General features: G+C 34.9%; 5 protein-coding genes and 1 long non-coding RNA gene across 7 annotated transcripts in view; 1 reads left to right on the top strand and 5 right to left on the bottom strand.

Moving 5' to 3' along the window:
- The window catches only part of LOC131640855 (enoyl-[acyl-carrier-protein] reductase [NADH], chloroplastic-like), a 3,734-nt gene extending 252 nt beyond the window's left edge, over positions 1-3,482 (bottom strand). Inside the window, exons 1-12 of the mRNA XM_058911230.1 lie at positions 3,288-3,482; positions 2,807-3,105; positions 2,094-2,203; positions 1,579-1,634; positions 1,404-1,488; positions 1,268-1,315; positions 1,075-1,149; positions 868-979; positions 676-779; positions 489-546; positions 311-409; positions 1-209 (exon numbers count right to left, since the gene is read on the bottom strand). The exon at positions 1-209 is cut by the window's left edge and continues 252 nt beyond it. Coding sequence (XP_058767213.1) covers positions 55-209; positions 311-409; positions 489-546; positions 676-779; positions 868-979; positions 1,075-1,149; positions 1,268-1,315; positions 1,404-1,488; positions 1,579-1,634; positions 2,094-2,203; positions 2,807-3,077 — 1,173 coding nt within the window. The 5' untranslated portion in view covers positions 3,078-3,105; positions 3,288-3,482 and the 3' untranslated portion in view covers positions 1-54. The remainder of the gene's footprint in view (positions 210-310; positions 410-488; positions 547-675; positions 780-867; positions 980-1,074; positions 1,150-1,267; positions 1,316-1,403; positions 1,489-1,578; positions 1,635-2,093; positions 2,204-2,806; positions 3,106-3,287) is intronic.
- Positions 3,483-16,772: 13,290 nt separating this feature from the next.
- Positions 16,773-17,746, bottom strand: LOC131640854 (uncharacterized). The gene has a single exon (XM_058911228.1). The coding sequence runs from the start codon at positions 17,687-17,689 to the stop codon at positions 16,823-16,825; it is 867 nt and encodes a 288-aa protein (XP_058767211.1). The 5' UTR covers positions 17,690-17,746; the 3' UTR covers positions 16,773-16,822.
- Positions 17,747-28,017: 10,271 nt separating this feature from the next.
- On the top strand, positions 28,018-29,421 carry LOC131640853 (uncharacterized). Its single transcript, XM_058911227.1, has one exon. The coding sequence runs from the start codon at positions 28,018-28,020 to the stop codon at positions 29,419-29,421; it is 1,404 nt and encodes a 467-aa protein (XP_058767210.1).
- A 1,455-nt stretch (positions 29,422-30,876) lies between these two features.
- On the bottom strand, positions 30,877-39,947 carry LOC131640847 (uncharacterized). Of its 2 annotated transcripts, XM_058911223.1 has the most exons (3): positions 39,817-39,947; positions 36,679-37,688; positions 30,877-31,122 (listed from the first exon to the last, which is right to left on the bottom strand). In XM_058911223.1, exons 2-3 carry the CDS (start codon positions 37,679-37,681, stop codon positions 31,106-31,108), a joined length of 1,020 nt encoding a protein of 339 aa, XP_058767206.1. In that variant the 5' UTR covers positions 37,682-37,688; positions 39,817-39,947; the 3' UTR covers positions 30,877-31,105. The 2 variants fall into 2 exon arrangements, 1 of the variants encoding a protein (XP_058767206.1); XR_009295362.1 differs by lacking the exons at positions 30,877-31,122; positions 36,679-37,688 and adding an exon at positions 38,098-38,232 and having other exon boundaries at positions 39,817-39,946.
- Positions 39,948-40,792: 845 nt separating this feature from the next.
- Positions 40,793-42,680, bottom strand: LOC131640850 (uncharacterized). The gene is made up of 3 exons (XR_009295363.1): positions 42,550-42,680; positions 42,391-42,471; positions 40,793-40,909 (listed from the first exon to the last, which is right to left on the bottom strand). It is a non-coding gene; the product is annotated as an uncharacterized LOC131640850 (long non-coding RNA).
- Positions 42,681-56,514: 13,834 nt separating this feature from the next.
- Positions 56,515-61,630, bottom strand: LOC131640856 (probable mitochondrial-processing peptidase subunit beta, mitochondrial). Its single transcript, XM_058911231.1, has 9 exons — positions 60,761-61,630; positions 59,945-60,109; positions 59,379-59,516; positions 59,144-59,295; positions 58,945-59,053; positions 58,130-58,228; positions 57,457-57,522; positions 56,951-57,058; positions 56,515-56,857 (listed from the first exon to the last, which is right to left on the bottom strand). The coding sequence occupies exons 1-9, from the start codon at positions 61,433-61,435 to the stop codon at positions 56,771-56,773; spliced, it is 1,599 nt and encodes a 532-aa protein (XP_058767214.1). The 5' UTR covers positions 61,436-61,630; the 3' UTR covers positions 56,515-56,770.
- Positions 61,631-72,089: the final 10,459 nt, after the last annotated feature.

The raw sequence follows: 72,089 nt of genomic DNA, 5'->3' as shown, positions 1-72,089 counted from the left end.
TTAGTCAAGTAGAAGGATTACGATTTCAAACAAAGAAAACTAATCAGCTCAATTTCAATGTTCTTGCTTTGGAATGGCGAGGTCTTTAAATACTGGACTGTCGACTCCAACTCCCATGGCGTTTAGTCCGTTATCGACATATATAACAGCGCCTGTGATAGCTGATGCTAAGGGTGATGCCAAGAAAGCAGCAGTGTTGCCTACCTCCTCTGTTACAAGAATACTCCAAAGTGTAAGTAATAGCATAACAAAAATGTCGCAAATGTTTCATTTCAGAAAGGGACGATCTCGAGAGTAATAGTATTATTACCTGCATTTAGTTCTTTCTGAATGGGTGCATTGGTAAACGAATAATCAATCATCGTGTCAATGAAACCGATTGCTTTCGCAGCACGGCTTCCCAGTGGACCTACACATTTGAACCGTTTAAGTCGACATATTTGAAAAAGTTACTATCAACAACACTAGGTGTTTAAAGCCATGAATACCTGCAGATATAGTATTGACTCTGATTCTTTTCTTTCTACCGGCTTCAAAAGCAAGCACCTGATAAATATAATTTCAAAAACCCAGAAGGAAAAGAGGGGGAGTTAGGAGCATGAAAGTACCATAATCACGTATATTTATGACCGTAATATCTTGGTTTGTAAAAAGAAAAATAAAAGGTAAACTCACTCTTGTATCACTTTCCAAAGCAGCTTTAGCAGAACTCATACCCCCGCCATACCCGGGAATAATCCTCTCAGAAGCAATATAGGTTAGAGATAATGAAGCTCCACCTATAACAAAAACAGACTGGTGAGAACGAGAACGATACATTGAAAGTTGAAGAATCAAAATGTTATCACTCTTAGGTACCGAACGTGCCTGGATTAATGATTGGAAGAAAGTGCTTTAGTAATGAAATATAAGAGTAACTCGACGCAGACAATGCAGCTAGATATCCTTTCCGAGATGTCTCAGACAATAGTTTGCTGACCTATAATAACAGAATTGGTCTTTTTTTGTTAAAGTTCACGACAAAAGTTAGCAAGAAATCTCGTTTCGTTATTGTAATAATAATGATAATCATACCTCTGGTCCATTAGCAAGTGAGTGCACAAGTATGTCTATGGTGCCGAAATCGTTCTTAACAGATTCAACAACTTCCTGAAACGAAACACAAATGCATATTAGACTTATGAGAACTAACTTTATTTAAACGATGTAAATCATCGAGAAATATAATTGTAATAGAAGCTTAGATAACATAATGATTAATCTATACCTGGACAGTCCAATTTTTGGCTCCAGCATAGCGCTTATTAGCTTTTACCTGCGCAATTTTCACAGAAAATAGATAGTGATATGTCTTGTGAACATTTTATATACCTTTCGATAAATTTTTTGAAAATCTCTCTTACATCTTCCGGAACATCTTCGGGAGTATCATAGACCGCATCCAAGGGATACACTTTAGTAATCTCGAACAATGATCCATCTTGTAACCTGCAAAATAGAGTTATCTATTAGAAAAATACTTAAATTTGACAATTATTGAAGAGGGAAAATCAATGTAGCAGAGTTTAAAAGTTATACTTGCGTGATTCGTCAAATTTTCCACGCCGTAGACTGGACTCGAATATATTTAGAGCCTACATGAAAATGTTCATAGTTAGTACCTACATGGTTGTATATATCATTGCACTAATATAATTTGACTTTAGGGCTTTGTTGTCAATCGTGAAATGTGAAAAAAGCAGTTTGTTCAAATACCGCTACACAACAGTGCAATAGCCTCTCTTTGACAACATTTTGTAACATATAGATGAACAATAACACACCCCCTCACGCCCAGGATTGAACATCTGAAGCGTGGAAATAAATGGTGGGTGGCCCAATCATAGATTTTAAACGAGACTCTGATACTAGGTTAAAAATTGTGGTTGGGTCTAACTCAACCCTACAAAACCCACTTGTAGGATGAGAATTGTCCCCACTTATAAACACATGTTCAGGTCATATATTGTCTGATGTGAGACACTTAACACGTATTAACAATACACTTCAAGAAGAAAATAAGAATGATCAAACAGGTAACAATATTTACTTACAGGTACCCATGTGCCAACGAGAATTTCAGCTCCTGCTTGAGCAAGAGATTTTGCTATTGCCCAGCCATATCCATTGTCATCAGCCACACCAGCAATAAATGCCCTTTTGCCTGCACATAAAGTTACTTTCAGTTTACAACAAGTTCATAATTTGTTTTTAGCTTATTTCCATAAGCTCTTCATGATAACTTATATCAAAACAGTTTGACTTTTTAGTCTCGTTTATGTTATAGAAATAGCTAATACATAAGCACTTATATGATACGAGCTTAAGTTATAAACTCTAGATTAAGCTATTTATCCAAACAGGGTTTAGTTTCACAAGAAAAAACTTCTCATCCTTTACATACCGATAAACCGATTTTAAGCAGATTTTGAATTGAGTTAAAACACTTAATAGGGAAAGAACAAAATGATACTCACTTCTAACATTACTTCATATGACTGTAGAATGGATCATAAAGGGAAGATATTTTTCAAATCACAAACTAAAACACACACGCACGCGTGACCAAGGCCGTTTTTCAGGGCGTGTAAGGCGAGCTACCACACAGGTTCCAAAGTTAACACGGTTAAATTGTGGCTAAATAAAGTCTCATAAAATATTTATCACGATTAAATCGTGGGAAAATAAACCAACCTACACAGAGCCTCCAGAATATGTAACAAAAGCAAAAGAATAGATACGATTTAACGGAAAAAAGAAGTGAAACCTCTCAAATCAATTGGCAATCCTGCAACTTGATTGTTTGAGCTGGACTCAGACATTGCCTTCGTTACAAATTTGTCGAATTTTACATTACTTGACGGTAAAACCTGCTGGAAGGGTTTCACAGATGCAACATGACAAACACTTCCTAGTTTATCACATGAGCCAACCTTAACCCTGCCTCCAAGAATCACAGAACCTAACTTCTGCGATGAGGTAATCCTAGGTCTTGACACTCCAACCGAAATACTAGAAATCGATGTTGTTGTCGCCATTTCGAATTATCCTAATCTGAACCTAAATCTGCAGAAAACAACAATTAGATCCAAATAAATTTCCACATTCAAATTCCAAAACGCAAATCATAAAAAGTGTTGAAATCAAGATAAACACAGAAACATGATTGATTCGTACAGATTAAAGCTATGTTTCAGAACAGAACCAGCATTTACATAGAACCTAGGAAGTAGAGTGGTGTGTTTTACCTTTTGGCAATGAAGGGATCAATGTGGAGAGAGAAATGAGAGAGTTTGAAATGTTATGTATGAGATGAGATTGAGGGGTAGAAAATGGAGGAGTGGGATAAACGAAAAACCTTGGAAGTGTGTGTCGATGGAAACAATGTTGTTGTGTTTTAATGTGAAGTTGTTTAGAGTAGTTGGAGCATTGGAAGTGTCGAATGCTATAGTGGTTTTTCTTGGGTTTATGGAAATTGTTTTTTTTTTTTGTCAACCATGATAAAATAAAAATAATAAAAGAATTTAAATATGTTTTTATTAGTTTTTTGGCTTAATTAATCATGAAGTCACAAAATTTAATTTGAGTTTTTATTTTGGACATTACAACTAAGTATCTTAACAAAACTTATGTTATTCGTTGGTCCATTCCGTTAATTTGAGTGTGAAAACGTTAAGTTGGGTGATCTGGCATGACAACAAGGCTTACTTAACATTTGTGACTCAGTATATTGCTTTATATTAATGTTTTATCATTTTATTATGACCAGTCTCCATTTTCACGCTTTAGAGCAAGGGTTCTTCTTCTCTTTCCTCATTCCTCTCCTTCATCATTCTCCTCCTTCCTCATTCTTCACACAAACGATTCTCACGAAGATTCTATTAAGATGTCAATGAACTCCAGTAACTACTCAAAATCAAACACCCAAAGTTGTGGGTCATTTGAATTTGTGGTGATAAGAAACAAAAGGATGGATTGTTGGTGCCAGTGTGTGATGCGTACTATTACAGATCTCAATAGTGTCAATATTGGGAAAAAAATTTGGGGATGTAGGAATTACAGGAATCAATTCGAGAAGGGATGCAATTTTTTCAAGTGGGTGGGTGGGTGATGAAGTTTGAAAGGAAAGGAAGAAAATCTCAAAGTTGAAGAGTGAGGTTCTAAGCATAAGAGCACTATTGAAAAATGCAATAGTGTTTGTCATCATTAGTCTAGGATTTAATGTAGTCTTGTTAACCATGCATTTGAAATAGAGTTGTGGTCAATGTCGTGAAAGTATGTAAGATCGATGTTGCTTAAATGAAATGATGGATTGTTATATCAGTGTTTTTACCATTTCTTCTGTTATGTGTTATTGAGTGGTCTGTAACTGTGCATAATGATGATTATAGTGAAACAATATTATTACATAAGGGACTTAATTGAAACAATTGAATAAATTAGGGCCTGTAATGTTGTAGTTATATGTTGCAGATAACCATAATGTTCAATTTTATGTAGAATCATGTAAATATTGACACAAATAGAATAAACAAAAGGCTTTGCATTATAAAATCATGTGTTCTTTGACACTAATAAAAAAGGGCATAAAAGCCTAATTATGTGTCATTGACACAAAGTTACAAAAGGACATAAAAGTCTAATAATGTGTTCATTGTCACTGAGTAACTGTCATACCCCAAAATTTGCCCTCATACATTTGTAAACGTCGTTTTATTTCGAATAAGTGATGTAGCACAATTGGTAAGGATTTGATGTTAAAAGGTACATGAGCGAGAGGTCCTGGGCTCGAATCTCACTTCTAACATTTCTCCTTTTTTATTTGTTTTCTAATTTTAATTCTAACTTTATTTCCATTATTCAAAAATCATAAAAAATTGCATTTTTTTATTATTTTAATTTAATTTTCGCACTAATTAAATAGGCATTTTTTAATAGTCAATTTTCACTTTTATGCATTTTTTGGTCAAAAAATCACCAAAAATCATAAAATATTAAAAAAATCCAAAAAAAAAAAAGTTTTTAATTTTATTTGTTCTATTTTTAACATTTTTCACAACTTGGGTAACAAGTAAAGATCTTTTTAAAAAAATATTAGTTAATCATTTAAAAGATCACAATCAAATTATTTTTTATTTAAGCTTTTAATGAATAGTTAATATTTGATTTTTTATTCCATATTTGTTGACCTAAGTTACATTATAAATATCACTAATTTTTACACATTAGGCATTCACAACTAGGGGTGGCAAAACAGGCCGCCCGTCCTGCCCGCCGCCCGCCCCGCCTTAAGCCCGCCAAAAAACAAGCGGGGCGGGCATGCTCGCCAAGTGAAATGGGCATAAAAATCATGCCCTCCCCGACAAGATGGCGGGTGGTGGGCTTGCTCGCCTATTTTTTTTATATTTTTTTTCATTTTTTAAATAAATTAATAGGTTTTCTTTTACCTTTTAATTAAGTTTTTCACTTTTTTTTTAAAACAATTTTTATTAAAAGCAACTTTTCAACAAATTTTACTTAAAAAAAATATTACATATATTTACAAATAAACATATAAAATAAATCATCAAGAACTGGAATTACTAAAATTAACTAAAAAAGAGGGAATTTTGGAAAAGGGGCGGGTTTTGGCGGGCGGCGGGCATTGACGAGACGGACTATGGCGGGCGGCGGGTTTTGGCGGGGCGGACTTGGCGAGCAGCGGGCCTAAAATCCCAACTCAACCCGCCATTTTTTGACGGGTGCGCGGGCCGGCGGGCCACGGCCCGTTTTGCCACCCCTATTCACAACAACTTTCTAACCCTTATTCTCATTCTCTCTCTTCTCACAAACACAAAAATTATTTTCTTCTCCCTCTCTCTAAGATCAAACTTCACTTTCTCTCATGAATACCATAACAACTTCATAGCTTGTTGAAGAACATCAAGAACACTTTCAAAAAGAAACTCAAGAACTTACATCTTCCTCTCACCGTATAACCGAGTGGTTCAACGCGCATCTTTCCTCCACAAACCGCCATCGAAGCCCTCAGGTGGTGTTGTTTATTTTTTATTTTTGTTAGCTTTTATTGGTTCAATTGATGGCCATGATTATTATTCTGAAAGTGTTGTTTTATTTTGATTTGATTTTGTTTGTGTGAATGGAGAAGAGAGAATACATATGGGGAAGAAGATGAAATCACCTGGCAAATAATCTACCAAAGACGTAGAAGAGGGAAACAAAAGAGAAGCGGAACTTAGTCAGAACTACCGAATCAACCGGATCTACATCACTCCTTCACGCCTCAACCGCCGGCGATTCATCCACTAACACCAAAAGCACGTTGGCACAGCTGATGGCATACAAGCGCCGATCACCTTCCCAACCCGGGTTCGACCACCAGGTTTACCCTTTCTTTTTGTCAATTTTTCATTCTTTCTTCTTTCTCTACAATTTTCTTTATTTAACCAAGTAATTAAAATCAACCCATAACTAATTAGAACTAGGATTATGGTTTAGACTATTAATTATTTTTTCTTTCACCTCTTTGTTTAATTAATTTAATTTTAGTAATTAGGTTGTTTAATTCATTTAATTTCTATAAAATCATAAAATCACAAAAACATTTATTTTTAATAGTTAATTTGATTTAATTGTCTTAACATTTATTTTAATTGACTATAATTAGGATAAGATTAGATTTTTTAATTAAGACTAAATTTCAATTTAAAATTTAATTAGATCAGATTTAGTAATTAGAATACTTTTTAAAATAATTAGATTTAGATTTAATTGATTTATTTTTAACATAATTCTGATTAATTTAGTAATTAGGATTTGATTAGATTTTTTAGATTTAATAATTAAAATCAATTAGAGATTTAATTAGATTAGATTTAATTTGTACATAATTAGATAATTAGATTTATTTTCATTAATTAAATTAGATTTAGATTAACATTAACTTAAAATATTTTTCTAAACATCAAATCTTTTTCCTCCTCTTCTTCAAATATTTTCTCGATTTCTCAATTCGTCCGCTATTTACTTTCTCGCGTAATTTTTTATAATTTATGTAACTGCTCCTGGTTTGTAATAGTAATTAGGATTTTTATTTCCGTATTTTATTTCTTCATAGTTTTTCATATTACGTAACTGCTAAGGGTTGTAATAGTAATTAGCCTTTTTATTTTCCGCATATTTTATTAATTATTATGTAACTGCCCCAAAGCCTTGTAATAGTTGTAGGTTTATTTTCTGCATTTATTTTCTGCCTTTCCCGTTTTGGTTATGTAATCCCCCTCCACGAAGCCTTGTAATAGCGTAGGATGTTTACTTTCCGCAATTTATTTTCCTGTAAATATATTAACTGCGTGGTTAGTAAAATAGGGAGTGACAACAGTTAATTGAACCGTTAGCCCACTAATTTCAAGATAAAATATCTGAATCTAACACACTCATTTTACTGTTCACACAATCACCTTTAGGGTACCTCCTCTTATGCTGCCTTTCGATAAAAAATAGTCAAGTCCCTCGAATGTAGGGATACCTTAACATATGCTGCCTACGAATTCAAATCATCATAGTCCCTCGGAATAAAAGATCATAGTCCCTTCGAGTTGCCTACGAATAAAATGATCTCGTCCCTCGATGTTGCCTCGATAAATGATGATAGTCCCTTCGAATGCTAAGGTGTCCTTACTGGTTGCCTACAAATGACTATTTCATCCTTTCCTAAAGACTTCCTACCCTTCTTATGGTATGGATAGACTTATGGCAAACGATAATTCTCGATGACCCGATACATCCAATGAAAAGACTACCTACCCTCCTTATGGTATGGATAGCCCTTTCAAATAAAAGACTTAATGAACAAGAAAGATCCAATCTTAGGGTAGATGCTCTTAAATGCTTGCTCAATTCAAACAAATTCAAAGTTACTTTTCACACCCCTTTTTCAAATCAATTCAAAAAGGCTACGCTTATTTACAAGCTAAAGTCCTTATTCAAAATCTTTCTAAACACACACTACACTTCCTTTCAAATAATTCAAACAAAAAGTGAGCTAAGCAATTAAGAGCCCATGGATAACCATGGATAGAAAGGGTGCTTACACCTTCCCTTTGTATAACTTACCCCCCGAACTCAAAATCTTTCAAAGGTCTTTCCTGTTCTTTTTGCCTTTCCAATCGGATAAAATAAAAGTCGGTGGCGACTCTTGCTTAGCGCGACATTTCTTTAAATTCAGTTCACCGTATTACAGTAACAAAAGAGCATAAAATGATAATTATTTGTTCATTGACACTAAGATACAAAAGGACATAAAATCCTAATTCAAGTTGTAGTTGCCTCAGGCTAAGTTGCTTCAGTCTGAGTTGTTTCGGGATGGCTAGGACCATGTTGAATTGGTCCAGGTTGAGTGGTTTGACATGGTTCATGTTGAGTAGTCTACTTGGTGGTGGCAATTTGCATGTTGATTTATTGTGCCCCATCATATGGCATCTACTGCACTTAATGTCAAAGTTCGCTCTCTTTAGCTGAGTCTCATCCCTGATACTCTCGGATGGATATCTAGTTATCTTCTTCTTTGGCCTTCCTGGTTGCCTCTTATTATGAACTTCTAGTTACATCTTATATTTGATCAATTTGGGGATGTTTGTTTAAGTTTATTAGAAAAATTCACATCATCTAAATTAATAGCTTAAAATCAATAAAAACACAAACAAAAAGCTTAAATATATAATTACTTATTAAAATTAAAAAAAAATGATCAAGTGGGGTGGTTCTAGGTCAAAATTGAGTCTAAATCACTTATTAAAGGAACATGAAGAAAACGCATCTATTTTTTTAGAGATATGGGGAGGAGGTAGTGGTGGTTAGACATATGGATTTATATGTTTGCATGTATTGTCAAGATGATCCAAGGTGGTGAAATGTGTTGGTAGCAAAGTTGCGATCAACTGATTAGTTGTTTGGTTTTGATGATGACAATACTTGATATTAAAAATTATCCAATGAAATCCTTATTTGTTGAAGATAACTCAAGCAGATAAAGATGTTCAAGATATCAAGTCATCTCCCGAGTCGAGCTATCCATTTGAAGATGTTCTTGAAAATCAAGTCATTTTTTGAAGTAAGCATTGTGGTTGTAACACCCCATAAATTCTGATTTATTAATTTAATTGAATTTTTTAAATTAATTAATTAATATCAGTATTTTAAATTGGAATTAATGAAGAAGTATGGATTAAGGGTCATTGGGCCGGATGGTGAGGTTAGTAATGTGGGGGGTGCGAAGTAAGTAAACTCATTATTAATTATTTTATGTTTTCATAAAATAAAGGGAATAAGGAAAAAGAGTGGAGAACGTGAAAAAGGAGAAGTTGAAGAGGGAAGCTGAGGAACGTAAAGAGAAACAAAGAGGAAGAGACCAAAATCAAGAATTTGGCTAAGGTAAGGGGGACTCTTCCAATTATATTCTCTTATTGTAATTATGAATGATAGTGCATGATTGGTTATGTTGTTGAGTCAATTTGATAATATGTTAGAGTTAGGTTTTTGGGGTTCTAAGAATTGATTGGAAAATGGGTTTTTGGTGTATGATTTGATATAGGATAATAGTCTAATAAGTATGAATGAATTCTATGAATGAAAGTGTGAAAATGGACTGTTTTAGACTCAAAATCATGGACTCATAGGAGTAAAAACGAGTGAGAATTGGACTGGTACGAAGTTGCAGGTTCTGGGTAAATTCTGGTGTTTCGCATGTGAAACTGTGTCATATGCGTATGGGATGAGGCCATACGCGTATGATACACAGCTGCCCTGTCCCAAAAACCATGTTCTGATGGATTGCGTATGAGGGCGTATGGGAGTGACCATACGCGTTTGAGGGATTTTTAAAGAGGATTTTAGTTCTGTTGATACGCGTATGAAGAGGTTGATACGCGTATGAGATGCTTTCTTGGAAATTTTGATTCTGGTGAAACGCGTATGATACGCGTATGATGAATGGCGAAACGCGTATGGGCGAGGTCATACGCGTATGGCTGTTGTATGTTAAATTATGTTTTGTGATTTTCTTCGAAAGTTCGTTGATGCGTAACTTTTGATCTGTAGGCCTATTTTGAGGGCCGTTTTAAGGATGATGAACCTTGTGATGTGATCTTGTGTTTTAACGATGATTTGAATTATATTGAATGATTGCTAATATACACATGAATATGCTTAATGATGATGATGATATAAGTATGTTGTGTATGTCGCATTCATTTCCTAGTCATTTGATGAGGGTTGAATCCTAATGATGAGAGGATTCAATGAAGGGCATAATTCCCATTGTGTGGAATTTGTGCTGGCAGGGCCGTATCCGGACGATGTGGATCGGTTGGTGGGTTATTCCCATTGATGATGTTTGGTACCACATGCATAGATTCAGTTGCATTCATATGCATGAATTTGATAATATGACTGAATGTAATTCGTTATTATGATTGGTAATGTGTGTTTTGTGTGATGATGGATTATCTAAATATAGATGAATTGGGTGAATGATATAACTATTGATGTTTTTTTATTTATAATGAAATAATATTGGTTAATTGCGAATGAGACTCACCCTTACACTATATTTTTCAGATTGAGGATAGCGGCTTCGACTTGGTGAGGATTAGCTCATGAGTCAATATGTTAGTTAGCATCGGGTGTCATGCTCTGATAGATGTAACACTGGGGGACGCGATGTTGGAAAGCCTTTTGATATGTTTAATATCATTAAGAAGCCATTTGAACGTCCTTTTCTATAAGAGGAATTATTATTTGCATTCTTACTCTCTTCTGCAAATTTCTACTAAGTCGTCACGTGATCAGAAGAGGACAATTAGAAGAAGATAAAATGTCTTTAGAGACTGATAGTGACCTATCAGAGTTTCTTGATGCTTGAGCTTTGAGTGGATTTAGGTTTTGAGTCTTTAGAAAATGAATCTTAGCTTCTCATCCTTCAAACTATGAGTCTTCAGAGGTTGACTTAATCTTCAGAAGTTTACTTCTTCAGAGTTTGGATCTTCTGAGGTTATGATCCTTGATCAGTTTCAGGTTCTGAGTCTTCAGGTTCTGATCCTTCAAAGGTTGACTTTATTCAAACTCTATACTTCAGAAGTTAACCTCTTCAAAAGCTAATTTTTCAGAGTTTGATCTTCATAATATGCATCTTAAGGCTTCTCTTTGAATGTTCAATGTAGTGTCAGAAATGACTTTGAATCAAAATTTTGATTTATTTTCCTACGCACTTATATAAACATCAATATACCCAATTGTTCTTTAAATACTTTGTTATCATCAAAACCTAAGGGATATGGTACAAACCAATTTTGTTACAACACTCTCCCCATTTTTTATGATGACAAATATAAGTATTTAAGAATAATGATTGTTAGTTTAATTAAACAGTTGACTTCATAGTCTGAGGTTTGTAAACTCCCCCTAAGTCAGGTAGTCCTAAGGGTGAGATTTGTAAGCTCCCCATAAGTCTTATCCAAGTTAATTTAACTTATCTTTAAAGAACAAAAACAAATTTTTAGATATTACACAATAAAAATTCTCAACCTATCAGATTTAGATGATTAAATACTTATTCCTACTCCCCTTTTGTCATCAACAAAAAGAAGCAAGCAGAATAAACACAAAAAGAAACAAATCCATAGATTAAAATGTTTGAAATTCTATTAATTTTGGATAAAAATGAATCAAAATTATATCTTGGCTTCCCCCCTTAGTCATCAAGTAAAAAAATATAAAAGTTATTTGGCTAAGATGGTTGTGAAAGGCAACTTTAATTCTTGAGATGATCAAGTCTAGGTTTTGACAACTGGCCATAGATTAGTAGGGGTCAAAGCTGGGGTAGATGTGCATGAATACCAAGACAAATTCTCTCTCTCTCTCTCTCTCTCTCTCTCTCTTTCTCTCTCTCTCTCTCTCTATATATATATATATATATATATATATATATATATATATATATATATCTTGTGTCCATTGGTGCACAGTATCCAAGACTGACTTAGCTTTACCCCAAACTTTCTATAAAAGCATATTTTCATTACCAGCAAAATCACAAAACACTTTCTTCCATCTAGCTCCCCTCTGATCCAGTACTATGAGCAAGTTAGATAATAATCTGAGGAGAGACTTCTCCAAGGAAGTTAGCAAGAAGCAGGAGAAAGAGGACTCGACCAACGCCACCAAATATGTAAGGGCTTAGACTACCACAATTGATGGTACACAAAAGAAGGGAAAAAATCAGAGTCAAAGATGGAAAAACTCAAGAAGAAGAAAAAGAAGAATCCAGGTGAAGAACTTGAATCAGACTCACAAGCTGATGAGGACTAGATAAACTTCGTCAGATCATGAGAATGGCATAACGACCAATATTGAAATCTGTAATCATTTGTTGTATTGCATTTTTTAGGCAAAATACCCTTTTTCGTCCCTTAACTTTACCTCGGGGTCCAGTTTAGTCCTTGAATTTTTAAAATGACCATTTTGATCCCTTATATCTTCAAACAGCGCCACTTTAGTCCTTTCCGTCAATTTTTCAGTAACGGTGTCAAATATTGCACTTGTGGCATCTGATGTGGCATTTCTTCTTCACCATCATCTTCTTCATTGCGCCTTCATTGTGTTTTTACCCAGAAACCAACAATTTGTTTCAGAAAATAACTTTGCAAATCCTCCACCACCACATCCATGGCCCTCCTTAATCCTCCATGACACTTCTCTAAAGCAAATCATATATTGTTCCATGTTCTTCCTTAAATCCAAAAAATACAAAATTTGTTCTTCCCCAAATTAAAATACGTGAACACATTAAAATTGTTTAGTGGAAACATCCCAAGTTTCATGGATGTAAATCTTTTATTTTTTTATATTAAACAAGAAAACTCATACATTTAGATATTAAGCTTATTGTAAGAACAAATTCAACTCTGAGGCAATGAAAACAAACCCAAAAAAGTGGATCTGAAACAATCCCTCAGATCTGTTAAACTATTTCATGAACACAACTAAAATCTCAGATATGTTTTGAGATTCATACACAACTACACAGAGAGTTGAAACCACTTCTTTGAAACCTCAGGTCCTTGAACGATTTTACGAACAAGACGTTTTGAAATCTCATATCCGTTTTAAGATTCACACATAACTTCCCGTGGAGTAAAAAAACAATGCTCTGATATCTCAGATCCGTTTTGAAATCTTCAACGATTTAACAAACAAAACGTTTGAATAGGAGTTTTCAGATCAGATTTCCTAGCAGCTTTCCGGGGAGCCTTACCGTCAGTGGATTTGCTGGCTGTTTATTTTGTACAAGCCATTGAGAAAAAATTCTTGAAGATTTATTATTAACTCTTTGAAGTTGTAAATTGGAAATATGATGATATAGCCAATTGGGATGAGTACTGAGTATTGGAGAAACTGAAGAGTACTGAGTATTAGAGCCTTTCTATGAAGTCTGATTTTTTTCTAAAAAATTGAAGAAAAAAATTATATAATCTGAATTTTTGGGAAGTTTAATAATGTAATGGATTTTTAATTTAGAAAATCTTATAATATAATGGATTTTTAATTTGGGAAATCTTATAATTTAATAGATTTTTAATTTGGAAAATCTTATACAATCTTATTCTTAATATATCAGTTTTAAGTAATACATATTTAATAAAAATAAAAATATTTTTATAATAAAAAATATATGTAAAACATATTTAATGGTGACATATGCGAACTCAGAAATTTGATGGTGAAATGTCCTCGTCATGAGCCAACTCAGTGACACATATATGCCATCTAGACCATAATTTTGACTTTGACTAACGGATGTAACGGAAAGGACTAAAGTGGCGCTGTTTGAAGATATAAGGGATCAAAGTGGTCATTTTAAAAATTAAGGGACTAAACTGGACCCCGAGGTAAAGTTAAGGGACGAAAAAGGGTATTTTGCCCATTTTTTATCTTGAGAATGATTCAAAACATGTATTAGTTTCTTCTTAAATAAAAATAGCAGATCCTTTTCCCAATGCATTTATTTACGAATCTCTTACCACAATTATACTTTGATTTAACCACGATGTTGATAGATGTTTTTCAACCAATTTAGCCGTGTGTAGAAAGAGTAAGTTTTGAAAACATTTTTAAAACCACAAGCAAAGTGATGATGACTTAGAGTCAGCAAGACACGTTTTTATTTTACCAGAAAAATAATAATTCCCATGGTTAATTCAAATATTTCACTACTGTAAGAGTCAGTTAATCAAGTGTCAACATAAATCTTAATCACAATAAAAACATATAAATTAAAGCATTAATGTATCAAAGTCAACAAATCATATTCTAAGCATCATAGGCTGAGATGCTTCAGAGGCTACTATTTATCAAAAACTGGTTCAGAGCTTTTGACCACAGTATATACTAATCATCATTAGACTCTAATTCTCCAATCAGAATAAAGCACTAATCTTTTACAAAGTACATGTTCAGATTCTTTTTAATGAAATTGAATCTTTTTATGGTAAGAGGCTTGGTAAATATATCAGCGCATTGATGATCATTATCAATAAATTGTATATCTATTACACCCTTCTAAACATAATCTCTAATAACATGATGTTTTGTTTCTATGTGATTGGTTATGGAATGTTGAATAGGATTCTTTGTCAAACACATAACATCAATACTATCACAAAATATTAGAATATTGCTCCTTCAAATATGATAATCTTCCAGCAGATATTTCAGCCAAAGTAGTTGTGCGTAGCAACTAACAACTAAGATGTATTCTACTTCTGTTGTAGACAAAACAATAGTTACTTGTCTTTTACTAGCCCATGATATAAAGTTTTCACCTGTGAAATAATAACTTCCATTAGTGGATTTTCTCTCAATTCTATCCCTAACATAGTCAGCATCACAGAATCCAACTAGCTTGTAATCTAGGGATTTCTTATACATTACTCCCGGATTCTCTTAACATCAATTAAACGAGTCTCTTTAGGATCTGATTGGAATCTTGCACACAGAAAGACGTTGTATAAAATATCATGTTCAGAAGATGTTAAGTAAAGGATCCAATTATACATATGTACAACTTCTTACAGACTTTCGTTCCACTTTCCTCTTTGCTCATATTGCAGGTTGGATGCATATGAGTTGTCATGATTTTTTAATCATCTAGCTTGAACTTCTTCAGACGTTCCTTTGTGTATTATTCTGATGAACATAAACTTCATCCTTGCATTGATTGATTTGAATTCCAAGGAAGAACTTCAGCTCTCCCATCATGCTCATCTCAAACTCAGCATGTATTGTCTTAGAAAAATCCTTGTAGAGAATAACATTAGTAGAACAAAAAATAATATCATCAACTAATACTTGAACAATTAAGATATAATTTTTCAATGTATTTATAAATAGTGCAGTGTCCAATTTACCCTTTTGAAAACCATTTTCTAATAAAAAAATTACCCAGTCTCTCATACTAAGCTTTAGAAGCTTGTTTGAGTCCATATAGTGATTTCTTAAGTTTAAAAACATATTATGACTGGAGAGATTCCTTAAATACAGGTGGTTGTTTGACATACACTTCTTCATAAATGACACCATTTAAAATTCACTCTTAACATCCGTTTGATATAAAATGATATTATTATTAATGGCATAAGATAAGAATAACTCGATTGCCTCTAACATTGCAACAGGTGCAAAGGTATCATAGAAGTCAATACCTTCTTGTTGATTGTAGCCTTGTACTACGGAAAACACCTTTCGTCAAACAATACAACAACGACCTTTCGTTAACCATGGTGGAATCTCATTTTTTGGTACTTTTTTTTTTGTTTTTACTAAAAGATATTTCAATACGGTGAATGTTAAAATTCGTAGAGAAATGTACCACGAGTTACAGGGTTCGAATCCCAACTCCTTTAATATCCTATTTTATCGTCACAAAAAGGTAATGTCCTTGTATATCACCACAGTTAATTTAGTCAACCGTGGTGTAGAGTCCAATAATTTCATCACGGTTCATCTTGTCAACCGTGATGAAAAGATATATTTTTTACTATATAAGCGAAAATATCTCTCGCTTAGTACATAACCATCGTTTCTCTCAAAGAAAACCTTAACACATTTTAATCTCCTTTCTCTAAAGAAAACCCTAACATCCATGACATTCATCACACTTACTGTAACCTTCAAATTCGTCTTCACCAATCGCTACCTTCAGGTTTGTTCATTAAACTTATGCTTCGATTTCATTTACGTTTCTCGTTAAAAATGGTTTTTCGTTTTTTTTCATTTGTTGAATGTTCAATATAATGTTGTTAATGTCATGGTGTTTATTATTTTTGACTTATAGAAAAAGTGAATGAAGAAATTCTCCTTAATAAAGTGCATATTTTTGCTATGGTACATATTATTTGTGTTGCTATGAAAAAAATACAAATATGAAAATATTGTGTAAATTTTTATTTATCTCTCCATTTTAAAAATTTATATTTTAATCGCTAGTTTCACCTTTTCATTTGAGTGTAGGTAAATAGACAAGTAATTAAGACAGCTAACTTATTTAGACATGTAATGTATCCATACATTAAATAACAAGTTAATTGTGGAAGGTGATAATTTATAAACTCAAAAATCATGTCAAAAAAGATTTTAGTCTTATCAAATAAAATTATTAAATTGATAGCTACAAATAAAATTTCTAATATGTTTTTCTAATAATAATAAAACAGAATTCTAATTCAGATCATCTAGCACGAACAGTAACGGCTCCTCCCCGTCTAGTCTCCATAACCACGTCGTCAAAACCCAACAACCTACAACCAACGCCGTTCACTGCCGTTACCTTAACCGGTTTTCCATGAACCGGATTAACGGTTCGTCTGGATGACGCGAACCACTTATTCTTCATGAACCGGGTTTTTCTCCACGGCGGAATCGAAAGCTCTCTACTCATAAAACACCTCTTCGCCGCATCACACAAAATCGTAATGATCCGTCTCAGCTCCGTCTCTCCTCCGACAAAAACGCCGGGAACGGAGCTCAACACCTCCGAGAACCGCCGCGTCGGCCTAGCAATCTCAAACTGAGCGCGAAATTCCAGGTCCACGAAATACCGCCGCGTGATGAATCCTGTTTGAACCACGTCGATGAACTCATAACTACCCGCGGTTATAGCGCCGTCGTAAGCGTTCCACGTGGTAACACAAACCGCCGCGTCGTGTCCTTTCTCTCTGAGAAACGCCGCCACGCTTTGCCTGAAATTAGAAAGGTTTCGCTCTTTTGAAAACGCGATGAGATCAATAGCTTCCGAAACGTGTTCGAGAAGCTTGATCCTGTAATGATCCGCATTGTTTGAGAACACATCGTTTAACCTCTTCAGTAACGAGTCGTTGTTTGAGTCGACGCGGTCTGCTTCAAACTCGTTAGTTACCGAGTTCTCTTTGTTGTTGGTGTGTTCTTCGAGAAAGCCATGCACGAGAGCAGAGAGGGAGATTGGGTCGTTGTCATCGGAATAAACAGTTTGATTGCGGTGATCCGAGGCGATAAGTCGAGCTCTGGCTTCTTCGTCGAAGAAGCCAGAAACTCGTTTTTGTCCAGAGAAAACTGCCATGGATTTTTTAGGTGAATTTGAGAAGTGAAATAATATATGAAAAAATGGTGAGAAGAATGGATGATATATTAGGCTGAATTACGTGAGAGAGAATGATGGTGGCGGTTATGAAGTGGGGAAAATGGAATAGTGGGAATTTTTGGTGGAGAATATTCGTGGAAAAGTGTTCAGTGGTTTTATAATTTTCTCTTGCATGTTATTTTTATCATAATCTGTTATGAAGATAGATACTTGGCATATCCGGGACAAAATGGATAAGCGCTTTACTTATCCCGGTCGGGTTTTAGCATTAGCATCAGCATCGAGAGGGAATATGTTAAAATTTAAAATTAATACTTTTTAAAACAAATCTGTGTAATAGTATTTCTTTTATAAAAGGAAATCATGCAAATTAATTTTTATTATTAATTTAGTCTTTATTTAAGTGTAATTTGTTATTGAATTTTAAGAAAAATATAATTTACTTTATATTTGTATCTGGCTTAAAAGGCGTAATATTTCGACAATTAGAATTGGAGATAATTTTATAGAAGATAGGGAAGAGATTAAAGCTTCGATTTTCAATCATTTCAAATATGTTTTAAGAATCAAATTATAGAAGGTCTAGATTAGAAGGAGTGATTTTTAATAGATTGTATGTACTTTGTAGTAAATAGAACATCACTTGAAGAACCTTTCTTAACTAAGGATTATTAAGGATGTCAAAGAGGTTATATGGGCTTCAGCGACAAACAAGAGTTTATGTTCAGACAATTTGACCAAGGAGTTTTTCAAAGCTGCTTGGGAAATGATCAAAGATGATCTATTTGCTTGTATTAATGAGCTTTTATTTGTTGGTTTTTAACTGAAGGCTTTCTCAGCTTCTCTCCTTGTTTTAATTTCGAAGAAATTCAATCCCCAAGGGTTGAGTGATTACGGACCGATTAGTCTGATTGGTAGCTTATATAGAATTATATCTAAGTTGCTTGTAGGAAGGATGAGTAGGGTTAATGATGGTCTCATATCAAGCAATCAATCGACTTTCATTCCCAAGCAAACTATGATGGATGGAGTGTTAGTTCTCAACGAAGTGGCGGGTCATGCTTGGAGAAATAAGAAAAGCCTTTTTTTATTCAAAGTTGATTTTAAAAAGGCATTTGATTCAGTAGCTTGGGATTATTTGTTCTTTGTGCTTGAGAAGATGAACTTCGGTAGCAAGTGGATTAAGTGGATTCAATGGTGCATATATTCAACTTCTTTGTATGTGTTGGTAAATGGGTGTCCAACACATGACTTTAAAATGGAAATAGGCCTGCAACAGAAGGATCCCCTTTCTCCTTTGCTCTTTATTATTGTTGCCGAAGGGTTAGCCGGTCTTTTAAAGAATGATAATTTTGTCTCTATGTTTAATCCTTTCAATCTGGCCAAAGACCTTCAATTTAGTTTGCTTCAATTTATGGATGATACGGTAATTATGGGTGATGCAAATTGGGATAAAATTAGATTTTTTCTTTACCCACCTCCCTATGGGGTCACCCCCAGCGAAATCCCCAACTTACCCCTGCTTCGGAGATTCATCTCCGAAATAATTTTTTTTTAGATTTTTTATACTTCGGAAATGGATCTCCGAAAACACCAAAAAAATTGGTGTTTTCGGAGATGCATTTCCGAAATGCATCAAAATTCAGTTATTTTTTACAATCAGGTAAGAAAACCATTACAGGACAAAAATTGTAATCGCATTGATAGTAAATTGGGAAGTCTCTTAAATGATAGTAAATGTAGAACGAGTTGTAATCAACTTGATTTGAAATTTCGAAGTGCCTTTTTCTTTCTCCCCCACCACTCTCAGACGGTTACCTTCTAAGAAATGTGGTAACATTTTCCTACTTAAAAGCCTGCTCTCTCACCCATTTTTCTTCCAATCACATCCAAAATCATTTTCGATCTTTACTCTTTTCCTCTACTCACACATTTTCTCTCTCTTGTAACCGCTTTTATCACAATGTCTCGCCGCGGTCGAGGAAACCATCCCGAAAATTGCCGGAGTCAACCATCTCCTGCACATTCTCAACAATCATCCGTCAATGCTGCAGGATCAGGCCGTGGTTGTGGTGGTCGTGGCTCTCGCGGTGGACGTACCGCCGGTTCTTCCTCCTCCGGACATCCACCTCCTCCGTCATATGCTTCGCCATCGGTCACCCCTACTCCTACTCCTACATATGTTGCAGCTTCGGTTGTTCGTCCACCTGTTGCAGCGCCGTTTGTTCCATCTGTTGCAGCGCCAGTTGTTACTCCGTCTGTTGCTGCGCCGGTTGCTTCCTTGAGTTTGGCTCTGATTTCCATCGAGAGCCTGACTTCCGAAGTTAAACAGAAAGCTACTCTAGAGTCGGCTCCGTCGTCTCAGAAGGCGGTTAAGTTCCCTAACCGACCTGGTTACGGTCAATACGGAAGGAAAATTCAAGTTCGTGCTAATCATTTTCAGTTGCGAGTGGCTGATAAGGATCTACACCACTATGATGTAAGTATAGTTTGCTCATAAGTTTTTTGAACTTTAAGTGTATAGTTTTTGTTGTTGTTTATTATGTTGGTAAGTTACAATGTGGTGTGGATTTCTAGAGGTATTTTACAAGATATTTAAACTATGTATAGTTTTTGTTGCTCACAAGATATTTTACAACATGTTTAAATGATAACAGCTGTGTTAACAAAAGGGCAACAATTTCTACACCTCTTGGTAAAAACATTGGATGAATAATCAAAACAAGCCCTAAATTAGGTGTATTTTCCCATTAGGCTTTCATGATCATGAGAGTAATGTGAGGGTTTCATGATCATGAGAGTAATGTGAGTGGAATGTAAGAACAAAAAAACAGTAAAAGTAAAGAAAGTGTAATTACCGGGAATATGAAAAGGAGAAGGTAGGTGAACAAGGGTTGGGTTTGGTTCAGCGAATCGTTCTTGTTTGTTATTTTTCTTCTGTCCAGACCTTATTTCGGAAGTGCATTTCCGAATTCCTCCAAGGGGGTGAATTCGGAGATGCACTTCCGAATACACTAATTTTCTGAAAAACAACTTTATTTCGGAGAAGCATCTCCGAAACTAATATTTTTCATTAAAATATTCACCTTTTCGGATATGCATTTCCGAAAACACCTTTTTTTTTCCAATAAAAGTACGTTTTCGGAAATGAACTTCCGAAACAAGGGGTATTTTTATAAATTCGCCAGAGGTGACCAAGAAGATTAGGAGGTGGGTTAAGAAATTTCCTAAAATTATAGTCCTGATGATAGCTTTTATTTTCTGTTGATTATAATTATCTTAGAATTAACATTAATAAATTCTTTTGTAACACACAGTTATTTCTTTTTTTTCCCTTCTAATTATTTCTGAAACGGAGGAATTATAGTCCAGATTTAAATTCCAAATCTCTGATTGGGCTTGGGGGGTATCACACAAGTAAAGTCTGGTTAATCATCCTAGGACATCAAAAACGAGAAGCAAAGTTCGATTAATTGAGAATGCTAGTAGTTGAGATAAGCCAGCCCAAAACCTTCAAATGGCATTCAACCACAATGAACGGTTGGGCTGTTAAAAAAAACAATGCACTGAACCGAATTGTCAAACTAAACCGAACTGAAGTTAAAATAACCGAACCATTAAATTTGGTTAGTAAACCGAACTATTATTTTACTAACGATTTTAGAACCGAACCAAATGGAAAATAACCAAAGGTAACCAAAACCAAACGATTATTTTTAAAGTCTAAATTTCTAAAACTTGACTAATGTATACTGTATAGCTTCAATGTATTTTGAATAACCTTAATCTATCGGCGGTATTGAAATGGAATTGATGCACACTTATACTCAGGGGCGGATCCAAGGGGGTATAGGGTATTCCATGGAATACCCTAAATGTATAGAAGTTTGTCCACATGGTAAAAGCTTTTGGAAGTTTTATACAAGAGGTCCTGGGTTCGAAACCTGTAAAAGACGGGTTTTGCATATTTTTTTATTACACTTTAATTTTTTCATTTTTTACCTTCACCTCTTTTAACACTTTTTTTTTCGTGCACAACTTTTAATTATCACAAATGAAAACACACCTTTAGAATTAACTTTTTTCTTCTAACCACTTCAACCTTTTTTTGCATAAACTTTATTTTTGTATAAAATTTAATTTGTATATACTAACCATATAATTAATGTTTATAATATTATCAATCAATTGTGAACTTTAAATCATCATTAATTATTAGATTTTAATTATAACCACACACACTTATAAAACTAGTTTTGTCCTTACCGGTGGTCACTGTAAGTGTTGAGCAAGTATTCTTAGTGATATTTGTGGAGAAAGAGGTGTTTAATACAATTGATGATATGAATATCATCAAGTGTTTTCAAGGAATGAACAAGAGAAGAATGCATTTACGATTAGACTAGAATCTTTATTATTTTTTAGTTGTAATTGAAATACTAGTATATTTTTATTAAGTAATATTATCATATTTCTTGTCGTTAATTTTTTTGTACTTTTTTTATATATTTTACTTTCATTTTCGGAAAACCCTAAATTTTGGTCCTGGCTCCGCCCTTGCTTATACTTTTGATATATAACAATAATGTATTATAGTTTATTATTTTCCACCAAATAAACTATATCAATAAGTCATTATAAGCTAATATATATATATATATATATATATATATATATATATATATATATATATATATATATATATATATATATATATATATATATATATATATATATATATATATATATATATATATATATATATATATATATTAACACCAGATAATCTTATTTATTTATTCAGGATAGCAAATAGATCAATTAGCCATATATTTCAGAAAATAAAAGTTGGAGAAAATTGTTCAAATTGAACAGAACCTATTGTGTATGCATGTGTAAGATAATCTTATTTATTTATTCAGGATAGCAAATATATCAATTAACCATATATTCCACAGAATATAAAAATTGGAGAAAATTGTTCAAATAGAACAGAACCTATTGTGTATGCATATAAGATTCTATTGAGTAAAGGCTATGTACAATGCTTTGTATATTTAACACCCTCTTTTTTTTACTTTTTATTCTCTATATCATCTTCTCTTTCTTACAAATAATAATTCAACACTCATATAATTTTTACTCACTACAATGGTTTTGTTTAATAAAATTCAACACCCAATTCCACCATTTTAAACTGTTGATATTTGTAAATATAGTGTTAAGAATATTTGTATATAGAATAGTCTCACATCGACTATATTATATAATTATCTGTAATCTCTTTGTATATAATAAAGTCTCCGTAGTGCTTTACAAGACACACAGTTTATTCAAACTAGCTCACCGACCCGTTCTTCGCACGGATATATTAAAAATAAAATCATATTTTTTATAATAATTGATATTTAATTTTTTATTAACATATAAAATTATTTAATAGGCCATAAATAATTTTAATAAAAATTAATATAAAAATGAAATATAACAATAAAAAAAAGAGTAAATTAACATATGTTGAGTAATAATTATGGTGGCGTCTATGGTGAACCATCAAATAAGTGATTTACAGTGGATCATTAATATGAATGGTCAGATTAAATAGTTGCACTACATGTTACAATATACCACTTACATATGAAAGTTGAAGAGGATAGATATAAACAAAATTTGGGTTCAACTACCATCCAACATGATTGTATGTCATTTATTTTACTAATAATTATAAACCATTGATTGAATCTAAAAGTATTTTTATTAAGTTCCACCGGTGAGAGACTTAATTCATCCCTCACTCTAGACATCACCCATAAGCATATTAAAAAATAATAAAAATTCAATTTCATTACTAATTCATCACTGTAAGAAAAAAATTCAAAAAAAGGAAAAAAAACTATTAATAGTCCAAAGAATTTAGAATGATAAATATTTTTAAATCAAAGAACTAATTATAAATTAAAATGAAAAAACTTTAATCTAATGATTTTTCAGTCTAATAGATATTCTCCAAAGAGAATTGAATAGTCAAAAAATCATATATCACGGAAAGTTAAATAATAAAATGCTTATTCCAATTTTCATTTAAAAAAAAAAAGATTTGAGTGTATGTGCACGATCTTCTTACCGTTAATTTTATAAAAATAATTAATATTATTTGTCAATTCCATAATATTTACTTCATTTGAATTATCTATTATATTTGTTCGTAAAAGTGGTCATATAAAATTTTTAAACATATTTTATATATTAGTGTAACCTTTTAATTTTTATATATTTATATTTATTAGAACTTGTAATAATAATTCATTTGGATTATAAATTATTTAGTAGGCATTTGATTCATAGTACATATAGGAAGACACTAGTTAACATTTAATATATTCTTTTATTATTAGTACACATATGGATGAATATCACTTACAAATTATTATGTCAGTTCTAAAGAAAATAAAATAGGCTTTGTCTTTTTATTTATTTATTTATTGTACCTTATTTTTTATATTCTATTGTTTTTTAATACGTATTTGTTTATATACGCAACAGTTGAACATGTCCTTTATTTTTTTTATAGTGCCAATATGTTATATATTTATAAATTTAAATTGAGAGTAGAAACTAATTATTTTTCATCAATTAAAAATAAAATTATTTATAAATTAAAAATATTAATTAAGATAGTTAAATGGGAAATAAAGACCCATTTAAAAATAATTAAGTATTTTTCTTCCAATTAGTAATGATGTTTTAAAATAATTAGGTATTAATATATTATTAATAAAAAATTATAAAATGGACATTATAATATTAACCATCCATAAGTCTAGGTTGTTCTCTCTTTTGTAAATAAAAATTCTAAAACTTAACTCAATGAGCTCGTCATAAGAAAATTATAAACTAATAGTAATTTTTAAAGTTTATAGATATTGTTCAAAAAATTAAATATAATTAAAATTGATATTTTAAACTACTGGTCAACCAAAATATTGATTTTATTAATAAATTATACCTGTATTTTCTTGAAATTAATTTAGCATTTTAACTTTGTGCTCAATAAAGTTTTTGGTATACAAACACTGAACAATAAAAGTTGTAACTGATTAATTTATTAATTAAAATTTTCATTAATGCAATTAATGGAATTTTTTTTTAAATAACCATGTATTAAAAAAAATTTACGCAAATAACCACGTTTCGGGAAAAATTACGCAAATAACCAGGTTTCAGAATACGTTAACACCAAGGCGCCATATGAGATGGCGCCACCATTGTACCAGATGAAGGGAGGCGCCATATGAAATGGCTCCTACTAAGGGAGGCGCCATATGAGTTGGCTCCTCTGTGCAGCTTTTCTGCAACAAGCCATCTCATATGGCGCCTTGGTGCTTTATGTTTTTTTCCTTAAGTATTTGAAAATAGACACTTGAATAAAGACGACAAAGATTTCCATTAAGATAAAACGATTACATAATATAATAGGAATAGAGTTCGGATTTTGAAAACGACTATTGCGAGATCGCCTAGTTCGTTGTTGCATGCACTCTAGGACCTTCATGTTGTGGTTGGGTTGAGGGCCCCGTGAAATCAATGCGTTCAGGGTCCATGTAATCCGTCAGATCAAAATCTTCCGAAGTCCCGCTCGCAAATAATCGTTGACCCACATTGTCAAAATTTTGTCGCATCGGTGGGGGGTGGGATCAACGCGAACACGATAACATTGCTCATCCGAAAAAGTTGGGTAACTTGGAATTGGATTTTGTGGAGTTTGGTACATATACGTTTGTTGGCTAGTATGGTGTGATGGTTGGCTGTAGGTGGGGTCGGTTGGGGAATATTGCTCATGCATGCCCATGTTTGGGCTAGGGTATGATGAAGGGCCCGCACCGTCGCTTCGAAAGTATTGTCTTTGTTCTTGGTATTGTGGTTGTGTGTGGGGCATGTCGGTGTATTGGGGTTGGGTGCTTGTGGATCTACGTCGCCGTTGTGTTTGATGGGAGGTTTGGTGTTGGTATTGTTGTTGGGTGGTGAACGGTTGTTGGTATTCTTGTTGGTTTACTTGTTGGGTGGTGTGTGTTGGTTGGTATTGTTGTTGTTGATTTGATGTCGATGCCCAACGTGTGCGTGGGTCGACCAAATACCTCGGCTCTGCCACAAACATCTCAGGGTTAGTAACCATTCTGTACCATGACATATATTGACGTGTGTGTAGCATAGGATGCTCATCGGGGAAAATAGGAAACAACAACAACACATGTTGGGCACGTCTCCTCCACATCCTACAAAATTCCGGTGCAAAATTTTGCCAGTGAACAATATCCCACTGACCGTCGACCCTTTTTTGATGCCAAGGATCCAAATAAGTTGGGTCAGACGGAATATCTTGAAGCATGCCGAACTGCATTTTAACTCGGTCGCTCTGGTGCATCTCCACAACGTTGAACCGTATGATTGCGGTTTTTGCAGTCCAAATTTCCATATCCTCTTGGTTGGGTTGATGCTCCAAACCCAAATATGGTCTCCAAATAAACTGCATATAAAGTTAAATTAATTCAAAGATAAAAGATAAATAAAGTAAAATAAGAAAATTGTATACGTAATACATACATCGCCTTCCCCAAGGTGATCCAAAAGATTTCGATACATGGATAGATGTCGTCGAGGATTCTTCGTGTAATTCATGCCCGTTACACAAAACCTAAAACAAACAGTTTTATTAAGTTATTTACAAATATTTATCATCAGTTAATATGAAATAGATAGCGATTTGGACTTACTTTGTTGCGTAGGGGAAGCTGAATATCATGTCGTTTATGGGGTTAAGAGAGTCTAATCTCCACCAACCCCATACTTGTAGCAAGAGGGCGCATCCATAGAAAGTATAAGCATTTTTTCTTGCACACTTACATAGTGAAGCGTATAGAAAGGCTAAAACAGCGGAACCCCAACTATACTCTCTTGTTTGGTTAAAATCTCGAAGCAATGGTAAATACAACATATTGACATTATTGCCCGTACTTTCGGGAAATAAGAAGCAACCAAACATCAACATAATGTAATTTCTAGCTTTTTTATTTTTTCTTCCTCGGTTGAATTGTCATTCAATAGAAGACTATCATAATGATCCCTAAGTTGAGTAAGAAAAATACCTTGTCCCCTCGCATCACCTTCACCTAACATATCTTTGCCTAACAATTCCTCACATAGACTATTGGGTAGTTGAACAGGACCATTCACCTCGTTACCGTCAATGGGAAGACCTAACAGCATGTAAACATCTTCTAAGGTGACGGTGCATTCACCAATGGGGAGATGAAACGTGTGTGTTTCCGGTCTCCATCTTTCTAACAGTGCAAGTATGAACTTCGTGTCAATTGTTGTGTTTGAAATGTTTATCACATGTCCAAAACCCGCTTGTATTAAATATGGTATGATAATAGGATCGGGAGACGGAAAACCGTGTCGACGACATCGAAATCTTTCGGGATTCTAAACAAAAATAATAATAATATGTAAAATATACGAACGTGTAAAATAATAATATGTAAAATATACGAACGTGTAAAATAATAATATGTAAAATATACGAACGTGTAAAATATGCGATAACGTAAAATCTATGAATTAATACGTAAAACTCACAATTTAATGAGGTGGGTGGAGCTGCATGCATGAGATGCACTTGTCACGAGCAAGTCATATGATATGGCGCCTCCCTTCCCAAAAAAACACTAAGGTGCCATTCAAGATGGCGTGGTGCAGGCTATGCTACTTAGACTAGGTGGCAGAGTGTGTAAGAATAGGTGGCAGAGTGTGTAAGAGTGTGTAAGACTTTGCTGAGCTCGGAATCTTGACCAAAAAGGTAAAGAGGCGCCATCTCAACTGGCGACTTAGTGTTTTTTTTTGTACAAAGGCGCCATCTCATATGGCGACTTAGTTAATCTTATTTTTTTTCCTGTTCACCTATATATATATATATATCAGATGAAATGAAGAGCTCTGTACTCAAACATAACTCTTAAAATCTCAAACACTAAAACAACAAGATGGCCTCTGCACCTCAATATATTATTAATGCACACATCAATGGTGAGACTTACCAATGTGATGCATCTGGTTTTTTATTTCGAAACACTGAAGTTACCCAATTTTGTTTAAGTCGAAAATCGAACTTCGTACATTTCAAAAATCGATTGGAGATCAAGCTATCCCGAGGTCCAGTTTTACAGATCTTCTATCAACATCCGGTCTTTTTTGGAGATCAAACAAAATTTTATCAGGTGGAGGTTAAGGATGATGAAGATTTACAAAACATGTTTTGTAATCTTGAATTTTCTGGATACGACTCGATTGAGTTGTATGTTCTGCTCCAACAACCAAACGAGAGCCAGGTCGTTGATCCCATCGAAGTAGAACAAGCTGAGGTCGATGCAATTGATGAAGACGAAGAAGATCCAGAGTTAGCATTTGATGACATGGTGAACGATGATTCTGAAGACGATGTTGAAGGTGTAATACCTCCAATTTCAATATACACACCGTCGTCTCACATGTCGAACGTTGACATGGCCGATGATGAACCCTCATCAGACATATTCCACAATGTCTGCATGCAGTCAGATGCAACCTTAAAAGAGAAAGATAGTTTTCGTTCGAAGGATGAGTGCATGCGAGCAATAAAAAAGTTCCACATGTTACACTCTGTGGATTTTAAAGTTGACCGAACAAATGCAGAACGGTACAAAATCAAATGTACCAATACCGAGTGTTTGTTCAAGCTCACTGCTTCATACAGGTTGAGAAGTGATTCATGGGTGATAGGCAAAATTTCCCAACCTCACACTTGCATCAACTCTTCTCGCTCGCAAGATCATCGTAAGTTAAGTTACGATCTGATATGTCAAGAAATCTTGCCTCTCATCAACAATGATCCATCGTTGAAGGTGAGAACAATAATTTCTCACATCACTAAAGTATACAACTATACGCCCTCGTACAGGAAAGCATGGTTAGCAAAAACCAAGGCGATTGAACAAGTATATGGTAATTGGGAGGAATCATACAAAGAGTTACCCCGCTACTTAAATGCACTCTGCACTTATGCTCCTGGTACTATTTATGAGATGGAAACATTGCCCGCGTATGCCCCAAATGGTACTCTTGTCAGCGGAAATGGAATATTTCATCGTCTATTCTGGGCCTTCCAACCTTGCATCAGAGGGTTTTCATTCTGCAAACCTATTATTCAAATAGATGGAACGTGGTTGTACGGAAAATACAAAGGCACCCTACTGATGGAAGTCGCACAAGACGGAAAAAGAAACGTCTTCCCAATTGCATTCGCTCTAGTCGAGGGAGAGACCGGTGGAGGTTGGAGTTTTTTTCTCAAACATCTTAGAACACACGTGGCTCCGCAAGAAGGTCTCTGTTTGATCTCTGATAGACATGCTTCTATTGTTAGTGCATACAATAACCCGGCTAATGGTTGGCATGACCCCCCTTCTACGCATGTCTTCTGCATTAGACATATTGTACAAAATTTCACGCGAGAAATTAAAGACAGGGCCCTTCGAAAATTGGTTATGAACGCAGGGTATGCATTAACTCAACCATCTTTCAAACATTATCGTAGAGAGATTAGACTGTCAAATCCAGATGCAGGTACTTGGATTGATAATATTCCAGTGGAGAAGTGGACAAGGTCATACGACAATTGACATCGATGGGGACACATGACAACAAATCTTGTTGAATCAATGGACGGTGTCTTCAAAGGCATACAACACCTCCCTGTGACCGCTTTGGTAAAATCAACATATTTTAGGATGGCTTCATTGTTTGCACAAAGGGGTGAAAGGTGGGACGCTGTGTTACGAGCTGGACAATTGTGGAGTGAATGTTGCACAAGATTTATCAAGGCAGAAGGTGCGAAGGCCAACACACATACGGTTACAAGGTTTGACCGACATAACCATAATTTCATGGTCAGAGAGACAATCGACCACGGCGAAGGGCTACCAAGACAAGAGTATAGGGTTCTACTAGAAGAACGTTGGTGCGATTGCGGCAAGTTTCAGGCATTTCGTATGCCTTGCTCCCATGTCATTGCAGTATGTGCTCATTCTCACTTAGATGCATTAGCACTCCTATCTCCCATTTACAAGTATGAGACCTTGCTCCACGTATACAACAATGGCTTTGCAGTGGTAGCAAAAGAGGATTATTGGCCTGCGTACGAGGGGGAAATTGTTTGGCACAACGATCAAATGCGGAGAAATAAAAAGGGTCGTCCCAAAAGCAAGCGTATCACGACTGAAATGGACGAGCTCGATAAGCTAGAAAGAAAGTGTGGTTTATGTCGCCAAGTCGGACACAATAAAAAAAATTGTCCTAATCGTGCAAGTGGTTCTTAGAATTGAATTTTGTATGCACACTTCTTTTAAGATCTAAACATGTCTTCTTTTCATTAAGAAACATTTGTTACAACACGATCATTGTTAGAAATTAAATGACATAATGACTTAAAAACAACACATACAACGGATACAAAAAAATGCCAACAACACGACAAGTTATCTAAGATATAACAAGCACCAAAACAATGTCATCAGAACCGTGCATCATCATCATTACGTCTCTGTCTCTTTCAACTTCCTCTAACCAAGTACGAGACGTTCCAGTCGCAAGTGATATGGCAGTTCTTCTTCTCTGGATTCTTCTAATTTCTTCGCCTGTTGGGATGTTGTCATCTAGCCAGCGTTTCAACTCTCTCTTTAGACGCTCCATGGAATGGATGTTCCAAAATTTCATTTTAATCGGCGGTTTAACGACCGAGAAAAATACATACCCATCTCTTGTGAAAATCTCAGAAGCCATAATGATAAAATTTGGGAGAAATGAGAAGATTTAGTGAGAAAGTGTGAAGAATGGTGGAGAAATGAGGTATTATTTATAGATGAGACAGATACAAGGAGGAGCTGTAACACCCCAAATCTACCCCAAATATTTATGCGGAAAAATCAGAGTATAAAAATTCTCAACAGAATCAGGATGTCACACATTCAACATAAACATAAACCTGTCATGCTTTTTTTTAAACTAATACATAACACTATCAGGATTGGAGTGAACAAAACTCTTAACATATATGTCAACTTATGAATAGCATAATATTCATAACATGTTCCAAACTTAGATTCAACATGCAACGGATTCACAACGATTCAACAACAAAGACATAGCATCTTTTGAATCATAAAAAAAAAACAACAATACACACAACTCCTCAAATACATCGCAAGGTTCAATAAACAAATAACAACATCAAACAAGTGTTCATTTCCCCCCGAGTGCTACGTATCAGAGCAATGACACCCAGAACTCGACTATAAGCGGAAACAGCTACTCATCTGGATTACCTGCACGTTACCCACGTGGAGGCAACATTCAAACAGAAAGGGTGAGATATCAAACTATACAAATAGGATTATGATAAATCATATATTAGGTAAGGAATATAAATGAATCACTGTTTCATACAACATCAACATAAACAATACAGAGATCATCGTCAAAGAATAGTCTTGATATCAACACATCGACATCTTCAACAAATCAACACATAAGCATCACAATGCATATACAACAACTTGAACCAAAAACAACTAACAACGACTCGAATGCGACTCAATTATGCATATGCATGTGGTACCATTGGAGTAAAACTCCCAACTTAGAACATTGCCAGTAATTGCGAGGCATAAGGCAAAGCCTTCAACACGGTCACATATCAACATCACACCGTTCAACTTTATGTTATGCTATGCTATGCGGCAACATACAACGACCACGATTCGACAACGAAATAACAATAATACAACAACGGTCACATATCAACAATCACACCGCTCAACTTTAGCCAAAGGCTCACAACACAATCTTAGCAACGAGATTATCACCTTCATAGCAACATATATACAATATCAAAATTCACTAGGATTCACACCTTAAGGCTACCCACAAAACAAATACAAAAAAAGATAATATCGATAATCACAATATTCATCTCAACACAAGTATTTAATTTAAAACTAAAAATTTTAGTCAAATACATAAAGGGTTGTAATTCGTCGATATCTCGAATAAAACAACCAACTCCTAAGTATTATCTCAATTAACTAAATATGATATTAACTATTATCCAACATGTTTTCAACAAAATAAATTAACCACACTTATCTACTAATTAAACTTAATTGCCATATAAATTTTCATTAAATTCCGGACAACTAATTATACCGCTTAATTCGGTTATTTCGACCTAACGGGACTGTTTGAAATATATTTGTTCTATAATTCCTACTGCTTTACTATTGCTACTGTTTCACAATCCAATATTTCTACTATTTTCAATTTTATTTCATCTCCTAATCATGTTCATTTCCATTATTATACTATTATGTATAAAATAGCATAACAGAGAATATATTATAATCATATGACACAGAATAGTGTGGCTTAAGAGACAATACAACCTAGCTAGAAACAAAATGTGTTGGTGGTGTATCTCATTTCTCTTTATGACATCATATATTTCATTTCATAAATCATGATACATGTCTACCACATAATACCATGTATTATTTATATTCCTTAAGTACTAATATGAACCAGTAAGACAAAAAGAAATAAATTGACATAGCAATATTTTGAATTAGAAAGAAAACATAGTCACACTACTTCATCAACAGCAAAGCAACTAGAGGAACATCACACAGTCAATGCTCGAGCCGCCGGTCACGGCATTTCAAGTCAGTTCATGGCTAGCTGCTGAACGGCAGCATCCATTCCAAATTTTAATAAAACAACAACTTGACAAAAATCAAATGCAATTTCAAAATTAACAGAAAACAAAATTAACACTATACAATGATTAATCTATACCCTAAACCCACATATAATCTATCATATTCCCATTTAGGAAGTAAGAATCCCCCCTTACCTTGGATTGAGTGCAGCTCTAAGAAGATTCAATTGAAAATTGGAGAAAAAATGCACTTTAGAGCAACACTTTGGGTCTCCTCTTCAAACCCTAACCCCCTTTTATTTCTCTCCCTCGGTTTCCTCTTCTTTTTCTTTTTCAGACAACACTATCTCTCTACCTCTCTTCTACTTCTATTTTCAAAAATAACTATGTTAATATTAAATACACAAATGGGCCTAACAAAATATACCCCCTTAATACTTAGAGATGTCATTAATTAAGCCCAATATTATTTCCACACTTAATATAAAAATAATACTTCTACTAAAACTCCATTAAAATAAAATCCGACTATTTTAATATACCGACTTATTACTCAGTGTCTCATATTTCCGGTGTAAACTTAATTACTCAGAAAATTCCCAAAATGCTAAATATTAACTCATTAATATTTCTAATACTAAAAATATTAAAATTATCTATTAAATGTCGATCCGCTATCCCGAACTAATACCGACTAAATCGCCCCAAAACGCAAAAATTTCAGAAAACATCACAAATGTCTAAATTAAGCAAATAATTATTTTTCCGGGCGTTACAACTCTCCCCCACTAGAATATTTTCGTCCTCGAAAATAGAAATTTACCTGATTCAAATAACTCGGGATAGGAATCTCGCATCTTGCTCTCTAATTCCCATGTCAAGCTTTCTCCAGCAGCTCCTAACCAAACAACTTTCACCAATGCAATCTCCTTGCCTCTTAGAACCTTCATCTCGCGATCCACAATTCGCACCGGCATCGTCTCCACTGTGAGATTATCACGCACTTGCACATCGTCCATCTGAATCACATGAGACGGATCGGAAACATACTTTCGGAGTTGTGACACATGAAACACATCGTGCAAATTAGCAAGATTTGGCGGTAACGCCACACGGTAAGCAACTTTCCCAACTCGATCTGATATTTGATACGGACCAATAAAACGAGGAGTGAGCTTTTTAGACTTCAGAGCTCTCCCAACACCAGTCACAGGTGTGATCCTCAAAAATACATGATCACCAGCTTGGAATTCCAAATCTTTCCTCCTCTTGTCATGGTAACTTTTCTGTCTACTTTGAGAAGCTTTCATCTTATCTCGAATAAGCTTCACTTTCTCAGTAGTCTCCCTAACAATCTCGGGTCCAAGTACCGCACTCTCACCCGATTCATGCCAACACAACGGAGTCCTACACCTCCGACCATACAACGCCTCAAAAGGTGCCATCCCAATACTAGAATGGTAACTGTTATTGTAAGTGAACTCAATCAACGGAAGATAAGTATCCCATGAACCTCCCTGCTCAAGAACACACGCTCTCAACAAATCCTCTAATGACTGAATAGTCCTCTCGGTCTGACCATCAGTCTGTGGATGATACGCCGTACTCAACCTCAACTTAGAACCCAACGCCTCTTGCAAACTCTTCCAGAAATCGGAAGTAAACCTCGGGTCTCTATCCGACACGATACACAAAGGAACACCATGCAACTTTACAATCACTCTGACATATATCTCTGCTAACTTCGCAATCGGGAATGTGATGTTAATAGGTATAAAGTGTGCCGACTTCGTAAGCCTATCAACAATCACCCAAATCGAATCAAATCCTCTCAAGGTATTAGGTAATCCTGTTACGAAGTCCATCGAAATGCTATCCCATTTCCATTCTGGAACTTCTAACGGTTGCATCAACCCTGCAGGCTTTTGATGCTCAATCTTTGACTTCTGACAAGTCAAACAAGCATACACAAACTGTGCCACATCACGTTTCATACCAGGCCACCAAAACAAACTCTTCAAATCTTGATACATCTTTGTAGCTCCTGGATGAATACTCAAACTGCTTCTATGACTCTCTTCAAGAATCACTTTCTTAATCTCTTCATCATCAGGAATACAAATACGATCTCGGAATCTCAACACACCATGCGCATCTAACTTGAAATCATCCTTCTCAAGTCGATCGGTTCCTACCATCAAATCCACCAACTTCACATCTAGCTTCTGAGCCTCTTTGATATTGTCGAGAAAGTCATTGTTAATCTTTAACATTCCCAACATAACACTATGTGGTGTCACTTCACAAACTAAGCTCAAATCTCGAAACTGCTCAATCAACTCCAACTCCTTAGCCATCATAGCCGACATATGCAAGGTCTTTCGGCTTAAAGCATCGGCCACAACATTAGCTTTTCCGGGATGATAATTCAAACCGAAATCATAATCCTTCAATAATTCTAACCACCTTCGCTGCCTCATATTCAACTCTTTCTGATCAAAAAGGTACTTCAAACTCTTATGGTCACTAAACACTTCAAATCTCGAACCATAAAGATAATGCCTCCAAATTTTCAATACAAAGACCACTGCTGCCAACTCTAGATCATGCGTAGGATAATTCTTTTCATGAGTTCTCAACTGCCTAGACGCATAAGCAACCACTTTACCATTCTGCATAAGCACGCCACCTAACCCCATCAAACAAGCATCACAGTACACAACAAAAGGCTCTCCTGGATTAGGCAAAGTCAAAACTGGAGCCGACGTCAACCTCTTCTTCAACTCACTGAAACTTTCTTCGCATCGAATATCCCACACAAAAGCTTTTCCCTTGCAAGTCAATCTTGTCAACGGAAGTGCAAATTTAGAGAATCCTTCGATAAACCGTCTATAGTAACCGGCTAAGCCCAAGAAGCTTCTAATCTCAGTAGCTGATTTCGGAGCTTCCCATTGTAACACAGCATCAACTTTAGAAGGATCTACGGCAATGTCGTGACCAGAAATGACATGACCAAGGAAACTAACTTCATGCAACCAGAATTCACACTTAGACAACTTGGCATACAACTGCTTCTCTTTCAGAACTTGCAACACAATTCTCAGATGCTCTTCATGCTCTTCTTCAGATTTAGAGTAAATCAGAATGTCATCAATGAATACCACTACAAACCGATCCAAGTAAGTATGAAAAATACGATTCATGTACTCCATGAATACTCCCGGCGCATTAGTAACACCGAAGGGCATCACCGAATACTCGTAGTGTCCATACCGAGTCCTGAACGCAGTCTTCTGAATATCATCTTCTTTTACTCTAATCTGGTGATATCCGGACCTCAAATCAATTTTAGAAAACACACTAGCACCCACCAATTGATCCATCAAGTCATCAATTCTTGGAAGCGGATACTTGTTCTTGATCGTCACTTTATTCAACTGCCGATAATCAACACAAAGTCTCATACTCCCATCTTTCTTCTTTACTAACAACACGGGCGCTCCCCACGACGATACACTTGGTCTTACAAACTTTTTCTCAAGCAACTCTTCTAATTGCTTCTTCAATTCAGACAACTCAGATGTAGACATCCTGTACGGTGCCATAGAAACAGGTCTGGTACCAGGTACAAGATCAATCGCAAACTCAACTTCTCTTTCTGGAGGTACATCAGGAATTTCATCAGGAAACACATCAGGAAATTCTCGCACCACCTTTAACTCGTCAATTCTAACTTGATTCTCAAAAGACAATGACGCCATCAACGAGAACATTTGTGCTTCGTCTTGCATCAATTGCCTCAACTGCTTACCAGTTAACAAACCAACTCCTTCTTCCTCGGGAGAAGAGAACCTCAAGGACTTGTTAAAACAGTTGATATGAACATAGTTATACTCTAACCAATTCATACCCAAGATCACATCTAATCCACTCAACGGCAAACAAATCAAGTCAACAGTAAAGTCTTTGTCGAAGATCGACAAAGGACACTTTGAACACATCAGAGAAGTAGTCACCGATCCCTTAGCTGGAAGATCGACAACCATCTCTCCATTCATGGAAGACAACATAAGACCCAATCTTTCAACACAATCAGAAGCAATAAAACAATGAGTAGCACCAGTATCAATAATAGTGATTACAGGAGTACTATTAATGAAACATGTACCTCTGATGAGTCGGTCTCCACTAGCTGTAGGAGTCCCAGCTAAAGCAAACACTTTTCCACCAGATTGTGCCTTCTTCTTTGGACACTGGCTACCAATGTGTCCCTCTTCGCCACACGTGAAACATACCATGTCCTTATGCTTGCAATCAGACATTGCATGTCCCATCTTACCACATCTGAAACACTTCCTTGCATCAGCAGTACAAGCATTGCTCTTATGACCAGGTTGACCACACTTGAAGCATACAATCCTAGCAGGAGCATCTCCCCCACTAGACCTCTGACCATGAATAACTCTTTGTTTCCCTTTACCAGCATCATACGGTTTCCCACGGCTTTGTTGATTCTTGCCCCTTCTATCACTAACCATCTTGTGATGAGCATTACTATCTTCCTCAAAGATCCTACAACTGTCAACCAAATCAGGAAACAAACGGATCTTTTGGTACCCAACAGCCTTCTTGATATCCGAGCGTAACCCATTCTGAAACTTGATGCACTTAGAAAATTCAGCACCTTCGCCATCAAAGTGAGGATAGAACTTAATCAACTCAGTGAACTTGGCAGCATACTCAGTCACGGACTTGTTCCCTTGCGTCAACTCTAGGAATTCTATCTCTTTCTTACCCCGAACATCTTCAGGATAGTACTTCCTCAGAAATTCCCTACGGAACACATTCCAAGTGACTTCCTCACCTGAAAGCTCCAACCTAGCAAGCGTCTCCAACCACCAATCATCAACTTCCTTAGCCAGCATATGAGTGCCATATCTGACCTTCTGAGCAGGTGTGCAATCCATAACACGGAAGATTCGCTCGAGCTCCTTCAACCAATCAAGAGCACCATCAGGGTCATGCGTACCCTTGAACACCGGTGGATTCTCCCTTTGGAAAGTCGCCAAACTACGAGATCCAGCATTCTCGTCAGCATTCGGTTGGTTTTGCATAGCCTGAGCCACCGCTTCCAAAGCAGCAGCTATCGCAGCATCATTCCTCCCAGCCATAGCGTCACTACAACACAAAAACAATTCAGCACAAACAACAATACACGATTGTTAGACTACACTACGACTCGACACTTGGCCGGACAAGACCGACCTGCTCTGATACCACTAATGTAACACCCCAAATCTACCCCAAACATTTATGCGGAAAAATCAGAGTATAAAAATTCTCAACAGAATCAGGATGTCACACATTCAACATAAACATAAACCTGTCATGCTTTTTTTTAAACTAATACATAACACTATCAGGATTGGAGTGAACAAAACTCTTAACATATATGTCAACTTATGAATAGCATAATATTCATAACATGTTCCAAACTTAGATTCAACATGCAACGGATTCACAACGATTCAACAACAAAGACATAGCATCTTTTGAATCATAAAAAAAAACAACAATACACACAACTCCTCAAATACATCGCAAGGTTCAATAAACAAATAACAACATCAAACAAGTGTTCATTTCCCCCCGAGTGCTACGTATCAGAGCAATGACACCCAGAACTCGACTATAAGCGGAAACAGCTACTCATCTGGATTACCTGCACGTTACCCACGTGGAGGCAACATTCAAACAGAAAGGGTGAGATATCAAACTATATAAATAGGATTATGATAAATCATATATTAGGTAAGGAATATAAATGAATCACTGTTTCATACAACATCAACATAAACAATACAGAGATCATCGTCAAAGAATAGTCTTGATATCAACACATCGACATCTTCAACAAATCAACACATAAGCATCACAATGCATATACAACAACTTGAACCAAAAACAACTAACAACGACTCGAATGCGACTCAATTATGCATATGCATGTGGTACCATTGGAGTAAAACTCCCAACTTAGAACATTGCCAGTAATTGCAAGGCATAAGGCAAAGCCTTCAACACGGTCACATATCAACATCACACCGTTCAACTTTATGTTATGCTATGCTATGCGGCAACATACAACGACCACGATTCGACAACGAAATAACAATAATACAACAACGGTCACATATCAACAATCACACCGCTCAACTTTAGCCAAAGGCTCACAACACAATCTTAGCAACGAGATTATCACCTTCATAGCAACATATATACAATATCAAAATTCACTAGGATTCACACCTTAAGGCTACCCACAAAACAAATACAAAAAAAAGATAATATCGATAATCACAATATTCATCTCAACACAAGTATTTAATTTAAAACTAAAAATTTTAGTCAAATACATAAAGGGTTGTAATTCGTCGATATCTCGAATAAAACAACCAACTCCTAAGTATTATCTCAATTAACTAAATATGATATTAACTATTATCCAACATGTTTTCAACAAAATAAATTAACCACACTTATCTACTAATTAAACTTAATTACCATATAAATTTTCATTAAATTCCGGACAACTAATTATACCGCTTAATTCGGTTATTTCGACCTAACGGGACTGTTTGAAATATATTTGTTCTATAATTCCTACTGCTTTACTATTGCTACTGTTTCACAATCCAATATTTCTACTATTTTCAATTTTATTTCATCTCCTAATCATGTTCATTTCCATTATTATACTATTATGTATAAAATAGCATAACAGAGAATATATTATAATCATATGACACAGAATAGTGTGGCTTAAGAGACAATACAACCTAGCTAGAAACAAAATGTGTTGGTGGTGTATCTCATTTCTCTTTATGACATCATATATTTCATTTCATAAATCATGATACATGTCTACCACATAGTACCATGTATTATTTATATTCCTTAAGTACTAATATGAACCAGTAAGACAAAAAGAAATAAATTGACATAGCAATATTTTGAATTAGAAAGAAAACATAGTCACACTACTTCATCAACAGCAAAGCAACTAGAGGAACATCACACAGTCAATGCTCGAGCCGCCGGTCACGGCATTTCAAGTCAGTTCATGGCTAGCTGCTGAACGGCAGCATCCATTCCAAATTTTAATAAAACAACAACTTGACAAAAATCAAATGCAATTTCAAAATTAACAGAAAACAAAATTAACACTATACAATGATTAATCTATACCCTAAACCCACATATAATCTATCATATTCCCATTTAGGAAGTAAGAATCCCCCCTTACCTTGGATTGAGTGCAGCTCTAAGAAGATTCAATTGAAAATTGGAGAAAAAATGCACTTTAGAGCAACACTTTGGGTCTCCTCTTCAAACCCTAACCCCCTTTTCTTTCTCTCCCTCGGTTTCCTCTTCTTTTTCTTTTTCAGACAACACTATCTCTCTACCTCTCTTCTACTTCTATTTTCAAAAATAACTATGTTAATATTAAATACACAAATGGGCCTAACAAAATATACCCCCTTAATACTTAGAGATGTCATTAATTAAACCCAATATTATTTCCACACTTAATATAAAAATAATACTTCTACTAAAACTCCATTAAAATAAAATCCGACTATTTTAATATACCGACTTATTACTCAGTGTCTCATATTTCCGGTGTAAACTTAATTACTCAGAAAATTCCCAAAATGCTAAATATTAACTCATTAATATTTCTAATACTAAAAATATTAAAATTATCTATTAAATGTCGATCCGCTATCCCGAACTAATACCGACTAAATCGCCCCAAAACGCAAAAATTTCAGAAAACATCACAAATGTCTAAATTAAGCAAATAATTATTTTTCCGGGCGTTACAGGAGCCATATGAGATGCCTCCTCCTCCTAAAAAATGAATGGAGGCGCCATATGACATGGCTTGTTGTACTTAGTGTGCCATCTCATATGGCGCCTAGTGTAACATCCCAAATTCTACCCGAAAATATCATGCGTGAAATCAGAGTATTTTAGAAACTATCAACAAGTATTTGGGATATCACATTTACTTCATATTAACAACTCATAAACAGATACATAGTACTTTAATCTCAGATAAGCACAAAACAACTTATAACAGCTCTTAGACAAACCAACTTCATTTTAATATGCAGCGGAATCATAACATTCAGCTTTATAAACAAATCATCTTATTTAATCGGAAACAAATTCAAACATCATAGTACTTCTCAATATCCAATTTGAAACTCAACAACTAAAACATGAACAACATAGAAACAACAATATAGACAACCCCCCGAGTGCTACGTATCAGAGCGACACACCAACCAGACACGGTGAATCTACAAACTTCCACAGCTATACTTGAGTACCTGCCCATTTCCCATGGTAAGGGAAACATCAGCAGAAGGGGTGAGATATCAAACATTATAAAGGAAAGTATGATAATACATATAGCAAAGATAAAATCATACACAATTCACCACTTCTCAATATAAGCAATTTGCATCACAACAATAATGTTAACTATCAACTATAACAATGTACTCAAGTTTACAAGTATGTCATTCAAGCACATAATAACATATACTTCCTAATCACAACCTAAATTAATACAACTATCAATAATGGCAAAACATGGTTCATATATTCCACATATATACATATATCATTAATATATATATATATATGCATTCTCATCATATACGTTTCATTTACATATATCACCAAAATCATGTATCAAACATCACCAAATTTAATTATCACATCTCATGCACACATAACAATCACCTAATCACATAATTACATATATTCAAACATCACATAACTCCAATGTAACTCAATGCAAGACATGTGACTCTATGCATGTGGTACCCAATATGGACCCAAAGTTCCACCGCTTCCGATTCATATAGAATCTAGCCACGCTTCAGATCCGGACAAGACCAAAGCCACCAAATGTAAACATATAGTTTACCGCTTTCCGATTCACTCTAGAATCCAAGCCACGCTTGTGTTTCAAAGCAATTCCACCTATGTTTCAAGGCACACTATGATATGAATGTATGTACAATCTCACAAATATATGCAATTAAGATCATCTCTACCATCTTAACTTTCCACATATCACAATAATTCAACTCCATGAATTATCCACCAATTGTACACAACATTCACAACACACACACATCATTCACATATGAGAGGCCAATTAATCAATTACGATTTACACAATCCAATTAACACTAGTAATCATACTATCTCATGTTAATTCTCATTTTTGTCAATTATACATGAACGCCCATTTTCAACATCAAGCAATTAATCATTAGAATTAATGCTAACCAACTAACCATAAAGAATCAATATCAAAACAACATCATTGGCATGACAATATATATTTCTCAACATACATATTCAAGCCAAAACACAATTACAAACAATTTCTCAAAATACCGTAATTTACCGATAAACCGAATAATTGGTCCAAGTCCAAGTATATTCCAATCACATAGACTTATTAGAATCAATTCAACTAATAATTTAACTATCCAATTAATAATTAAACTATATTAATTTCAATTCAACTATTATATTTCTATTCCATTATTTTCCAATTCTATAACAAAACCCATTATTTCACTATCAATGGTTTACTCACAACAAACATAACAATCTAATACACATAGATTATCAATTGCACACAACTTATCACATTTATATCATCACATTCAAACAATCATTAAATACCCAAAATTGCAACATAGAAGAACATGGATATCAAAGTATAGAATTAAACCCACTATAACATACTATCATATAACCCTTTAGCATGAAAGAACCTCACCCTTACCTTGGTAAATATGGACTCTTTCACCATAGCTCTAAGCTTTTCTCCAAAAGAAATCCTTTCTAACATCACTAGGAGACACACCTAAAAACCAGTTCGGGAATCAACTTATCAGACGAACTTAAAATCCTCAAAATCAAAATCGCTCCGGTCAGAACTTACCTCTATGGGTCAGGAACGTTGTGTCCAAGTACCGCAACGATCCAACGGTTGGATTGAGAGATACGTCCGTTTTGCTAAGGTGACTCTTTGCTGAAACATAGCTGCGAAAATGGGGGTTCTTCTAGCTTTTCTCTTCCACCATTGTTCTCTTCCCTTTTGCCTCTTTTCTATTCTTCCTATATTTTCCCCCAAATGAAAATAGTAACCTCTAAAACCCTAACCTTCTCTTACTATCTCACTTATGTAAATTGGGCTTACTCCACCAATCTATCACTTAGGCCCATTTAGCTATATCTCTCATACAACTTAATCAACCCAAATAACACAAACACACATACAATTAAATATTTCAAATAATTATTATATCACATAATAACTAAATAAATAAGCAATTATTAAAAACACCAAATAATATAATTACTAATATAATTAATAAAAATTGGGATGTTACAACTCTCCCCCACTTAGAATATTTTCGTCCTCGAAAATATAATCGACACAACCATCTCATCGCCAAAACCACACTTACTCTCTCCAGACTCACACGAACACAAAGGTGTTCCACAGCTTCGACCATACAAGGCTTCAAAATACAAGCTCTTAAAAGATCCTCAAGCTATTGAATTGTCTTCTCCGTTTGACCATCAGCTTGCGGATGATAAATCGAACTCAAACACAACTTAATAATCAAAGCACTCTGCAAAACTTTCCAAAATCTAGAAGTAAACTTCGGATCTCTATCAAAAACAACACTCGACGGAACACCATGCCAACTCACAATCTTTTTAAAATACAACTTTGCAAGTCTCTCCATCGGATAATCCATGCTTATCGGAATAGAGTGAGAAAATTCGTCAATCCATCTACAATGACCCAAATTGCCTCACAATTACTCGATGTCCTCGACAAACCCAAAACAAATTCTATAGAAATGCTATCCCACTTCCACTCAGGAATGGACAACGGTTGCATCAAACCAGACGGTTTCTGATGTTCAATCTTTGACTTCTCACAAGTCAAACACAAATACACAAATTTCGCAATATCTTTCTTCATATCGCGCCGCCAAAATAACTTTCTCAAGTCTTGATACATCTTAGTAGCACCAGGATAATCACTCAACCACTTTGATGCCCTTCATCCCAAAAATTCTCTTTTTCAAATCCGAAACCTCGGGAATACAAATTCAATCACGACATCTCATGACACCGTTCTCATCAATCCGAAAATTATCACCTTATCTTCAATCAATCAATGTCATCTTGTCAACCAATTTCAAATCCGATTTCTGACCTTCTTTAATCTCATCAGGAATACCACAAGTAAGCTTCAACATACCAAACTCAAATCTCGAAATTATTCCAACAATTCCAATTCTTGAATCATCAACATAGACATATGCAATTATTTCCTACTCAATGCATTGGCTACAACGTTCGCTTTTCCCGGATGATAATTCAAAGCAAAATCCTAGTCCTTCAAGAATTCCAACCACCTTCTCTGTCTCATATTCAACTCTTTCTGATCAAGCAAATACTTCAAACTCTTGTAGTCACTATACACATCAAATCTCGATCCAAATAAGTATTGCCTTCAAATTTTTAAAACAAAAACAACGGCGGCCAACTCTAAATCTTGCGTCAGATAACTCCTCTCATGAATCTTAAGTTGCCTTGAAGCATAAGCTACAACTTGTCCTTTTTGCTTCAACACAAAGCCTTGCAAAACCTTCCTTCTTCTTAACCAACAAAAACATATGCACCTCTAGACGATACACTCGAACGAATCAACCTCTCCTCAAACAAATCTTCAAGTTGACTCTTCAACTCTTTCAACATCATAAGCAGACATCCTATATGGAGCCCTCGATACAAGACTAGTTCCAGGAACTAAATCGATCGAAAACTCAACTTTTCTTTCTGACGGTAAATCACTTACATCTTCAGGAAACACTTATGCAAATGCGCCAACTATCGATAATCCCCCAATCGTTATTTCCTCATGAACATCCAAAGTTGCAAACAACCTAAACAACATCGCACCATCTTGCACAGACTTATTCACTTCCAATATTATCAAGCTGGTAAGACAAGTCTATCTCATTCCAATACGATTCCGTCTACTATTAACAAGAGATTAAGGGTGATCAGTTCCTCAATTTGTCAATAGACAGCCGACAACCATAATGGTAGCGTAAACCATCGTTACTTAACTGCAATAGAATCCTTTACGTCACCAAAAGTACCATACTTCATTAACTCCCAAAATCATCTGAACATGCTAACACACACCTTGTGATAACATTAGAACATAATTCCTTTACACCACTATCAACACTTTTTATTCTTGGAATCATACTCGTCCCTTCGCATTTCTAACTCCGACTTGAACATTCCAACAACTTCGACAACTTTTCCAATCTCTTGCCAAGGATCCCTTGACAAGGTCTACCGCAATCCGTCGCTTAATCATTATTCTTACTTCAACATCCTACGCAACGGTTACTTAAACTGATAACTTCACAGTCCACCAATAATGCTGAATATGACAACTTCCTAAATTCCATCTTATAACAATTGTCCTTATTCCAAGACGTTCCGACTTGTTAAACAACCAAAATCTTAAATCCATGTTACCTTCGAATTCGGAAACCAACAAACTTCTACATTGCTTGCTCTGTCTCCTTAAGAAATATATTGCACCAATAACTTACAACTGAAACATATCCAAGAAGCACAGCTTCTTCCCTACTTCGCTCAAACTAACCCTGCAACAAAACGAATAAGTACCAACAATGTTTCACACACATGTCGCGTACTAAGGAATAAAACACTAACATCATTCAACTGTCACACAACTCAACTGACTCGACAACTTGGCCGGACGGACCGACCTGCTCTGATACCACTAATGTAACACCCCAAATTCTACCCAAAAATATCATGCGTGAAATCAGAGTATTTTAGAAACTATCAACAAGTATTTGGGATATCAAATTTACTTCATATTAACAACTCATAAACAGATACATAGCACTTTAATCTCAGATAAGCACAAAACAACTTATAACAGCTCTTAGACAAACCAACTTCATTTTAATATGCAGCGGAATCATAACATTCAGCTTTATAAACAAATCATCTTATTTAATCGGAAACAAATTCAAACATCATAGTACTTCTCAATATCCAATTTGGAACTCAACAACTAAAACATGAACAACATAGAAACAACAATATAGACAACCCCCCCCGAGTGCTACGTATCAGAGCGACACACCAACCAGACACGGTGAATCTACAAACTTCCACAGCTATACTTGAGTACCTGCCCATTTCCCATGGTAGGGGAAACATCAGCAGAAGGGGTGAGATATCAAACATTATAAAGGAAAGTATGATAATACATATAGCAAAGATAAAATCATACACAATTCACCACTTCTCAATATAAGCAATTTGCATCACAACAATAATGTTAACTATCAACTATAACAATGTACTCAAGTTTACAAGTATGTCATTCAAGCACATAATAACATATACTTCCTAATCACAACGTAAATTAATACAACTATCAATAATGGCAAAACATGGTTCATATATTCCACATATATACATATATCATTAATATATATATATATATTTGCATTCTCATCATATACGTTTCATTTACATATATCACCAAAATTATGTATCAAACATCACCAAATTTAATTATCACATCTCATGCACACATAACAATCACCTAATCACATAATTACATATATTCAAACATCACATAACTCCAATGTAACTCAATGCAAGACATGTGACTCTATGCATGTGGTACCCAATATGGACCCAAAGTTCCACCGCTTCCGATTCATATAGAATCTAGCCCCGCTTCAGATCCGGACAAGACCAAAGCCACCAAATGTAAACATATAGTTTACCGCTTTCCGATTCACTCTAGAATCCAAGCCACGCTTGTGTTTCAAAGCAATTCCACCTATGTTTCAAGGCACACTATGATATGAATGTATGTACAATCTCACAAATATATGCAATTAAGATCATCTCTACCATCTTAACTTTCCACATATCACAATAATTCAACTCCATGAATTATCCACCAATTGTACACAACATTCACAACACACACACATCATTCACATATGAGAGGCCAATTAATCAATTACGATTTACACAATCCAATTAACACTAGTAATCATACTATCTCATGTTAATTCTCATTTTTGTCAATTATACATGAACACACATTTTCAACATCAAGCAATTAATCATTAGAATTAATGCTAACCAACTAACCATAAAGAATCAATATCAAAACAACATCATTGGCATGACAATATATATTTCTCAACATACATATTCAAGCCAAAACACAATTACAAACAATTTCTCAAAATACCGTAATTTACCGATAAACCGAATAATTGGTCCAAGTCCAAGTATATTCCAATCACATAGACTTATTGGAATCAATTCAACTAATAATTTAACTATCCAATTAATAATTAAACTATATTAATTTCAATTCAACTATTATATTTCTATTCCATTATTTTCCAATTCTATAACAAAACCCATTATTTCACTATCAATGGTTTACTCACAACAAACATAACAATCTAATACACATAGATTATCAATTGCACACAACTTATCACATTTATATCATCACATTCAAACAATCATTAAATACCCAAAATTGCAACATAGAAGAACATGGATATCAAAGTATAGAATTAAACCCACTATAACATACTATCATATAACCCTTTAGCATGAAAGAACCCCACCCTTACCTTGGTAATTATGGACTCTTTCACCATAGCTCTAAGCTTTTCTCCAAAAGAAATCCTTTCTAACATCACTAGGAGACACACCTAAAAACCAGTTCGGGAATCAGCTTATCAGACGAACTTAAAATCCTCAAAATCAAAATCGCTCCGGTCAGAACTTACCTCTATGGGTCAGGAACGTTGTGTCCAAGTACCGCAACGATCCAACGGTTGGATTGAGAGATACGTCCGTTTTGCTAAGGTGACTCTTTGCTGAAACATAGCTGCGAAAATGGGGATTCTTCTAGCTTTTCTCTTCCACCATTGTTCTCTTCCCTTTTGCCTCTTTTCTATTCTTCCTATATTTTCCCCCAAATGAAAATAGTAACCTCTAAAACCCTAACCTTCTCTTACTATCTCACTTATGTAAATTGGGCTTAACCCACCAATCTATCACTTAGGCCCATTTAGCTATATCTCTCATACAACTTAATCAACCCAAATAACACAAACACACATACAATTAAATATTTCAAATAATTATTATATCACATAATAACTAAATAAATAAGCAATTATTAAAAACACCAAATAATATAATTACTAATATAATTAATAAAAATTGGGATGTTACACCTAGGTGTAAAAAAAAAGGGGTCACGCCATTTGAGATGGCGCCTTCATGTATGCATTTTCTGAAACCTGGTTATTTGCGTAATTTTTCCCGAAACGTGGTTATTTGCGTAATTTTTTTTTAAATACATGGTTATTTAAAAAAATCCAATTAATGAGTTAATAATTATTTTTTATTTTTTTAAAAAATGAATGGTCATTATTAAAATTAAGTTATGTAATATGAAAAAAATTACATATATTTATATCACCAAGTTAAACTCAATTAAAAACAACTGATTTAGTGCAAATATAATAATATATTTAAGAAAAAACTATTTTTTTCTTCAAAAACTCTACGGGATATAAAAAAAATGACTTTTACATATGCATAAAAAATGAATAAAATAGCCAATAACTATCACATATTTTTCATATAAAAGTTTCTCAATTTCATTACGACTAATGAAAGATTCCACCAAACACAATTTATTTTAAAATTAATCCCAAATGCTTGAATATTATTTAAATATCATACAATCGAGCTTGTTTTAACTTTCATTATTTGGTAGTTGCTCCTCCACTTGCTTCATATGGTGGCGTTCATCTACTTTATCTGTGTTATTTTAGAAATTACTTATATATTCATAAAAAACACAAAGCATACCTAAATTATATAAATTATCTATACCATCAAAATAAAATATAATTCTCAAGCAAAACATATCTAAATTATCTATACCATCAAAATAAAATATAACTCTCAAGCAAAACGTACCTAAATTATCTATATCATCTAAATAAAATATACCACTTAATAAAGATTTTGACATTATATATAAATATATAAATTATAATATATAAGTTATAAATTATAATTACGAATGAGATACAAATCCATAATACAAATACACAATAAAAACATAATTATAGATTACGATTATGAATGAGACACAAATGCCCAATACAATACAATTTTAGAATAAAAATATTTTCTTCTACGTACCCACAAAGTACAATCTCTTCCATCAAAGCATTCTCTTATGAGCTGAGAGGTTGTAGAAAAGATATATTTATAGTCCGTCAACAATTTTAATTTGATTGGAATTGAAAAGTTTTCAATTTTTATTACACTTTATTGTAGGATTTATATATAATAATTTTATGCAATAATTATTATTTTAATTTTGTCATTATTATAATTGTATAACGTTCAATATTTATTTGTATTCTTAATATAAAATTCAATTTTTAATTTTTTGTTAAATTTAGAAAACTTATTCTTAACATAAGCAGTTACATTTCTATCATTATTATTCTTACTATTTATTATTATTATATTTAATATTATTTATTTATATTAATATTAATGTAGCGATTTTCGGCGAGAAATTTAGGTTTCCGGTGCGGTGTCTTAGACTCAGATTCAGCTGTTTTCTCCTTTTTGTTGGTTTAAACTCCTAACCTTAGGGTTAGGGACCACGAAAAGTGTGAAGCGGTTGTAGGTGAGTTTGGGAAAAGGTGGTTTCGATGGCTCGGGGGAGGGGACGGCCAAAATCAAAGGTGTCGACTCCTACGATGCAATCAGGAGTTCAGAGTGTTCAAGGGAGCACAACTTATACTGTTCAAGGGAGTGATGGTAGTAAGGGGGATGAGGTAGAGGTTGCTAAGAAGAAGGAAAAGGAGAAGGTAGTTACGGAAGAAACGAAGAAGGAAACAAAGGTGTCTGAGGAGGGTAGGCAGAAGCTGTGGGTGGATGTTATTAGTGGTAACAGACTGCCGGCTAATGGTCTCTCAATAGAATACTCAGTCCCTAAACTGGTTGATGGAGAAATCGAAGTTGAGATTGAAGCAACGGATGTTGAACCAGAGGTGCGATTCTGGGAAGACTCCCTTATCATGTATGTTCTGGGAAAAGACCTAAGTATGAATGCGACGAAACAATTTATGGTTCGGTTCTGGAACTTTGTGAAGCTTCCAGAACTATACTATCACGACGAAGGGTATTTCCTGATGAAATTCCACTCATCGGAGGAGAAGGAACTGGTACTTGCGCGAGGCCCTTACTCGATCCAGAACATGCCGATGGTGCTAAAGCATTGGGACCCTGCGTTCAACTTCAAGAGAGACATGATTAGGACGATTCCGGTCTGGGTGAAGCTGCCGAATCTGCCTCTACCTCTCTGGGGTGCAAAGAGTTTGGGAAAGATTGGAAGCGCGATTGGTAAACCGTTATTCACGGACGAGTGCACGGCAAGTAAATTGAGGATCTCCTTTGCTCGTATCTTGGTGGAGATTGATATCACAAAGAAACAAAAGGAGTGTATCATGATCAAAGATACAGAGGGAAACAGGTTTGAACAGCCAGTGGAATTTGAATGGAAGCCGAAGTACTGTGATACGTGCCAACGAGTAGGTCATCACTGTGAAGAGGAGAAGCTGAAGGTGACAAAGAAATGGAAATCGAAAGCGCAAGATGAGGTCCCAAAGAAAATTGATGAGGTTAGTACTCCTAACAATCCAATAGATGGTAATCATGAGAAGTGGACACAAGTTATCACTAGAAAATTGAAGGGAAAGGTTGTGCTGCAAGAGATGCCTGCTAATGAATTACCTTGTAGTAATGTGTTCAACCCACTTGGGAATAGAGAGGTCCCTATTGTGGGTACGGATCTGGACCCATGATCATCTCTTGGAATGTGAGAGGGTTGAATAAGGCAGGGAAGTGTAAAGAGATTGCAACCCGTCTCAAAAATCTGAACCCTGTGATTGGCATTCTTATAGAAACTCGAGTGAAAGTAAATAAGAAGGATAACATTAGAAATAAACTGGGTGGTAATTGGCTGTTTACTGATAATTATCAGGCCCATGATAATGGAAGACTTTGGATTTTCTGGGATCAAAACAGGGTGTGTCTGAAGGTTGATCATTGCACTGACCAACTTATTCACTTTAGGGTGTGCACGGTGAATAGTGATTTTCAGATGTGGGGGACTGCAGTTTATGCTCATAACACATTAGCTAAAAGAAAATTGTTATGGGAGGACATTGGCAGACTGGTTCAGGTGCAGGATCCGTGGTTTGTGATGGGGGACTTCAACAATGTTTTAACTGTGCAAGACAGAATTGGTGGGAACCCTGTTCTGGAACAAGAATATAGGGACTTGAGGAACATGATGGATAATACTGGTCTGTTTGAAAAGGACGGTATGGGGGATCACTTCACTTGGTCCAATAATCAAAGCAATGGCATTATATATTCAAGAATCGATAGAATCATTGGGAATGTTCAGTGGCACAAACAACATTCTGAGTATAGGCTAAAGATTATGGACCATGGTGTTTCTGACCATGCTCTTCTGTGCTTGGAACACTGTGAGCAGAAATTCAGTGGGATGAGAAGCTTTAGATTTCCTAATGTTTTGCTGCAAATGGAGGGGTTCTTAAGGGCAGTTGAGGCTGATTGGAATAATGTGATCGAGGGAAGGCCTATGTACAGATTGTGGAGGAAGCTTTATAGGCTGCAGAGAAATGTAAAGGCTAATAATAAACCCTTGTATGGTTTGAGTGAGCAGCTAGCTAAAGCAAGAGTGGACCTTGCCAAGGCTCAGCAAGACTTGCTGGTAGATAGAATGGATGTTAACAGAATAATCCATGTGAAAGAACAGGTTCAAAGAGTGTTAGAGATATCTCAGTTAGAGGAAAACTTGTTGAGACAACGGGCAAAAGTGGATTGGATAAAACTTGGTGATAGCAATAGTGCGTATTTTTTTGCTGTGCTCAAGAGTAAGCATGCTCAAACCAATATCAATATGCTGAAGGATTCAAATGGTAACAGTTTGACCTCCCAAGATAAAATTGAAGACGAGATCTCAAATTTCTACAAGAACCTTATTGGGACTGTCAAGCCTATGCGCCAGAAAATCAACATTGAGGTGTTAAGGGATGGAAGACAAGTTAGTAACGATCATTGTAGAATGCTCACTGCCCCCGTCACTGAAGCCGAGATATATAATGCCCTAAAAAAGATAAATAACCTGACTGCTCCTGGGATGGATGGGTATGGAGCCCAGTTTTTCAAGGTCTGCTGGAATATTATTAAGAAGGATGTTGTGGATGTTGTGCAAGATTTTTTTGTTAATAGGAGATTACTTAAAGCTGCTAATAGCACCTTAGTTACCATCATTCCAAAGAAGCCAAATGCGTGTGAGGTAAAAGATTTCAGGCCCATTTCTTGTTGTTCAGTGGTGTACAAATTGATTTCTAAGGTGTTATCAAACAGACTTGGTAGTATGTTGGAGAGCATTATTGATATGAGCTTATTAGAGGTTATAGTGCAAAAGGTGGTCAACCAAGGTGCATGATTCAAATGGATATTCAAAAAGCTTATGATAGTGTGGACTGGACTGCATTGGAAGATATCCTTGCTGAGCTTGGTTTCCCAAACCAATTTGTTAAGTGGATTATGATCATGGTGAGTACAGTGTCGTATCGGTATAAGGTGAACAATAAGTTTACTGCTCTGATTACTGCTAAGAGAGGGCTAAGGCAGGGTGATCCCATATCCCCCCTTCTCTTTGTCATTGTGATGGAGTATTTACATAGGCTGCTGGCTAAGATGGGGAATAATACTTTGTTTAAATACCATGCAAAGTGTGAAACCCTTGGTATTATTAATCTGAGTTTTGCAGATGATTTGTTGGTGTTCACTAGGGGAGACCATAACTCTGTGCACATGGCTATGCAAGTGATGATGGATTTCTCTGCAGCTACAGGTTTACAGGTGAACCCGAGTAAATGTTATGCGTATTTTGGTAATGTAGACATCCATACTAAGAACAACATCCTGGCTACTACTGGTTTTGAGGAGGGGACCTTGCCGTTTCGTTATTTGGGTATTCCTCTCAACAGTAGGAAAATCACAATAAACAACTGCAATATGTTGGTAGATAAGATTGTCCACAGAATTCGTCGTTGGACGTCGCGCCTGTTGAGTATGGCTGGGAGAGTGCAGCTTATTAGGAGCGTGTTATTCCCTATCAATAACTTTTGGCTCAGCTGTATCCCTATACCGAAACAAGTTGTGAACCATATTGAAGCCATTTGTAGAACTTTTATGTGGGTTGGTAGTGAGGTAATTACTAGAAAATCTCTGGTGGCGTGGAAGAAGGTTTGTACTCCGAGACGTAAGGGGGGGCTGAACATCATTAATCTGTTGGTAAGGAGCAAAGTGCATATGTTGAAAAACCTCTGGAATATTCAAATGAAAGCTGAAAGCCTATGGATCCAATGGATACATTCATATTATATGAAAGGAACGGATATTATGACTACCCCTGTGAAACAATCCGCTTCTTGGATAATGAGGAGTATATTGAAATTGAGGGATTTGGTGTGTAATTCGCAGGTGTGGATGGGCATGGTTACGACGAAAAAATTCTGCACACGGAAGAGTTATGACATGTTAATGGAGGAATGCCAGGATGTTGATTGGTACCTTATTATGCAGTGCAACGCAGCACGAGCAAGAGCTATCCAGGCCCTGTGGCTTGCGTGCCAAGATAGTCTCCCAACAAAGATGAGGCTGTGTAGACTGGGACTGTTGGCGGAAAAGAATTGCGTGTTCTGTGGCAGGGAAGATTCTCTGAATCACTTGTTTTTTGTGTGAAGGAATCCTACCGATTTGGGTGAGGATCCTCCAATGGCTCAATATTAACCATTGCCCGCAAGAATGGTTGAAGGAAGTGGAATGGATAAAATGCCAGTGTAGAAAGAAAGGTGGTAAGATCAGAATAATCCAATGTGCGTTCACCGAAACTGTTTACGAGTGTTGGTGGTACAGGAACCAAACTTGTTTTAGTGAGAAACCGAAGGAAGATACAATTGTGACGAGAATTATTGATGCTACGTATAGGTGCTGGAGTAGACCTAAGCTTAGGATCCCCCTTAGCCGTATTTTGATGTCTTAAGTTTGTCTTTGTGAGTTTGCCTGTATGTCCTGGCTGGTTCTTGTGACTGTGTTTGCTTGCTGACTGTTGGACCCTTATGGGTCACTTGAGCTGTAATGTTTTTGAATCTTATATAAAAGGAATTCTTTTGATTCAAAAAAAAAATATAGTATCAAATTAATAAAAGTTGGAATTAAGGTTTGTATAATTTATATTATTTATATAAATTAATTAATTTTTATATAAAGAATTTTAACACAATTTTAAAATATAAAAAATATGAATACTTTGACAGTTGAACGATATTAAGTTTTACATTTAAGTTATAAGTTAAATTTAAAAATTTTAACTTATTTATTAATATAAATTTTAATTCTTTATTTTTTTTAATTTATAAAATTTATTCTTAAATATAAAGAATTTTAACACATAGTTTTATAATAATTTTATAAGTATATATTTTTTATTTCGTATCCATTATAAATTACTTGTATAAACTTATTTATATTTGTTTTTATATATTTAGATATTATATTATTATTATTTTCTTTTATTACACTTTATTGTAGGATTTATACATAGTAATTTTATGCAATAATTATTATTTTAATATTTTCATTATTATAATTGTATAACGTCCAATATTTATTTGTATTCTTAATATAAAATTTAATTTTTAATTTTTTTTTAAAATTTAGAAAACTTATTCTTAACATAAGAATTTACATTTCTATCATTATTATTCTTAATATTTATTATTATTATTATTATATTTAATATTATTATTTATATTTAATATTAATATAGTATCAAATTAATAAAATTTAGAATTAAGGTTTGTATAATCTATATTATTTATATAAGTAAAATAATTTTTATATAAAGAATTTTAACACAAAATTTTAAAGTATAAAAATATGAATACTTGAACAGTTGAACTATATTAAGTTTAACATCTAAGTTATAAGTTAAATTTAAAATTTTTAACTTATCTCTTAATATAAATTTTAATTCTTAACTTTTTTTAATTTATAAAATTTTTTCTTAAATATAAAGAATTTTAACACATAGTTTTATAATAAATAAGTTTATACAAATAATTTATAATGGATATGAAATAAAATATATATATATATATATATATATATATATATATATATATATATATATATATATATATATATATATATATATATATATATATATATATATATATATATATTTTATTTCATATCCATTATAAATTATTTGTATAAACTTATTTATATTTATTTTTTATATATTTAGATATTATATTATTATTATTATTATTTTCTTTTATTATTATTAGTTAATTATTATATATTACATATTATTTATATAGTTATTATTAATATTTGTGGCTGAATATTATATTAGTATTACATTTATTATTTTTATTTATTTTTAATATAGGATTAAATTAATAAAAGTTAAAATTAGTATTTTTGTTTAGAGTTTGACATATGGCTAAGTTTTGTTTAGAGATACTACCAAGGTGACATGTGGTTAGGGTTGTCATCATGACAACCTTGGATTTATATATAATATAAGATGTCTCTTAGTCTTTCGTATCTTAACATAAACAATCACAACAACCAATAAAATTTTGCAAAATAATATATGTGGGCCCACACTTTCTCATTCAACATGTTGATTGTTTTCAACACATAATAATCCACATCACTTTCAACTCTTTATTCAACACCTTATTGCACCTATTCAACTATTGAATAATTTTTTCAACACCCCCATTGTAAATGGTCTAATAGCATATATCAAGAGGGAATCAATTCCTTACCTTAAAAAAAATAATTTTTATAAAAAATAAAATCTAAAAACAAGTTTAAAATGAATTTTATAGAAAAATAGTACTGTCTCCGGTCCTATTTATAAGAAAAGATTTTCTTTTTAGATACATTGAATAAATAATATATTTGGACAATATTTTGTCCAGATACATTATTTATTCAATGTATCTTAAAAGAGAATATTTTCTTATAAATTGGAGTAGAGGAGTATAAAAAAACATTTGAAATCTTTAACTTATAGTTTAATTTAGAAAAATTTGGTTCAATTTAGTTCAAGCTTAACTAAAACAGTTCAGTTCGTAATTAAAACAGCCACTATATTTGGTTCAATTTAGTTCAAGCTTAACTAAAACAGTTCAGTTCGGATGCTTCTTTTTAGATCGGATGCTTTTTTGTTATGGTTCAATATGATTTGGTTCACTTTTTTGATCGTACTGTACCGTTAACAGCCCTAATGAACGGCAACCAATTCAAATGATTGGAGTGTCAAAATGATATCACTAGAATTATACAACATGGGCAAATTTCAATAACCTCGTCGTGCAATGGAGCTAGCATTTAAACGTAAAAAAATTCTCAAGTTGAGTTTTCCTTGTAATTTAAATGTATAGTTCATCCATTTAATTTCCTCAAATGAAAGAAAACAGAACATAGACAGTACACAAAGCAAAAATTATTGGAAGATAAATATAACAAAACGACTGACTGAGAATCAAAGCTGGGCACATATTCATCCAAATGCACCACTAAATGAGTTGAAAACTTAAAGGAGCCAGAAGTCAGTAGAGCATTTCGAGAGAAACCAAACAAGTTTAGGGCAATGCAATATCATTTTCAAACAAAAATTAGGGCAGTAAATGATGCCATTTACATCATTGACAACAGCATATTTATTTTTGCATAAATATTACAAAAACAGGCCTATAACAAATAAATGAAAAATGACGGCCAAAGCAGCCATCCAGAGGCACATGTGAGGTAAATTTGAACAAAACAGTATGCCGGACCTTCCATAAAGTTTAAATTAGGCACCAAACTAAAATGAACTAATAGCGGTTCCAGTAGGTTCTGCGTCTGAACCAGTTGTAGTCAGGCAATCGCTGAATAGGTCCCATGGCAGCAATAGCAACATCCTGCAAGACAGTTATATAACAATACCTTAAATTAAGAATAAGAGTGGTCTCTCTACTCCGGAGTAAGAGATATTTCATTTATTATTATATTACCTTGTCATAAATGAATCGGTTTGCAACGCGTTTAATTGTACTGGCATCAACGGCGTCAATTCTGGCAAACAATTCAGCGAATGGGATTCTTCGACCATATGTGAGTAGCTGAAACAATATGCAGAAATGAGTAATGAAATATTTCATTGGTAACATAGCATACTTGCACAATCATGCAATAATGCTAATAATATTGTATAAGAGAAATGCTAACAACACTCTCTCAAACACTTCCTCTCTTATTGGTTGAAACACGTGTGGGTCCTACTACTTTATGTGGGACCTATTTTCAAAGTGAGGGACTCACACATGTATCAACCAATAAAAAGTGAGTGTTTGAGAGAGTGTTCAAAATTACTAGTTAATTAGCTAGTAATTTTTTCATTATCATAAAATCATTGATTAAAAATCAGTCTAAAGTCCTTGTAAAGTAGTACAAAATGAAGTAACATTGAACTTGCATGCCACTATTTTTTTAAATTGTGAAATGTACAATCCAGTGGTACCTGGCGACCAATATCTTCAGCTACAGGGCTTGTTCCATCAATGTGAAGCAAAAGAGACGATTTTAACTGTAAATTAAACATTTAAAAGTGAGTTAGTAACATTAAGAGCAGAACAAAAATTAATTACAGTAATATAAGATGAATATAACTTATGACTATAAAACCTATGTAAAAAATCAAAATAACTAAAAAACAGCAGACAATTAAGTATGAAGAAACATTGAACGTTCAGATGAACTTCTGGGCATACTAAAGGCTATATATTACATGATGACCAAATATTTGTGTTGTAGAGAATGTGAACACACATTCTAACACAAACCATCACATTCTGAACATAATCTTTTGGAGGCAAAAATTAACTAAACAAATTTAGTTTGAATGCACTACAAATACAGAGCATTGAACAGGCTATTTCAACTTAACATGGGGAAGATAAAGTTGGTAAGCATTTTCAATATATTTGAAAACAATTTTCAGTTTAGTTAATGGCAGCAACAGTCATGAAAAAATGGAAAGACTGACGTGAGAATAAAATGCTGCTGCCCAATTGCATGTGTGCTAATTGTCCAGATGATGCAATATGCTATAAACTCAAATGCCAAGATAAAATTAAAAGGTTGTTTCTTCAATCATCAAGACGGGAAATCATCAAGTCAAAGTAGAAGCCTACCTGATTACGAGCACGTGTAACATCATCATCTGAAACCTGATAAGCCAACTTGGTTGTATTGTACATTATTGCATAGGCCAAATCATCCAGGCAATCCGGCTGAAACCACAGCAAAATAAAGGGGAAAGCTTTATCCAAGCAGTAATTGAAGTCATAAAAATTAAAAGAATAAATAACTAAATTATCTAGTAATGCTATAGCATGCCTACAATATCTTCAACACAACCTAGGCATGCTGTTTGACAAACATCAAACTATCAATTCATCCACCACATATTGCAAAGAAAAACATTATTATCCATTTTATTTTCAAAATTAATTACAATAAAAGGCATTGAATAAAAGGAGAAAAGAAATTAAGTAAAATGGTATTATAGTTGGCTTAAATTGCATTGAAAGTTGTTATAATTTCATTGAATTTAAGTATATTAAGTTTCAAAAAATTTAAGAGTTCTTATACTACTGACAATTTATTATGTTCTAATCACCAACTAGTGTCGAATTTAACTAAAATATATAAAAATATACATCTAAAAAGTGGGATCATAATAGGTTATTTGAAAATTTCATTGATGCTATATTCACAATATAAGGAATTTATAACAAAAATAAGAACATTTAAAAATTAAAAATAAGGAATTTATTTTAAGAAAATTAATATAGGACCAAATGACAATTTTAATAAAACAGTCCTAGAGAATAGTTCCAGTGTATATCTATGAAATACTACAAGAGGAATGTTCATTTGGCAGTAGCAGAAATTCCATGTATTTTTCGCATGTTTGCATGTATAAGAGAACCACATTAAGGCCTACCTTAGCAACGGCATAAACACCAAAAAGACCCGTGTCCTTGTAATTGGTATTAAAAGCCATCGTGCTTTCTGCAATTTCATTGATGCCAATTCGTTGTGCCAGCTCCGAGCTGTTCACAGTTAAAATTCAGTTAGCTAAGCATGTATATTGAGAGGTATTTTTTTTGGGTATGGGGAAGGAGAATGTTCAAGTTGCATACCCCATGTGTTTTCCACCTCCAGCAGTCTTGTTCCAAGAACCCAACATTGCTTGCATGACCATTAAAGCAATTGAATCTGGATCTTTCCAAGATGCACCTTCAAAAGCTACAGCAAATTGTGCAAGGGGAATATCATCATCAAGCATTCGGACCTGTTTCAGAACAAGTAGATGAACATAGTTAGTAAAGTAACTAAAGTAACTGGTACAAATCTGCTCAATATTAATATTGTTACCTCAGAACCAGTAAAAACTGCTGGCTCTTTTTCTACCAACTGAGATGCTGTGGAGGGATTTGTAGACAACTTAGTAAATAATTTTTTCACTTGTTCAACAAAATCTTCATGCTTTACAGCTCCAGATGCAGCTATCACCTGGAAAAGTAGATCCACACAGAAAAACAGCCATCAGGCTAACTTCCAGATCTAGATGTTACTCCAACCGTCCCAAAATAATTGATTCAGTTAACAATTCAGAGATTAAAATGTGTATAAGTGAGAGATATGTATTTTCAATAAAGCACCCTTGTCATGTATTGGTGTATTCACCTTTAACATAAATGAATAATGGGAAATAATGAATTGTTAGTAATGCGAGTATCTTGATTAAAGGGTACAATTGAAAAAAAGTAAGTACCATTGTATTGAAAATTGAAAGGGATCAGTCATTTTGGAACAATTTTTCCCCATAATGGTATGACTGCTTTCAAAGTTATGGACACTATGCATATATCAGTAACAATACGCATGAGACACAGCTACATCAATAACCAATGCATGAGACAAATCAGTTATCTACATACCATCCTAGGAGCAGTGTAATGCGTCTGAATGTAGTCCTGCAGATGAGCTTTGGTGATTGTCTTAATATTCTGAGCAGGTCCCAAAATGGTTCTGCCAAGGGGAGTATACTGGAAAGCAGTTGCGTGGAGGTGATCAAAGATCACTTCCTCTGTTTGACCTTCAACCTACAAATAAGCAATATCATTTAACAAACCGATCAGCAAAGAATGAGAATCAAACATATTACACAAACAACAAAAAACAAACGCATTTTCACACTAAAACTATTCTTGATGAAGGAGTGAGTTTAACAGGTAAAGAAATATAAAAATTTCATTTCAATTAAATTACCTAGTTTAAAAAATGCAATTACAAATGAAAGAATATCATCAAACTCAAAGTCCTAATACAATCCCTTCTAAGTCTTTGAATCCTCTCTAACTTTAACATAAAACTATCCATATGAATTAAGATATACTAAATACACCCATGCTTCTAGTTCTATATATGTTCTCAATTTCGAAACACAGCTAAACTCTAAAGGCAAATAAATCACCGTACATTCAACCAGAAATTCTTCCCCAACATTGTATCTAAAACTTGAATTCCAGTTTTTTTAACAGCAAACAATTATCAGGTGGTTGGTTGTTAATCATTGTATACTATTGTAACGGCATGCATGATCACATAATTAAACCAGTAAACTATTTCTCAACAAATTTCCACCAAACACACACAACAAAGCCTTAATCAAACATGTTAAACAGATCCATACAACAACATAAACAGATAATTTCCATTTCATGTATAATTCAATTCAAAAATAATTTGTATACCTCTTCCATTTCCCTAAGAATAACATCACGCTCCCGGCTGATCCGATTCTCATCGAATTTTGAATTCTGAAGAATATCAGCCAGAATATCAAGCGCAACCGGAACATCATTCTGCGAAACCTTGGCATAATATGTAGTCTGCTCCCTCGATGTATACGCATTAAGATGTCCTCCCATATTCTCGATCTCCTCTTCGAGCTCCCTCGCGTTGCGTCTCTCTGTCCCCTTGAAAATCATATGCTCCAAAAAATGCGCCGTTCCGTTAGTCTCCTCGGTCTCAAATCTAGATCCCGCATCGATCCAAACACCAACGGTGGCGGTTCTTCCACTGAGATTCGACTCAGTGGCGACACGGAGTCCGTTCTCGAGAGTCGTTACGCGTGTTTCCGGAGCGGAGAGGATTTGCGTATGGTCGCGGATTTCAGGCTTCGGTGAACCGTATTTGAGGAATCTTGGATCTGGATTTTCCAATCGTTGGAGTTTGGCTTTGACCGATTCGGCTAATCGATCGTAGACCATAACGTTGGGAGGTGGAGGGGAGGGAGGAGGGGGAGGTGGAGAGCGGGTGACGGGAGCGGCGGCGGAGGTGGAGAGAGCGACGGATCGGATGGAAGAGAGGATGGGAGTCCGCCGATTGGAGCGGCGGACTAGGGTGAGGAGTTTGTTGATCGTCATGGCGGAGCACGTGTGGGGCGGCCCTTGTGCTAGGGTTTGGTTGTGGAGAATGAAATAGCCAAGTTGTGTTAAGTGATGAAATGGCTATTGTAAAGAGGAAAAGGAGAAAGAGAAAAGAGTGAGGAAATTTTAGGGTGATTCGGAGAATACTGTGTACACTAATTATGCTATAGACTTTGTCAAAAACAAAAACAGATGGAAGGTAGATGCTTTTTAAATGGTGTAGAAATTTGGGGGAATTCGGAGTATGTCACTGGTTTAAGCATTTGATTTATTTGTAGCCCTTAGATTGAAGTTACACGATTTAGATTTATTAAAAATTTTAATATTTTAAAAATAATAATATGTATTGATAGATATAAAATTAAGAGCATGGAAATGTGGGTTGTGGAGATAATAAAAATAATAATTAAGCCACACTTATACGGTAAAAAATACATCTGAAAATTCCAAAATGTTATTTGGAAGTTTATTCAAATGCATATTATTTTACATTTTTAAAATGTTTCGGACATGCACATTCGAAATTATATTTTTCGAACGTTTTATTATTTAAACGTTGAATTTAAAATGTCATGGGTATTTTTCAGAAATGCATATTCGAAAATACTATTGCTATACAAGGTTACAACAGTGTTACCACCACCACTAATGTCATTTTTACCAACCAAGATAATGTCCTAATGAATGCAGTTGGTACCGTGTTTTCGACATAAACCGCATTACTTTGTCGGTATTATATAACAAAAAACGTGAGATCTATGCTCAAACCCGCAGTTGGCATCAAAGAAAAAATGATGAAGACGAAAACATGATCAAACCTAGTGTTGTGGTCGAGAAGATAATGGGTGCATGGAAGGATATTTTAAATTCATGTACAGAAGAGTTGTATACGGAGAATGTGATACACTTCAGGACCCTGGGTGTCGAATATCTCGATTTTCTGAAATACCTTGAATATTTTATCCTTGATTAGGTGAAAAAGAAAGTAGTATATGCTTGAACGGACCATGTTAGACATTTGGGTTACACAACAACCAACAGAGTCGAATATGCACATGCGGCGTTAAAGAAATGGTTGGGTGATAACAAGGAAGATCTTTGTAGAGAATGGGACACGAGTGAACCAAATGCTCCAAAATCAACATAATGAAATTCATACCACGTTTGGTCAGAGCAAGATTGTGCAAAACATCGGTTTAAAGATAACACTCTCTACTCGCAATTGATTTTTAATATATCTCGGGCTGGAATGAATTTTCTTTTTCATGAAGTGAAGCGGACGGATACAACGGGGCCGGATAGTTCGAAGTATGGGTGTATAATTAGAAAAACTTATGGGCTTCCATGTGCTTGTCTTATTTCTAAAAAGATGAAGTTGAATTACCCCATACGCATATGAAGTCTACGTTCATTGGAAAAGACTCTGATTTGATGACTACGAACCGACAAAGGAAGGTACATCCAATGTAACCATCACAACCGAGTTGGAAGTGATCATGGATAGATTTTTTAAAGTTGATGACACCATGAAATTGCACATTAAATAACAATTGAGAAAAACTGCTTTTTTTAAAACAACTGATTTGAGACCTCATTCGCAACCGGTAAAAACCAAAGGTGTGCCTAAAAAGGTGAAAAGTATCCAAGACGGCATGTCAACTAAGCAGACTCCTTTTTACCATGAAGTTGTTGATTCTTTATTCCCAGATTCACCCAGACCAAAATCCAAAAGTAGTGCTAACAAGGGAGCTCGCATTTTCAAATCGCCTCGTACACCTCCGATTAAAAAACCACTGATGATCTACATTGATGAGATGCCTCTACTTATGCACAAACACATTGAATAAATGGTTGATTTGGGGACTGATAGTAACTGCAGATATCGGTTTGTTTCCGGTTTACTCAGTAAGGGAGAGAAGAATCACACTCTTGTTTGCCGAACACTTATTTCGGAGTTGACGGTGCATAGGGAACTTTACACCCGACTGTATGAGAATAAAGCCAACTTTGATAAAATTCACAATGCCCTTATTCCATCTATTACCGGAAAGGCGCTAGTTTCAAAGTGGATGTCCTTCCTTGAGACGGGCTATCTTATAGCAAGTGCGTACGATAGGGTGTGTGTCGATCTGACGAGATTTGGATTTTCAAAGACATTTTTCCCACTTCATAGTCACCCACCTACAAACCCATTAGGCCGCATCATTTTTTGAATGTATTATCGTGAAGAATGTAAAACCAACATGATTCAATACATATATAATATGTCTATATTCATGTAATCAATCTTCATTCTTACTGATCGCGACAAAGTGGACGTGTTTGTGATTATGACTGCAAGTGCACAGTCTATCACGTAGTTTTAAAAGATATCGAACCCAAAGGACTAAGAATCGACCTAATGTAGTTAATTGTCACTATATAAATCTAAGGCTATCGTTTGATTTATTAAGATCAGACGGGGGAAATAAATGAATAGAATTAAATTAAATCAAAGGATAATTATATCGGTATGTAATAGTCGGACGTCGGGGATCTAGTAAACTATCGACGCGGATCGTAATTTAAAAATACCTTTCTATAGAAATCATTAGTTTAAAAACCTCCCTCTCACACTCTCGTGTTTATTGATTATGATTTCACAGTTAAACCTAAGTGAGCGCTCTCGCTGTATCAATTAAAGTTTAAAATGATTTTTGAAAACAAATGAAAACTAATTAACCTTAAAGCGCTCTTGTTGTATTTAAGGTTAATGCTTAATTCCTACTGTCCAGTTAAAATCTCAAACTATCGTTTTTAAGCCTTAGAAATTATAACCAGATAAATAAATTTTCGTTAATAAATTACATCGTTAGCGTCACTAGATTCCCTTAGTTATATGAGTTTATATATGCATGACAATCATCTCAATCTGTACGCGGTCGCAGTGAAACTTTGCTAGAGAAATAGAAGCTCAATATGAACACTAAAGACACAGTGGTGACACTAGACAACTCCAACTTATGCAGACCAATTCGAATCATGCTATTATAGCTCATCTAGATCCTTTCGCTAGATTTTGCTTGTTTTCATTCGAGTGCAATCACATTAAGCCCTTTATCTTCAAACGCATATAATAGAGTAACCAGTTAGTGACTTTGATCCTTATTAACACGGGGCTCTGGCACATTTTAGTGGTACCCACTTCTTTTACCAATTGTAAGCTACGGGGGATCGAACCGTAATTCGCCCTACCAAGTTCAATACCAGACACTTTTGAACCAACCGACTATAGGTTTCTTTATTGATCGCGAGATACACATCCTTTGAGTTAAATGACCGGGTGAAGGTTGTAGCAATCTGCCCTAAAAAATTAGAATTTTAGAGTCGCCACCTATTTTGCCAGGGCGAATAGGAAACCCTACGAAGGTTTAGAGATCTGGATAAGTTATTATAATCAGGTCAAGGGAAGGTGTTTGGCACCCTTAACCCTTTCCTAAGGTTTTGTCTAAGGCAAAGGTTTATGGCTAGTAAAGAAAGGTGACAGAAAGTTAAATAGGACAATCTTTAAACCTATTGAAGTTTTGGGGAAGGGGACTCGCCTTGTTACCAAGTGCCTATATACCTCTTTATGGAGGATCAAATTCTACGTAGTTCAGGCAGGGTTGTACGCCTTAGATTTAGTATGAATGTTGAAAGTGTATTTTAAATTACCGTACGCAGTTTGGTAATTGTCGCGGTTTTGAGATTCGCAGTTTGTGAAAAAAAAAGAAGTTAATGAATTATGGCGTATAACCCTGTTTAGTGTTTTAAAATTTTGTTAATCGCGTTGATTAATAGTTTTGATCAACATAAATAACAAATTAAAATAAGGTTGATTTTATTGCTAATTATCACAACCAATTTATTTGGTTGAAACAAACAGCAAATTGAATTTTGATTCATATGAATTATCTAAATTGTTTTAAAAAAATAATTTTATTATTAAACATCGCAATCGATTAGTTCGATTAAAACGATTAACAAATTGATCCTTGATTTGCTTGACAAAATTATTTTTTTTGTCACTAATCATCGCAATCGATTGATTCGATTGAAACGATTAACGAGTAAACCCTTGAAATAATTAATTAAAATAGAGCATTTTATTATATTATCTTATTATTATTCTTTTAATAAAATATTATTTTTTCACCAACGCGATTATTAAATATAATCGGACCGAGAAAAAAAATTGCATAAAAATCAATTAAATAAATTTTTCATTCAAAACGCAGGAGGGTGTATAACTGGGCTGGGGAGCAATTTCAGGGTGTGCTAATAGTATTGGACTAGGCCCATGAATGTTGTGGATCCGTTGGATCTAGTGGGGTGAATGTGTATGGCTCTGGGTGTGTCCTTAGGTTAGTGTATTTCCAGGATTTGTTTGAATCCTCATCAACGGCCTACATGTATTTTGTGGAGTGAGGTGCATGGTAGAGATCCACATTGAATCAATGTTCAAGTGTGCAACAGGTGGCCATCAAGAGGCCACATATCCTTGCTCGGGTGGTGCGAAAAAGGGATTATCCATTTGATCTCACAATTTGCGTTTTCATTTTTCGTCTCTTTTTCTCTCACCTCACTCTCCGCTTCTCTCTTCGTTCTCCTCTCTCTCTCTCAAACATTAAACCCAAAAACAACCACAGCCACCGCCGGCCACCCCCTTCAATGCCCTAAAACACCATCCCGAACCCAGATTCCGGTTGAAGTTTAACCGCAATCTCCAACCTCCAACCCCAGTTTCGCCCAGAACGAAGAACCCAAATGAAGATCTTCATGATCTACATCTTCCCCACCCCGACCTTCAACGATGAACCTAGATGAACATGAACCCTAACCCTAACGACCAAGAACCCTAACCCTAAACAAGCCCTAACCCTAAATTCCAACAAAACAAACAACACACATGCAAATCGGTATCGTAAAATAAAACATAAAGCTAAGTTTAATCGGTTACCTTTTGGTCTTGATTTCAGAAACGTGTGTGCTCTGATTCTCCTTCTGATCTCTTCCCTTTCTCTGTGTATTTGCAGGTTTTGGTTGGAGATTCAAGCTCGAAGGTTTGTGTTCGCGGTAACAAGCTTCAAGCATCCTCGAGTTCCCCAACTTTCTTCAATCTTTCGTCCCCTTCTTTTAGGTTTTAGGGTTTCAATTTATAGACTTAGGTTAAATTAGTTTTAGGAAATCTTAGATTAGATTCAATTGCGTTGTAATATTTCAGTTTTGATTAGGTTTAAGTTATTTTCGTTTTGAGATTTGATTTGATTTAGGGATTAATTCAATTAGATTTAATTTATTGTAATATTGATTCAATAAATAAAAGCGTAATATTTGATTCAGATTTGTGATGATTTGATTTGTGTTTTGATTCATTCCATGGCTTGGACAAGATCCGTTAGGGATTGTTGTTTGCAGCAGCGCTGAATGCGTGAGGTAGGGGGCGATGAACAGGACCGAGTTGGGTCTTGGGTTCGACCCGATCCATCACAGTCCACTAAGCCCAATGCCCTGGTCTGCTAACTGGCCCACTACGCCAATATTCCCCCCGAGCCCAATCACAACTAACTGGCCCAAGATCTCTTTGCTTGATTTAAAATACTATTAGAAATAATAATAATAATATTAAACTTAATAATAACTATCTTAATAACCCTAATATTAACATTAATAAAAATCCTAATAATACCATTAATCCTAATAATAGTTAATAATAATATTGGTTAATAATAATATTTAATATTAATAATTCTAACAAAAAGAAATAAATAAATAAATAATTAATCAATTTTCGTAGAAAACTGATCAAAACCTTATAGTTAGATAGATTGGGCCAAATGATTGGGTCCAAATACCTGCTAATTACACACCTAAATTTAATTAAAAGGTTTTATAAGAGATTGAGTTTAATAATATATATGTTAACCCCATAACTCCTAATTTTAATACCCTTAATAAACTAATAGACGTGATTCGTATTGGGTAAATTTGGGGGTATGACAGCTGTCCCTATTTAATTACCTTGGATTGAATGGCGTGAGAATACGTAGTTCTCATGCTTTTCGGATCAAAGAGTTATTAAATAATGGAAGACCCCTAAATTTACCTTGTGCTGGATTGTGAAAGGAGAGGATCATTCTGCTAAAGCCGGAGACTTACATAGCGAGAACTCGCAGTTCGTGGTGTGTAAAATGGTTCACTTTCCATAGTGCTAGCAAGCTCTCGTAGTTTGTGAAGAATTCACCTACTATAGTTCTAGTAGGCTTTCGTAGTTTGTGTAAGAGGGAAGGATTTACTATAGTCCTTGTAAGTCCTTGCATATACCCAGGATGAGGAAGGGATTACCTGTTATGGTTCTAGCAAGCTTACCTGCATAAAAGGGATCACTTGTTATGGTTCTAACAAGCTTATCTGCATAAAAAGGATCACTTGCTATGGTTCTAATAAGCTTACCTGCATAAAAGGATTCATTTGTTATGATTCTAGCAAATTTTCCTGCGTACAAGGATTCACTTGCTATGGTTCTAGCAAATTCACCTGCGTGAAAGGATTCATTTGCTATGGCTCTAGCAAATTCACCTGCGTAAAAGGATTCATTTGCTATGGTTCTAGCAAATTCACCCGCGTAAAAGGAAACTTTTGTCATGGTTCTGACAAGTATACCTGCATAAAAGGGATTACTTGCCATGGTTCTGACAAGTTTACCTGCATAAAAGGGATCACTTGCCATGATCCTGACAAGTTTACCCGTGTAAGAAAGATTGACTTGCTATAGTGCTATCAAGATCACCTGTGTAAAAGTTGTATTGTAAATGCGTATGCACCATGCATATGCATGTGACCCTGTTGTTTGTATAATGTAGATGTATGAACCGTTTGTATATGAGTAATGTTTAATTGTGTGATGCTCGTACATGTATAATCATTACAGATGCACGATGTTTGGGTGTAAATGTTGCATGTATGTATGCTAATGTGTATGTATGTATGATGATCCCAATGTTTATCTCCTTATCACCCATTGAATTTGTTTAACCCTTTTGAGATATATGGGATAAATCCTAGTTCGGATTGTATTCGAATGATCTGTTGATAATGTTCTTTATGATTGTAATACATCCTTCGTAAAAGAGATCGTGCCAGATCATAGTGATTGCGGCGTAGGGCGTATGTTATCCTCCAGAGATTTCGTAGTTTTGTTTCGTTGCTTTTGTATTAAGAAAAAATATTTTTTTTGCAAGTTCTCCATAATAAATCCAGTATAAAGTTTATGAAATTTTTTTATCCTTTGCAAATGGTATTGAAACAACGAGAAAGCGCGGTATGAAGAAAAGAAAACTTTATTGATATTGCCTTAATTCGGCGAATGTACAAGATGTGAAAAGAAAATGACAAATAGAAATGATATTAATATTGTCGTTACTCCTTTGTTTTCGAGGGTCCTAGTAATCCTTTGCCTTTAGAAGTGAATGATTGCACGAATCCTTATCCTTTGTAGTTTGCATTCGGCTCATAGCCTATGATCCTGCCCTTGTTAGGCATAATATTTCTTGACCACATCCCCGTCCATTGTAGTGAGGACAAGTGCTCTTCTTGAGAATACCGTTTTTATGACATATGGACCTTCGTAGTTAGGTGTCCATTTTCCGTGGGCATCAAGTCGAGGTAGCAAAATCTTCTTGAGAACGACATATTCTTCTTTGAAAGTTCGAGGACGGACCTTTTTATCGAACTCTTTCTTCATCCTTTTTTGATAGAGTTACCCGTGACACAAAGTCGTCGGTCGCTTTTCTTCAATGAGATTAAGCTGATCAAAACGAGTTTTTACCCATTTTGATTCTTCTAACTTTGTATCAGCCAGGACTCGTATTGAAGGAATCTCCACTTCGATAAGGAGGACTGCCTCCATACCATAAACCAAGGAGAAAGGTGTTGCTCTTGTGGATGTGCGTATCGAGGTTATGTAATCGTGCAGGGCGAAGGGAAGCATTTCATGCCAATCCTTGTATGTTTTCACCATCTTTTGTATTATCTTTTTGATATTCTTATTCGCAGCTTCGACAATGCCATTCATCTTAGGCCTGTATTGTGATGTTCAATCTTGAAATCCGCGCACAACTCCATCATCTTGTTGTTATTTAGATTTGACCCGTTATCTGTGATAATCCTGTTTGGAACCCCATACCGGCAGATGATGTTATGCTTAATGAACCAGGTGATTACTTGTTTCGTCACATTGGTGTAAGATGTTAGAACAAGATTTGTTCTTATCAATTATCTTAGTTTTGATGATAACAATAATATGAATTTTGCTTAAGATAATATGGTACTCTAATCCAATGCAATTTCCCTTTCAGGAAATATATATAAAGAGTACGCATAATTCAGCGCTCAGAAGTTGTATCTCAAATGGTTCAGCATGCAACATCAGAACATGGTCTGGCAAGACATCAGAAGATGGTCGAAGCAGAATCAGAACATGGGTCTATGGAAGCATCAGAAGAACATGAGATCAGAAGCACTGAAGATCAGAAGATGGTATCACGCTCAGAAGCACTTCAAGGTCAGAAGATCAGAAGATGCTATGCACCAAGCTGTTTTGACTCTGATGATATTCAAACGTCGTATTCACAAACATCAGATCAGAAGGAAGTACAGGTGGCAGACTACGCTGACTGACAAAAGGAACGTTAAAAGCTACTAAAGGCTACGTCAGTAGACACAGCGTGAACAAGGCTCGAGGTAGTTGACAAAAGCGTATAACATTAAGTGCAATGCTGTACGGAACACGCAAAGCATTAAATGCATTCAACGGTCATCTTCTCAACGCCTATAAATATGAAGTTCTGATGAGAAGCAAGGTTAACAAATCTGCACCAAAACAACTTATATCAAACTTGCTGAAACGCTGTTCAAATCTAAACTCAGAATCTTCATCAACTCACTACATTGCTGTTGTAATATTTTAGTGAGATTAAGCTTAAACGTTAAGAGAAATATCACAGTTGTGATTATCGCTTTTAAGAAGCATTTGTAATACTCTTAGAATTACATTAAGTTGTAAGGAACTAGAGTGATCAGTGTGATCAGTATACTCTAGGAAGTCTTAGCAGTTGGCTGAGCAGTTTGTAACTAGAGTGATCGTGTTGATCAGAATACTCTAGGGAAGTCTTAGGAGTGAACTAAGCCTAGAGTGATCGTGTTGATCAGTAGACTCTAGAAAAGTCTTAGAGGGTATCTAAGCAGTTGTTCCTGGAGTGATCAGTGTGTGATCAGAAGACTCTGGAAGACTTAGTTGCGGACTAAGTGGAAAACCATTGTAATCCGTGCGATTAGTGGATTAAATCCTCAGGTTGAGGTAAATCATCTCTGCGGGGGTGGACTGGAGTAGCTTCGTTAACAGCGAACCAGGATAAAAATAATTGTGCAATTTATTTTTATCGTCCAAGATTTAAAGTCACACTTATTCAATCCCCCCCCTTTCTAAGTGTTTTTCTATCCTTCAATTGGCATCAGAGCGCCGGTTCTAAGGTGCAAGCACTTAACCGTGTTTAGAAAAGATTCAGGAAGAGAAAAACGCTTCATTTAAAAGATGGTTGATGAAAGTGAAAAGTCTACATCTACACCTGCATCTACATCTGGCTCTGCTGAGCAATACAACGGTAACAATGGTTATACTAGACCGCCGGTATTTGATGGTGAAAACTTTGAATACTGGAAAGATAAACTGGAAAGTTACTTTCTGGGTCTAGATGGTGATCTATGGGATCTTCTAATGGATGGTTACAAACATCCAGTAAATGCCAGTGGCGTGAAGCTGTCAAGGCAAGAAATGAATGATGATCAAAAGAAGCTTTTCAGGAATCATCATAAATGTAGAACTGTTTTGCTGAATGCTATCTCTCATGCTGAGTATGAGAAGATATCTAACAGGGAAACGGCCTATGACATATATGAGTCCTTGAAAATGACTCATGAAGGAAATGCTCAAGTCAAGGAGACAAAAGCTCTTGCCTTAATCCAGAAGTATGAAGCCTTCAAGATGGAGGATGATGAAGACATTGAAAAGATGTTTTCAAGATTTCAAACTCTTACTGCTGGATTGAGAGTTCTTGACAAGGGATACACCAAGGCTGATCACGTAAAGAAGATCATCAGAAGCTTACCCAGAAGATGGGGTCCTATGGTGACTGCATTCAAGATTGCAAAGAATCTGAATGAAGTTTCTCTGGAAGAGCTTATCAGCGCCTTGAGAAGTCATGAAATAGAGCTGGACGCAAATGAGCCTCAAAAGAAAGGTAAGTCTATTGCATTAAAATCAAATATCAAGAAATGCACTAACGCTTTTCAGGCCAGAGAAGAAGATCCTGAAGAATCAGAATCTGAAGAAGAAGATGAACTGTCCCTGATCTCCAGAAGGCTAAATCAACTCTGGAAGACCAAGCAAAGGAAGTTCAGAGGCTTCAGAAGTTCAAGGAAATTTGAACGTGGAGAATCTTCTGATGAAAGAAGATTTGACAAGAAGAAGGTCATGTGCTATGAATGCAATGAGCCTGGACACTACAAGAATGAATGTCCAAATCTTCAGAAGGAAAGTCCCAAGAAAAAGTTTCATAAGAAGAAAGGTCTTATG

Source organism: Vicia villosa, unplaced genomic scaffold (genome assembly GCF_029867415.1).
Source record: "Vicia villosa cultivar HV-30 ecotype Madison, WI unplaced genomic scaffold, Vvil1.0 ctg.003337F_1_1, whole genome shotgun sequence".
Classification (NCBI taxonomy): domain Eukaryota; kingdom Viridiplantae; phylum Streptophyta; class Magnoliopsida; order Fabales; family Fabaceae; genus Vicia; species Vicia villosa.
This window is presented reverse-complemented; position numbering and strand designations above follow the sequence as displayed.

Coding starts and splice junctions, on each gene's coding strand:
- LOC131640854 (XM_058911228.1), bottom strand. CDS start 17,689: ATGGCAGTTTTCTCTGGACAAAAACGAGTTTCTGGCTTCTTCGACGAA.
- LOC131640853 (XM_058911227.1), top strand. CDS start 28,018: ATGTTTTGTAATCTTGAATTTTCTGGATACGACTCGATTGAGTTGTAT.
- LOC131640847 (XM_058911223.1), bottom strand. CDS start 37,681: ATGGCTGGGAGGAATGATGCTGCGATAGCTGCTGCTTTGGAAGCGGTG.
- LOC131640856 (XM_058911231.1), bottom strand. CDS start 61,435: ATGACGATCAACAAACTCCTCACCCTAGTCCGCCGCTCCAATCGGCGG. Junction 59,517..59,944: donor ATTACACTGCTCCTAGGATG/GTATGTAGATAA, acceptor CTACTTTTCCAG/GTGATAGCTGCATCTGGAGC. Junction 57,523..58,129: donor TTACACGTGCTCGTAATCAG/GTAGGCTTCTAC, acceptor TTTAATTTACAG/TTAAAATCGTCTCTTTTGCT.